Source organism: Medicago sativa, chromosome 1 (assembly GCF_051527215.1).
Source record: "Medicago sativa cultivar Bolivia chromosome 1, Bolivia_mono, whole genome shotgun sequence".
NCBI lineage: Eukaryota > Viridiplantae > Streptophyta > Magnoliopsida > Fabales > Fabaceae > Medicago > Medicago sativa.
In genome coordinates, this window is record NC_140749.1 from 81,820,450 (window position 1) to 81,891,369 (window position 70,920).

The 70,920-nt window shown below is 32.6% G+C and overlaps 8 protein-coding genes across 8 annotated transcripts in view; 4 read left to right on the forward strand and 4 right to left on the reverse strand.

The window, feature by feature from the left end:
* STOP1 (C2H2 and C2HC zinc fingers superfamily protein) overlaps window positions 1-364 on the reverse strand; it is a 2,449-nt gene extending 2,085 nt beyond the window's left edge. The window contains exon 1 of the mRNA XM_085741296.1: window positions 259-364. The gene's annotated coding sequence lies outside the window, so the exon portion shown is untranslated. The remainder of the gene's footprint in view (window positions 1-258) is intronic.
* Window positions 365-11,193: 10,829 nt separating this feature from the next.
* On the reverse strand, window positions 11,194-14,752 carry LOC146958111 (Tetratricopeptide repeat (TPR)-like superfamily protein). The gene is made up of 6 exons (XM_085741297.1): window positions 14,502-14,752; window positions 14,170-14,257; window positions 13,773-13,833; window positions 12,735-13,018; window positions 12,192-12,338; window positions 11,194-11,766 (listed from the first exon to the last, which is right to left on the reverse strand). Exons 1-6 carry the CDS (start codon window positions 14,651-14,653, stop codon window positions 11,482-11,484), a joined length of 1,017 nt encoding a protein of 338 aa, XP_085597423.1. The 5' UTR covers window positions 14,654-14,752; the 3' UTR covers window positions 11,194-11,481.
* Window positions 14,753-19,970: 5,218 nt separating this feature from the next.
* Window positions 19,971-21,923, forward strand: LOC146958112 (uncharacterized). The gene is made up of 5 exons (XM_085741298.1): window positions 19,971-20,039; window positions 20,138-20,409; window positions 20,592-20,663; window positions 20,931-20,990; window positions 21,092-21,923. Exons 2-5 carry the CDS (start codon window positions 20,242-20,244, stop codon window positions 21,197-21,199), a joined length of 408 nt encoding a protein of 135 aa, XP_085597424.1. The 5' UTR covers window positions 19,971-20,039; window positions 20,138-20,241; the 3' UTR covers window positions 21,200-21,923.
* An 8,486-nt stretch (window positions 21,924-30,409) lies between these two features.
* EMB3003 (2-oxoacid dehydrogenases acyltransferase family protein) lies at window positions 30,410-35,093 on the forward strand. Its single transcript, XM_085741300.1, has 6 exons — window positions 30,410-31,371; window positions 32,014-32,205; window positions 32,293-32,380; window positions 34,025-34,095; window positions 34,165-34,248; window positions 34,369-35,093. The coding sequence occupies exons 1-6, from the start codon at window positions 30,538-30,540 to the stop codon at window positions 34,471-34,473; spliced, it is 1,374 nt and encodes a 457-aa protein (XP_085597426.1). The 5' UTR covers window positions 30,410-30,537; the 3' UTR covers window positions 34,474-35,093.
* An 830-nt stretch (window positions 35,094-35,923) lies between these two features.
* LOC146958114 (uncharacterized) lies at window positions 35,924-39,869 on the reverse strand. The gene is made up of 2 exons (XM_085741299.1): window positions 36,748-39,869; window positions 35,924-36,355 (listed from the first exon to the last, which is right to left on the reverse strand). The coding sequence occupies exons 1-2, from the start codon at window positions 39,215-39,217 to the stop codon at window positions 36,069-36,071; spliced, it is 2,757 nt and encodes a 918-aa protein (XP_085597425.1). The 5' UTR covers window positions 39,218-39,869; the 3' UTR covers window positions 35,924-36,068.
* Window positions 39,870-41,843: 1,974 nt separating this feature from the next.
* On the reverse strand, window positions 41,844-45,541 carry LOC146958115 (uncharacterized). The gene is made up of 2 exons (XM_085741301.1): window positions 42,751-45,541; window positions 41,844-42,419 (listed from the first exon to the last, which is right to left on the reverse strand). Exons 1-2 carry the CDS (start codon window positions 45,206-45,208, stop codon window positions 42,121-42,123), a joined length of 2,757 nt encoding a protein of 918 aa, XP_085597427.1. The 5' UTR covers window positions 45,209-45,541; the 3' UTR covers window positions 41,844-42,120.
* Window positions 45,542-53,378: 7,837 nt separating this feature from the next.
* On the forward strand, window positions 53,379-53,813 carry LOC146958116 (uncharacterized). The gene has a single exon (XM_085751557.1). It carries the CDS (start codon window positions 53,379-53,381, stop codon window positions 53,811-53,813), a length of 435 nt encoding a protein of 144 aa, XP_085607683.1.
* A 4,840-nt stretch (window positions 53,814-58,653) lies between these two features.
* LOC146958117 (uncharacterized) lies at window positions 58,654-60,511 on the forward strand. The gene is made up of 2 exons (XM_085741302.1): window positions 58,654-59,020; window positions 59,848-60,511. Exons 1-2 carry the CDS (start codon window positions 58,979-58,981, stop codon window positions 60,274-60,276), a joined length of 471 nt encoding a protein of 156 aa, XP_085597428.1. The 5' UTR covers window positions 58,654-58,978; the 3' UTR covers window positions 60,277-60,511.
* Window positions 60,512-70,920: the final 10,409 nt, after the last annotated feature.

Genomic DNA, 70,920 nt, shown 5'->3' on the forward strand with positions numbered 1-70,920 from the left:
TGCATGAATAACCCTAAATTCAAACATGCCAGCAACTAAACACCAATTCAGATTTTGACCCAATAAAAAAATCAATTTTGACAAATCCCCATTATAAGATTCAATAAATCATTTCAAGTATCAGTATAAAATAATAATAAAATTCAAAATAAAAGTAAAAGATGCAATTTTGAACAAACCCTAGAACATGAAGTAGCAAAAAAGATCCATCAATCAAAGTAAAAACTAGAAGAAGAAAAAAAAAATGAAAGAACTTACTGTGACAAGTTGAATGCTGAAAGGAAGCTCTAACAATCTGAATAATCCATCATACTAAGAGAAAAAGAAAGGAAAATAAAAAAATGAAAATAAAAAATTATGGGATGAGAAAGAAAACATAGGAGGAGAAGTGGAGGGTTATATAAGGGATGGAAAGTGAAGTAGAAGGAACAGTTTAACTCATGTTATGTAATGTTGAGGTGAACATAACACAACCATAGTTGGTCAAACCATGTACTAAACTACCGTCCATGTGTTGGGTCAATGTTTTTGGGGTCCACTTTGGTGGGGACGTTTCTTATCATCTTGTTTTTCTATCCATTGATCTTAGCCGTTGGATTGGTTTTTAGGGTTGTGATTGGAAGATGATCTTGAGTGGGAAGAAGACAAATGAGTTGAGGTTTCCTTTATTTGTTAAGACTTTGTTTGCGAGTTTTGAAGGGAAGGGAAATAAAGGATTGAAAAAAAGAGATGAGTAAGTGGAAGAAATAGAAGACATTGGAAAGAGGGGCTTTGGGGGGTTTATTTTTCTTCAAAATATAAAATCCCTCATCATTTGTGGGAACTAAAAAATTGTATTGAAGGATGGTTTAGGGGTGGGTTTGAGAGGGTTTATATGACAAAATCTGAAATTCTTGTCCTTCTCTAAACCACAACACAACTTTTTGTTGCACGTACAAGTTGTCTAAAATAGCAAAATAACCTTTTGTCCATAAAAAATTGTACAAGATCAAAAATTATTCAATACCATACAGTTTATCTTGTGATGTGCTGCTTATATTGTGTTGTTATGCCTTATGATGTTTTGTCTGGTACTTATATTTAACATATCACCTTAAATATTGATTTTTCATTTTTTCGAAAGATCGCCTTAGTGAAAGTTCATTAAACATTTGAGTTCAATCATTTGGTTAGTTGGGGTTTGATTATTATTGTTATTAAGAGAATGCTAACCGGTGCCCCAAGGGCATTGGTTAAGCATGTAAAACAAGTAAGTTTTCATGAAAAAATTGTGTAATCATTACTTGATCAAAAATAACATCTTATATTCTCAAGACAAGATTTCTATTTGTAGATTCTTTAACCATTGTCTTGATAACACTGGTTAGCAAGACCCTCGTTATCATTAGTGATTTGTAGTGATAAGCTATCAAAGGGTCCTACCAGAGTTATTATATATAAATCGTGCTCATATGTAGGAGTAAAAAATGATTTTAACAAGATTAATCATATTTAATTAAGCAAATTTTTTTGTTCTACCATATGTAGTTATTATATTATTATAGTTGCTTTGAACGTTGATTTTTTTTTGTTTTTTACAATTGAACGTTGATGCTTTGATCGGTAAAATGTGACTCATGCAGTTGCAATTGAAATTGAAAAAAATAATAACATTTAAAAATACCTTGATGCGTCATCCCTACATCCTTTTTTAAATTAGTAGGAGTTAAACTTGGTACTTGACTGTTTTCGATGTTTATAGACATTCCACATCAACCATTTGTGTTTAATTGGGTGGTGTTACGACTATATTCATGATCATATATAGTTTTTTAAAACCTTATATACTTAAGTTATCACACAAGTTATTTTATGTGGGATTGAAAATTTACTCATTAATAATGATTTGAGTTCAAGTTCATAAAAGCATGTATCTAAATGTACCTCATTGGATTCGGAAATGTATAAGTTGTTTATAAACTAATTAGGGGTTAATGAGCCTCTCAGATGATGATAAGAGACTGAAGGGTCTATCAGCCCTTGATTGTGGGATGGGTTCAACCCCTACCTAATACGCAAATGTTCCGACCTCAAGTTCACAACATCGTGCTTTGGAGCTATTGTTTGTTTTGTCAAAGGCGCATCCTTGGATTGAAAGTGTAAGTTTATGTGTAGTTTATAAACTACTTCTAACACAGATTCCCCAAGTAAATATGTAACTTCTATGATTTACTGAAACAAATACTAACAAATTTTTATTAAAGAAAGTTTATCTCATATCACTAAAAATGACAGAAATAATTAAAATCAAGTCTAACACCCAAGGATTAGTCATATACATGTAGCCGCCCTAACTAACTCATAGACTACTACATTAGTTTGTCTCCTAAAATACTGAACCAATGAATTTGGACAACATGTAGCCGCCCTAACTAACTCATAGACTACTACATTAGTTTGTCTCCTAAAATACTGAACCAATGAATTTGGACATAACTCATTCAAAAAAGAGATAAAATCTCTAATAATAAAACGAAAATAAGATTTATTGAAGTTGGCAACCACTGATTTTGCATCTAACCCAAAAACGACATTGTCGAGTTTCATCTCTGCAGTCCACTTGATAGCTTGCAACAAACCATAAGCCTTGTCTTACTTTACTGACAATATGAAGGAATAACTCATAGTCTTGACTCGAATGAAATTTTTGTTATCGTCTCTTTATGCGCATATCAATTCACAACTTATTGTCCATGAAGCCGCATCCCCGTTACACTTGAATTTTCCTTAGGAAAATACTAAAATAAATGTCATATAAAAGTAGAAATCTTCTTAAATCTAAATTATTTCATTTGGGTTATCCTATTTTGCATTACAATGTCGTTATAAAAGTACAACATTAATAGTTGAACACTACCCAAAATTCAACACATTTTATTTCGATATCTCTCTCATCAATCTATTATGTTTGTTGCATCATTCTATATTTTTTCTCTTTTAAGGTGCATACATCCATGCACATGGCGTATGCAGCAAACATTTTCCATAAAAGTAAATGCTCAAAATGAAAGAAGATGCTCAAAACGAGTTTATCCATGCATGGTGGCTTTTTTTTTTTTTTTTTTCTGTATGAAGTCCACTTGCTAGTCTCAATTAGAGTGAAGTTTTTATAAAATATTTTAAATCAGAGACACTATAGGATAATGATTCTCCATGTTTGGTTGGTTTTCTTGGACATGCATGCAATGCATTATGCAACATGCAATTTTGACTTTGCTTTGAAAATAGACAAATAGTGGTTGAGGTGGTGGAGGGCGGTTTCTTGTGTGGGTCACTGAAACTTGTGAAAGGAAGTGAGCTTCCAAGGAAACTACGTTCCCTACAAATATGGGTCTGATGCTCCTTTTCATGTGCTTAGCTTTTTATTCCATACCTTCTTTTCCCCTTCCTACGACGAACCCAGAGACTTCAAAAACAATTAACATGGTTATGCGCTCTTTTTGGAATCACTTATGAGTATAATACAAGCTTTTCAACAACACATAATAAATATGAGAATCACCTCTATTTTTTCGTCAGTGGTAGCAGTATTACTGTAACCTTGTTTTTTAAATATCTATCCTCCATTTTAAATTAAGTTTTGCAAGAATTTTTTAACAATAAAAAGAAAAACCAAGATGAGATTAGAATGGGTAAAAATAAAATAATGTTTTTCTGAGTTTTTAGGGCTTCAATCCACCGATCGAGGTAATACTATTATAGACGTGTCAAACATTAATTGAGAATTAAATTAACATTCGGACATTAATCTGTCGTGTTGTGGAAATCTAGCATATTTCGCTAGACCTAACCCTTACTTGAGTAAAATATTTAAACTAAATTTTCGCTACAACCTCTCTTTTTTCTTAAGAATTTTTTTTCTACCTCTTACTTCTTATTACAAGTGTCTCGTAAAATATTTATTTTTCAGTCTCAAAAAATTATTTATAGCTTTAAAATATCAAGACATCATTTTTTTTTTTAACAATCACATATTTAGTAGCAGAACTGATATACATTGTAAAAATACATGACGTAGATGTAGAGATGTATTCGGGTCAGTATGGGCTGGGTTTGACCAAACCCAAAACCCAAATCATATAAAATATTTCAATTTGGGTGAGATAAAATAACCATTCGTTATATCATTGGAAAGGTTTGGATAAACCCACTAATTTTTGGGTTGAGTTGGATTGGGTAATGGATTACCCAAATTATATTTTTGTTTTTCTTTTTTAATATTAAATGACTAAATGACGAGTCCTCATAATTTTTCGTAAAGAATACTTTACTTTTTTTTATTTTCTTAAAAAAAAACTGCGTAACTTATTTTCCCTATTTTTGAGCTTGATAAAATAACTAATGTTAATATCAAATAATAAACTCCATCATTAAATACTTGCAACAAACTAAAATTGCATGACGTAAAATTGCATTAACATCAAAATAACCAAAAAGTGCAACATCCTAATTTATAATTCTATCATGTTTTGATTTTCAATATATATAAAGTGTACTGCATCAGTTTTGGAAATAGGACTTGGTTTATGACCAAAACCTTTGGTATTTTCCTTTTGGCGTATGAAAAAAAAATGTTGACATTATTGGATAAATGAGTTTTTTGGGTATTTATTTGGCACCTATTTATTTTTATGGGTTTTTCAATTTTAGAAATCATACACAGTCAATCACCCGATCCAACCCATTTTTGTTGGATTCTTTGGATGAGTTTGACCGGATTTTTCAGGTTGACCCAACTCATGTACATCTCTACTTAGATGTGTTGTTTTTGTAAAGAAAGAGACCAATTCAGTTCCCAATTCTAATGGAATACATGGTTTGGTCTATTATTATTTGAGCAGCCAATCAAAACAATTGAAGTTAGTTTCCTGGAGTAGTCTCCAGCGATATTTATCATTTTCCATTACAACAACAACCAAGCCTTATCCCATTAAGTGGGGTCGACTACATGGATCAAATGACGTCATAGTGTTCTATCATAAACTATATTTGGATCCAACTCATTGACCTTTAAATCCTTTCTAATGGTTTCTCTAATAGTTTTCTCATGTCTTCCTCTACTTCTTTTAACCTGACTCTCCTCCATTTGATCTACTCTTCTTATGACATCATTTACGGGTCTTCTCTCTACATGTCAAAACCATCTAAACCTATTTTCTACCAATTTTTCTACTATAGGCGCTACTCTCTCTCTCTCTCTCTCTCTCTCTCTCTCTCTCTCTCTCTCTCTCTCTCTCTCTCTAACGGTGTCATTCCTAATCCTATCTTGTCTAGTCTTACCACTCATCCAAAGCAACATCCTCATCTCCGCTACACTCAATCTCCGCTACGACTATTTTAGATTATACGCGCTATTTCACTATTTAATACAGCTTAACTAATCATTTTTTATGATAAATGTATTATCTTAAAATTACACTTAATATGATTAGGATGGAGTATTAACTATATTTAGATTATATTGTAACAAAAGAAAAAAAAAACTATATTTACATTCTCAATTATTATTAAAACTGTATAATCATGTTTAAGGGTGTTTCCAGCGAGATTTAAATCGGTTTTAAGATAAAAATTCATCCATTTAAAGATAAATTAAACCAAACACGATTCGGTTCAATTTTGATTTGAGTTTTATTAAAGTAAATGAACCAAGATTTTGAACAAGAAGTGCCAAAAATAAGAGTATATGCACAAATCTAAGTCATTCATGATTTAAACATGTATCTGTTACTGTCACCATTTTGTCTCATTAAAATAGTACTTGATGGCTTAGAAAACTTAATTTGACTTGTGTAAAAAAATTAATTTGACTTGTTCATGGTCGTGTTAATTTCTTTTAAATTTATTTGTTGATCCATCTACTGTTTTAGTGACAAATGGAAGGAATAATTTTGAAAAGATAGAACTGATAGGACCGCTATATATAGCTAACCGTGTGAGAGTTGAGACCCTCACCTTCCCTTTTTTCTCAAAAATTTCTCTTCAACAACTTGGTTTCGAATCTTTCTTTAAATACAGGTTTAATCTGCTAATTGAAATTAGATTATTATATCATGTCAAAAATAGACTGATAGGAAATTAGTAACGGCTAAAGAAGGGTAGTTGCCAGTTGGAAATGCATTGGACTTCTGTACAGTAATAAAACTATATAAATATAACATTTGGAACTTGTTTATTGAATCCATTGTTTCAATTATTATAGGAAGTTGACCCTTTCAGAAATATTGTTTTTGTTTTCTTCAAAGCGTGCTAAAGTGTGTTTAATCTACATTTTAGTATAAACAATAAGATTACGTACTCAATAAACAATATGGCATACGCGTGTCTAGACCTAGAAAGCCAGCAAAATTTCATTTCTTATTTTATTGACAAGGAGATAGAAACTCAGGAGAGGAATATAAGATTAATTATTGTTAGTGATTGATTAATGAATTATAAATTATAACAATATTGACTTATTTTATTGAGAAGGAGATAGAAACTCAGGAGAGGAATATAAGATTAATTATTGTTAGTGATTGATTAATGAATATAACAATATATCATAACTCATCACTCTTTCTTTTTTTTTTGAAATGATAACTCATCACTCATTCATTTAATATAAATGATGTTCAAATCATTTATATTTGAACATCATTTACATGGTTAATGAGAAGATTTATTTTGGTATCTCGATCCAATGGTTAAGTTTGAATCGAGGGAAGGAACAGACTATTGAACTGTTACTAATATTTTTTCTCGTCATTTGAACTATGTTATCTATTTAAATTATATTCGAATTTTGTCAAAAATATAATTACATGATTTTTTTTTATTTTAATAATATTTCTTGTCGGCTGTAGTAAATGGATGACGACCAAAGTGTGTCAATATAGCTTAAATGTCTTGGTTTGTTGTCGTCACTTATTCTTTTTCTATATATATATATATATATATATATATATATATATATATATATATATGTGTGTGTGTGTGTGTGTGTGTGTGTGTATGTATGTATGTATTAGGGTGGGAAAAGAATGAAGGCACATAAATTCATTACCGTAAGAAGTTGTGTTTACCTAATGTATTAGTATTTTTAACAAACCCTTCTTGATTGTTAAAAGTTAAATGGATTTACTAGATTATGTGATTTCCTCCGGTAAAAAAAATAGATTACGTGATTTTCACGTAAGTTTGATAAGAATCATATAAATTTTAATTAGTGTTTAAAAAGTATGTCTAAACCCTTAGAAAAAAAAAGTATGTTTAAAGACTCTTTCTAGCATTTATGTCCTCGCAAAATATCAGTTTTTAGCACTGGTCTATTTTGGTGGATAAAATTGAACTAAAAGATCACACATTTGCAAAATGTATAAACTTTTTTTGATCTCTGATTCTTTTCTTTTGTTTGGAGCAAGTATAACCACATTCCACTTAGGACAAAGTGGGGCCCGAGATTGAGAACATTAAATCAATGATTTCTAAAAAGATGATTTAAGCAGTGACGAAATGGCAAGTTGGTGAAAGAATCACTTTACCGACGCATGAAAATGACCATTTATGAAAGAAATGAAATCAAGGAACTTTCACGTGTGAAATGGTCATACACCATTTGCATGCATCACACCATGGCATGGCTTATGTAACCCATTTTAGAATTGACCATTGAATCTTCTTTCTACTATTCCCGACAATACTTAGCCATAACAAAGCAATTAGCATTAAGTATTTGCATGAGTTTATACCTTTTTATCAAGATTGTAAACAGATTTAGAGTAAAAATTACACCAATAGTGCCAAAATCAATCCCTTAATTACAACCATGTTATTGAAAACCGCGTGTTTAATTCAAGTCTGCCATATTAGTAGTGTGAGCTTATAGAATGACAATAATTTCTTCTATCTATATGTTAGATTTGGGGTTTTCCCAAAACTATAATTTCTTCAAGTCTGCACATGCATGCATGCATACCCATAATTTTTGTAAATTAAACCGACTAATTTATTTTATTATTACTCTCTTTAAAATCAATTAATATAAGCAAGAACTCTTAAATTAAGCATATTACTCTCTAGTATGAAATTATAAGTCGTTTTGGAGAGAGAAAAAATTGTCTCATGTTATAAGTCGTTTTACAATATCAATAAAGTATTAAATTTTATTTTTTTTCTACTATACCTTCAATTATTTATTACTCTCTTTTTTTCCAATTATTTGATTTATCTTTTTTTATACAATTAGTGAAGGATAGTTTTGTAAAATTACTTATAATCTCTCTTTTCCCTACAACATTATTTACACTTCTTAATTTATGTGAAATTATCAAAACGTCATATAATTTGAAAGAGGGGAGTAGCAAAGATAGTTGATCACATTTAAGTTATGCTATCCAAAAAAAAAGGGATAACAGTAGTCTATTGTCTTGTCGAGTTTGTCTAACATGTGCAATATTGTAGTAGTATATATATTAAAGCAACTAAAAGTAGTAACTATTTATTGAAAACAACAATCATTTATTAAAAAAGTTCTAATATAATAAACTTATTATTTTGAATTTCTTAACATGTGTAAATTTGCACATAATAGAAAAATATTTGTCTAAATTATCCTTCATGTAAATTGAATCATTGGAAATATAAAAATTTAAATTACACGAGGGGTAACTTTAGCGATATACTATCATTAAATATGAGAGAAGTATTAACTTTTCCTTGTAATTTCATTCAAAAAGCTATAGTTTATACTTGAGCACAGCTTATGCTTAAGCTTATCTTAAAATTTATGGTTAGACTTAACACAACTTTGTAACCGGTTTGTGAGGTGTGGATTGTCCCCACTCCCCACCTATAAACACTTATTTTAATCATCTCTTAACTGATATGAGACTCTTTAACTTCCTTTAGTTTAATAATATATATGGAATTTGATTTCTCAACTAGAAATCAAGTACATACACCTTCTTGTCACTATTATAAAACAAAAATTCACGTTTTAGATTCATTCAATAAATTGTGTATGTAGTCTATAATATAGACAACATACATCATTTATTAAACAAACCTAAAAAAATAAATTTTTTCTTATAATTATGATCGGAGGGTGTATATTTCACTAACATTATATGTGGAGCACGCGTCTAAAATAATAAAAAGCGCTTTGGGCCTTTTGTTTGGGCTTTTCTTTCCTTTTGGGTGCATGGGCTCTATTTGCTAAGAGATACTTTGTTTCAGAAGATTCTTTTTCCGATGATTGCTTTTTAGGCCCCCCATTATCTCTTCAGGCCGCCTAAAAATACGAAAATAAACGTTCTATGATATTTCTGATTATATAATCTGAAAAGTGTAAAATGCACGTTTAACAACCCTTCAAAAAATTTAGAATGTGAATAGAGTGTGTGCGAGAAGGTTGGAGGGTGTGAAAAGAAACTCATTGTTTTTTGTTTTCGTTTGTGCAGTAAAATTCTTGAGTGCTTCCTAATGGTCATACAAAATTCTTTAATTTACACTTCTTTTTCACGTCGCATTATCAATATTGAACAATTGAAAGCCTCTACTTCTTGGAGCCATTGCATGACTCCATTATATAGCTTTGATTAACCAATTGAATGATCATTAGCACGTAAAGCTTTAATGATTAATGTGACTGGTGTTCGAGACATAATCTAAATTTTGTCTACTGAACAATCTTTCAATCACCTGTGTCTTTACACCTTTGAGCACATTTAAAGGTACTGCCTTCGCTTCTCTTGATTTCAAAATTTGGAGCAATTTTGAGAGCACATGGTCACTATCTCAATGTCATTACACATGACACATTTTAACAAATATTTTTACACTTTTCCACAAAACAAATGACATCAATTCACTTATGCCACAGCAAGAAGCAGAACGGCGAATATGGTCTTTTGATTTATCTTTTAAAAAATATTTTATGTTTTTTATGTTAAAAAGAAGAGAACAAATGACTTGTTTTGTAAAACTGTTTATACTTTACAAATCTATTTCCCAATTTTCGTTGTTTTTTATGACATAAAACAACTTATAGCATTTCATTCATAATGATATCATCAATACAGGGTGTTATATAATCAGCCTAACAGGACTAGCATAAAAGCTATTTTTTTGTTTGTTTTTAAAACTAGAAAAATCAGAAAGATAATTCTTATTTAAAAGGATACAACTTAACTGCATTTCCTTGGGTTTTTTTGGTGTGACTCTTCAGATAAAATTAACTTTTTGTGCTTATAACAAACATCGAGTAATTTGTGGGTTTGAGAAATAATCGGTAATCATGAGTATTAAGGAAATGCACATAAGTTTTGTCATATTTAAAAAACAATTTCCAAAAACAATTTTATACTATGGGTTTTAAAAACTAAAAAATCAAAACACATTCAAACATGTTCAAAATTTGATCGTTTTGTGGTACCTGATAAAGATTTTAAGAAGCTTTTGGTACAATAAATGTTATTGTTTAGTTTACTATATTGTTCTAAAAGTTTTATTTACTATTAATTTTTAGATTATTATTATTATATGATATGTTGTATTTACTTTTAAAGTTAAGAGTCACTTTGACCCTTCAATATGTCTAGAGTGAAGACACATTTTGACCCTTCATAATTTTCGCGCGGAACAATTTAGTCCTTGATAAAAATAAAACTCAAAGTAGTCTCTGACTTTTTTATACGGAGACAGATTAATCTGTAACTCAATTGACCCACGCGAAAATTGTGAATGACCAAAATGGGTCTTCAATCATATATCTATGTTTTATGTTTTATGCATGTTTTTTTGAAAGAATGTTTTATGCATGTTGATATTATTTACTTTTACACTCAAAATGTGTTGCTTTCTTTATGTGAGCTGAATTCGATGCTAAGTATCCAAAATTTAAACCAATATAACTCTTCCAACGAGAAATTTTAACAAAAAAAAAAAAGGCTAGCAATACTCACTATAACTTCCTTTCTCCATTGTTTTGAGCATCAAGTATAACCATGTTTTACTAAGGACAAAGTGAGAGTACATATCCAGAACATAAACATCAATGATTTTTCCAAAAAATTATTTAAGCAATGAATATATAAATGGCAAGTTCGTGGAAGAAAAAAAAAAGATTTTACAATGCATGAAAACAGCCGGTTATAAAAGAAAGAAAACAAGGAATTCACCACGGCTTTTGTAACCCATTTCAGAATTGAACACTGAATCGGCCGTCTTCCAACCGTTCCCAGCCATATTTTACCTCAACTATGCCATTAGCATTAAGTAATTGACATGAGTTGATAAGAGTTCATACCTTGTTATCACCATTATACCAAAATAAGAAGGAAAAAAGTTCTACCTTGAATACATCACTAGAGCCAAAATTCCTTCAAACATAATCAAGATATTAATCGAAACCTGTGTATTTTCAAGTATGCCATATTTATAGTGTGAGTTGTAGAATGGCAATCATTTCTTCTCCCTATATCTGACAGTAACACCTTTCGTCATTCCAACAAGTTCCTTCAAAGAATCTCTCCTGGGCCGTGCAATCTTGTTGTTAGGATCAAATAGAAGCACTTCTTCAAATGCCTTCAGTGCAGACGGATATTCTTTTTTACTTTCATATGCATCACCAAGATTGTTCCATGCTGTGACATAGCCTGGTTGAATATTCACAGCTTTCTCAAATTGAGCAATTCCTTTTTCAAGCTTCCCATCGCGAACATAACTGACACCAAGAGCGTTGTAAACCTATATTGATCATTTTCAAAGTAGTTGTCAACAAGTGATATCAAAACCGACCAATAATGGTAGAATTGTACAACTACTAGTGTTTGAACGGTTGCAAAGGGAGATATCTGTTTTGTGTAAATTATCTAATTCATTGTCAGTGTTTAAATTTTTATTTAGTTCATGCAAATACAGTAAAAATTTTGTTATAGTCATTGTAATTTTTATTATTATTTTTTATTTCTGCAATATCAGAAACATCTCTTTTGTCTCTGACATCAGCATCTGTTACAAACACGCTGACGTGACAAATCGATTTACATTTGGCACCTATGGTGTATCATATTTTGGTGATGTATTACGGTTTCTCCTATTTCCAATCCAAAGTAAATTCCAAATTAACCATATATAACTTATTTTACTAGAAATCAACAAAGTTACCTAACCTGTGCAAGATCCTGACTTTCTCCATCCCATTTCTCAATAGCTTGAAGCAAGAACTTGGTAGCAGCTGGGTAAAATTTCCTCCGCAACATCACTGCACCAAGTTCAAACAGCTCAGTCGCACTTGCATCACCGCTTCTGACTTGCTCCTGAGACAATGGAAGAAAATGAGAAAGGAAAAACAATCATAAAACAGCTAATTCCAAGTGGCTTGTGTATATGTCATGGTACTAAACCAGATAAAAACAGAATCATACAGTAAACTTGTAAAATTTGGACCCGGATCGCCTACAGTTATAACTCCACACAGTTTCATGCAGTAAACGATCTCTGCTGTTAATCCGAGATCAGACAATTCAGATTACACAACAACAAAATTAGATTTAAACGATCTCGGTATTTCATTTGAGATTAGACGATTGAGATTAGTATTTGTGTCACACAGTTATTGCATCAAATCCAAATCCATTAAATTTAGGGTCTAATCTCCTTCTATGTGTTCAAGAGAAACATCTAGTAATACAAATGACACTACAGGTTCTTACTTGCAACTCTTTAGCAGAAAGGTCAAGCTCTCTGCGGACAAGAACTTGGCGAATCACGTAGTAAGTCCCAGCCCCGAGCAAACCCAACAGCAGTAGCAAGTATATTAGTTGGATTCCTAAGTCAAACAACTCCCCAACCTGATACATCTCATTTATCTTCACCGAGTCACTTGCATATGAAACATCAGGAGAAATAACTGATATAGTTTGTGCAAACAAGAATGCCGAAACCCATTTGGATGACTTTCTCCAATCTTGAAGATTTTCCACTGTAAAGTCATTCCCTGAGAATCCAGAAAGAGAATATTAAAAAAGGTAATGACTCAAGTGTGGTTATTGCAACTCATAAACAATTCTGAACTTTTGGCACATGCATTTTACCATAATTTCAAAAAAGTAAATGCATTTTACATTATTTAAATTATGTTTGATTCTAAATGATTATATTGCCCATTCATCTCAGGTCTCAACACAGGAGAGTTTATTATTGACTCCATGAAGGTTGCATCAAAGCATCTACTTAAAGAGTTTCGAAAATTAAAGGGCGCACACAATACCTCACTCGTGATCTTGATATTATTTTGCTAATGATATAGCATGTCATCCTAACCAGATAAAATAGTAATTAATTTTACTCGCTTACCTGCAACTCGCTTACCTGCACATAGTCCATATCCACTTATGTGATTAACCTAGTAATTTGGAAAAGTAAATGCACAAGACTAGCATGATAGCTTAACCAGTAGTTCATCCCTACAAACCTCGTGATCACTTTTCTTTATATTTTCTTAATCTTGGCAGAATAGTCAATGGTATATATAATATATCTCGATCATTATATCGGTACATTGTTTCAGAGGTTTATCAAGATAAAACTAACGGGCTCCCTGGAAAACATGATATCAGGAAAATCATATACTTCTTAGCCTTACAACAAGTTTCATTTTTCTATAAAACACATGACACCAATTCACTCATGGTATGCAAAAAATATTATGAATAAGAAAATTGAAAGAACGAAAACAGGGAATTACTTACTCTCGGATTGTTTTGTGAAAATGGTTATAAGGGGTTCCATTGGCATTGTCCTTTGAAACATCTGTCTTCGTCAATGATAGAAGGAACAGCAAAATTAAATTAGTAGCCAGAAATCAAGGTTGTGAACATAAAGCATGAACTAAGAATACTTCATGTTCAAGACAAAACTAATATTGGTATTATGAATGAAGTTCATGTTTGGAATCACGGTGAGTTTGACTGACTCCGGTGGCAGTGGCACCATGATTCTCCCAAAAACTCACCGTCAATCCGAACATGCCTTAGTAAAAGCAAGTCATTGAGTTAATTTTGTTAGGTAAATAGAAGATACATCAATGATATTATTAAGTGGAAAAAATGTTTAGTTTTGCTGTATAAGACATGAAATGAAAACAACCTGGAGTAGAATCCTACTCTTGACTGTATCAAGGTTGTCTCCATGTGGAGTGGACCCTGTTTGCTGAATTCCCAAGGCTTTAATCTTTCTGTAAACAGTGTTCCAAGTTAAACAATCAACATGCATCTTAGTTAGCAACTAAAGAAACAAACAAACCCTCTAAGAAGGTAACAAAACTATAAGTCTTGAATACATGAACTACTTTTGCCAAACATTCCAACACAAATAAAAACAGATGATACAGTTACACAATTTACTAAACAACATTATTAATGTCTTAACAAGATAAAACATATACTAAAGCTGTAATATTTTAATAAAAGGGTAATTACTTGAATGAGCATGGTGATGAAGTGGTGAGTTTAGAAGAGATAAGAGTAGAGGGAAGAGGTTGAAAGGTGGATTTGGAAGGGAAGATAGAGGAAAGAGAAGGAGAAGAGTAAGGGAAATGAGTGAAAGTGGAAGTAGAACCACTCATCTTCATCTTCGATTCTTCTTCTAAGGATGTATGTTTGTTCCTAAATTAGACAGGAAAAAGAACAGGGGTTATCCGGCAAGGTGTGTGTATGTGTTTGTGTCAGTTCCTTCCTTCCGATGGGGTGTCATCTAATCTAATATGCAAATAAACAGTTGAATGGTGAATCCATGGGTTATGATCATTAGATAGATAGATAGATTACATGTCTAATCAACGGTTTAGATTAAGATTGAAGATCGATAACTTGTAGTACAAATTAATAATTTAACTTTAATTTTATAATTATTAATGGTTAAAAAAAAAGCATTCCTCTTGAACAAAAAATAAAAATTAAAAATGTTGTATTTTTAGAGCGGAATTTCAATTGGTCTTTTAAGTTATTTTAGTCACATGTAAGTCTTTAAGTTTGAGGTTTGTAACAAATTGATTCTTTAAGTTATTTTGGTCACACATAAGTTTGTAAACATTTTCGATCTCTGTCACAAACTTAAAGGACCCCTAGTTTAGCCTAAATATTTCACTTAACTTTTTATTGAATTCCTAATAAATATAATTACCAGAAATATCTCAACAAACTGAATACGATACCCTTCAATTATTTTTTTTGGCAAAGATACCCTTCAATCATCATATTCATTAAATATTTCACTCTTTTTAGGAAAAGAAGCTTCAATTGGTTACTATGTAATCTTTTAGCACCCTATTATTCAATTAGTTTTTTTGACGAAAAAAAATGTTTCAATTAATTATTATATTGTCTTTTAGCAACATATTCTAATGCAATAACTATAAATAAAGGAATTTTTTCATTGAAAAAAATAAAATAAAAGGATTTTTATTTTTATTTTTGTTTTGTAAAAATAAAGGTATTTTGTTCATCACATATTTTGAGCACAAACCTTCTTTTGATCTAACCTTTTTCCTTCTTCAAGTTTGGCAAACACCAATTTTTTTGTTATTTATTTTACTTATATTTTGATATATATATATATATATATATATATATATATATATATATATATATCAACCACTTTCTAATGCTACTTTTTAATATAAATGTTTTCATCTTTTTGTTATTTTTATTTTTTAAGACAACTTTTCAAACATCTTAAAAAATTCTAATATGTTTACACACATACTTATAATACTTTCATTCAATTTTGATTCCTAACTAACCAGTAAATTTCATCACTCTGATTTTTATTTTTATTTTTCAAAAATTATGGCTACACAATTTGACCTCATTGATAGCATAACCATTGATAATAAACACAAAGTACGGAGATTCAAGATTAAGATCAATTGAATATAGAGAATGCCAAATTTCAAAGATTGAGACCAGATTGATTTAATCGATATGATTTTCATGGATGAAAAAGTATGCATCATTTCTTTCTCTTTGTTAACTTTTACAACCTAACATGACTTTACATTATTTAAAATTATTTTATATGATAATTAATCTTTACGATTTTTATTTGTTATGTTATTATTGTTTTTAGAACATTTGTATGTATAGTTATTCACAATTTTTGTTGACTTTTGTTGTTTCTAATATTCTAAGGAAGCAAAATTCAATGCATTGTGTGGAGCGACAAAATTACAAAATACCAGTCTATGCTGGATGAGGTAATGTGTTACGAGATAACAAATATCTCGGTTTCTAAGAACATGTGTAAATTTAAACCAACTTGTCATGACTATAGACTAATTTTTTTAAGGATATGACCACCGTGGAGTCAGATGATGATTCAATTGTTACTTTTTATGCATTCAAATTCACATCTTATGATGAAATTTTTAAAGTTAAGAATGAAGATTCACACCTAATTGATATTTTTAAAGGAGTTAATTTTTATATCTATTGCCTATTTATTTGTTATAATTTTTTTTCTTGCATTGGATATTAAATTCACCTTTCATATTTTTTTAAGATATTATTGGAGTATTAACTTCAAAGGGAGAACTCACAGAATACGAAAGTGGTGTCCAATCAACCAATTATATGCCCCTTGAGAAAATATTATTTAATGTTCTTGTTCCACAATGATAAACTTATGTGATTTATAATTTAATTTATTTGCAAAGGAAGGGAGAAATCAGACGCATGCTATCCGTAATTAACTATTACATAATATTTAACACATTAATGATATCCAATATGTATCTTTTTCTTTCACATATGTATGTTGTAGTTGTACACATATAACATACATAAATCATCATCAAACATTCCTCAACTCATTAACTTTATAATATATATAATATAAATAGTTAAGTAAGATATATAAATGTGATTTCAACTAAAATGGTCACATACCTTATGTGTTAGAAACATATTGCATATTTTATATGTTATATATACTAAAACATATATCAAGACTTAATAATTCTATGTCCTAAAACTTTTCCTTTTACTCGTAAAAATCATATTCTAACATATAAAAACAATACATATGCATAACTAACTCTTACACAATACTTAACACATCATTAATGAGTGCCTCCGGGGCACTCTTTAAGCACTTTAAATAGTAAGTTTTTAATGAAAAATTATGTATTGAATGCATTGAATATTGTGATAGTTGACTTTTTAGAAGAATAATTACTAAATTTCGAATGCTTAAAGAGTGCCCCAGAGACACTCGTTAACAAGACAAAAAAATAATATATATCACTATAAACATGTAGCATAAAAATTAAACTAAACATGTATCACTATAATTATTTTTGAAATATATTTTTCTTAAAATTAATTATAACAATAGAAAGTGTATTTTTTAATTAACAATCACATATGAAGCATATAAGAAATATACATATTGTTTTGTCCTTTCAAAGTGCTAATGAAAGCCAAAGGAGAAACAATCAACTCTTAGAAACGAATATACAAATGCAAGTAAACATAAAACAAACAAAAACAAGAATAAAACAACAATGAAAAGAGAAACCTGTATACACAAACAGCAAACAACCAAGTGACAATACTCTTTAATCACAAAAAGATTAATCTAAAACAAAAAAGGGAGTATGAGTACATCAAAAAACAAAATCATCGTAAAAGAAAGTAGACATCTGCACATAGACCATTGATATATTATTGAGGTTGATGGTAGCTGCAATAATATGAAATAGTGGAAAAGTTCAAAGACGTACATGTTGCAGTAGACACAAGAAAATATAGTCATATCAATCACGGTAGTGACATATTTAATCAAGTGTATTCACTTTTGTTTTTTGCTTAATAAAAGATACTAATATCCCAAATATTTAAATTAGAATACGAGCAATCCGTGACAATATGTTGCATGTCAAAGTGAGATGCGACTTAATAGAACACATAATATTTTGTTCAACATTAGCTATATCATTTGCAAATCCATACTCTCTAGATTTAATATATTTTTTGACTCAAAACTCATGATGTTGGTTCTATAAGCAACAAAGTTGCCTCTATAACATGCACAATGCACAAAATACACACACAAACGAAAATATTTTTTTTGGCATTGATCACTTGACAAATGATAGCCACCAAATAAACTATCTCAAGATAATTGCTCTTTGAGTATTAGGTGATTGCTCTTATGTATCCATTGAGTGGTTATAAAATAAATAATGTGTAAACATTGAAAATGAATGGATTTGAATCTTTGATTATAGATATGATCTTGAGAAGGAGAACACGTCCTATCTTTTGTCCACAGTCAAGTATCTCATGCTTCTATATTTCAGAGGTTTTTTAACCTGGTTTTTTTTTGTATATATATAAATGTAATGTAATAATCATTTGTACATCACATTCACACATTAACAGCACACTCACCTCATAGCTCTTTGCATTTGCTATTTTATTTTCAACATGGCATGTATGTAATCTTCCCTTAGAGCATAACACTGATTTACCTTCCATATATTCGATTCTTAGTACATCTCAAAATCTTGATTCTGGTGATGTTCTCAATATAACGGAGCCACAAGATGAACAACCACGAACACAACTATCAGAGCACGTTTGAGTCTGTAACTGTGAATTTCTAAAATTTCTCATTGTGTTGCTACAATAAATTTTACCTCTTTGTTGCTTTTGTTGGAGTTAAAATTAATCTCACATATTATGAGAAGTTTGTTATTGAACGTAACAATCTCTTTTGTTTGTTCCATTAATTAAAATTCAACATTGAAGCGAACATAAACTCATTTCAGAAAAATTGGAAAGTTAAGTTGGATTTACGTTGATATGTTGTTTCGTCGTTGAAGATTTTCATCCTTGATATCACTTCTTCGTGTTCATTATCCTGGCTTGGGTGCAGATTTGGTTATCATCTACCATTTTGAATTCGTCATTGACGTCATTGATGTGCTTCCCGGATTGTATCTACATAAATCATCATCAAACATCCATCAACTCATTAACATTATAATATAAATAGTTAATTAACATATATAAATACGATTTCAGCTAAAACAAACTCATAACTTATGTGTTAAATACATATTGCATATTTTATATGTTATATATACTAAGACATATATTATGCATATGAAGACTTAATGATACTATGTTCTAAAATTTTTGCTTTTACTCGTAAAAATCATATACTAACATATAAAAACAATACATCATGCATAACTAACTCTTCCATAATATTTAACACATCATTGATATCTAATATGTATCTTTTCTATCACATATAAATGTTGTACACATATAACATACATAAATTTTCACCAAACATTGTTCAACCCATTAACATTATAATATAAATAGTTAAATAACAAATATAAATATAAACATAACCTACAATAACAAATATATCAAATAGTGGGTATTTTGGGGTCATTCTGTTTAGGATTATTGGTGTTTGTTACAGATCTACAATTAGTGTATGATGAGTCATCCTAAAAATGTCAGTCAATTCTTTAATTTTTCCATATTTGTTTGATATTAATTTTTTGAAATTAATCTAAAAAAAAATTAGTATTTAGGAGTGTATATTTATAAAAAAAAAAATAGAGGTTTCCTTTTCGCATGGGCTATAGTTGGGCCAGTTGGAGGCCCAATAACCCGATCCTGACAAATAAATATTCATACTTCCATTCATTTCATACACTCGTCGCGATATCTCGGAATAGAATCTCTTCCCATTCCGTCTTCGTCTTCTTCTTTCTCTCTGAAGTAAGCTATTGACTAAATCTTCAATTTGTTTTGATGTATGATTCTTTACGGTTTTGCTTTTTGTTAAACCTTTTTTATTAGATTTTGATTCCGTTAGGGTTTTGCCTAAATTTTAATGTTAAACCCTAGATTTATTTTTGTTTGATATGTGATGTTTTAGGGTTTTGCTATTCTTACTCATCAATGGCTTCCCCTCATACCTCAACTGAAGAGGTAAAAGATTGATTGATTTATTCATTGAATGTTGATGTATTATGTTATTCATTGAATGTTGATGTACTCTGGTAATTCATATATTATTTGTTCTGTAGTGCAAACGTGGACCTCCTTCCAAGCAAGGTGCGGCTTCCAAGAAAAGCGAGCTTTTGTTTTGGTGTTGATTTCACACTATCTTGCTCGTTCATTTCAAAACTTGATGACATTTTGGGTTTCTCTTTCATCTTCATATCATTACCATTACCATTTTAATTTACAACGCTTGTTATTATTCTCTTTCATATTAATTTATTTACATTTCCAGGTGGCTTCCGCTATACATAAAAGATCTATTGAAATGGTGGAAGCTCTTTACGATTTGAATCAGGTAAATCAATACTATAGTAACTTATTATGTACGAGCCGTATTGTATTCATTATGCCTTTAGGTTAGAAAAATTAGATGACACTATTGTATACATTAATCATGAACTGAATTATTTATTAATGCTGTGTAGATCTCTTGTGTTAAGTGCCATTGAAACCATTATCATTATTTGTGATTAACAGGCATATCTATCTCTACCAGAGGAGACAACGTCTGATGTAGGCTTCATTGCATTGATGACACATCATTATAATGTAAGGTCAACATTATTTTTTTCGTTGTGGTATAGGTCTTCCTTTTTTCCTTCTAAACAGCTTTTGGTCTGTAAATATCTTTTAGAAAAGAAAAAAAAAATTCAGAGAGAATGGTGAACATATTCTGTTGAACTAAATTTAATATGTTATCTTGTTCTTTGCCCCGATGGTGGGGTTACAAAAACCCTCACATTTCAGCAATCATTATCATTTGACTTACTTCTATTGTGTTTGGAACTTGTCTTTTAATTTTTTACATATATGCAGTCTGGTGGATCCAAGAAATTGGTGGATCATGTCCCCTTACAAGGGGCTCCTTATGGGAAGGTAACAAAAAAAAAATTGTTAGTCTTTTAAAAATAATTAACCACTTTCTTTTACTACTATCATCATGTTTTTATAATTTCTTGCAACTGTACTTTTTGTAGTCTTCAAAAGCATTTGATGGAGCCCCCTGGTCAGAGGCCTCAAATCTGGCGAGATTTGGGATGATAAAGAAAAGAATATTGTGGATTCTTTTCTTGACAAAGCTATAGATGAACAAAAGGAATGGGAAGAACTTGATCTCACAGAACTGAAGGAGTCTGAAGGGTTTATAGGAAGGGACTATAATGCCATTTCAGATTATGCCCGTAAAATGTTCAAGAAGAGAATGGATGCTCAGAAGGCGAAAGGGGATGCTGCTAGTGTGTTTGATGGCGGAAATGGGTTGCTGCTAAGAGGACAGTTGATTTTGATTTGCTGACTGAAGTGGTGAAAAATGCTAGTTACGATGGTACCATGGCAGCGGTTAACTCCGATGCTTTCAAGAAAAAAATAAAGGAGTGTTTTCTTGAATCTCGTGCTGATTGGAAGATAGTTGAAGAAGATACTGCTGATGCAACATAGCCTGTTCCTCTGCAGGATTTGGTAAAACGTTTTGTTTTCGATACTATTGCGAACTCAAAGGTTACTCAATGCAAAGAGGCTGAAGAAAATTCTTATGGGGAGAAGGATGATTCCGCGGAGAAGGATGATAAAGTTGATGAGTAGATTTGTATTGGCTACCTTATATTTTTGATTAAGACTAGTTGTTGATGGGTTGATTCCCTTTATCTTGCTGTCACTGGTTGAATTGATTTACTGAGAATTTTCATACCCTTTGTTTTGTTTGATCTGGTACTATTGGCTACCTTATATTTTTGATTAAGACTAGTTGTTGATGGGTTGATTCCCTTTATCTTGCTGTCACTGGTTGAATTGATTTGATGAGAATTTTCATACCCTTTGTTTTGTTTGATCTGGTACTATTGACATTGAACAGTTAATCAAACTATAAAACTACTAAACAACTAGATTATAAAACTAATTGAACATTAAGGATTGATTGACATTGAACAGTTAATCAAATTATAAAACTACTAAACAACTAGATTATAAAACTAATTGATCATTAAAGATGAACGATTAATTAGCTTATAAAATTACTAAACAATTAGATTATAAAACTAATTGAACATTAATGATTGAACATTGAACAGTTAATCAGATTATAAAACTACTAAACAACAAGATTATAAAACTAATTGAACATTAAGGATTGAACATTGAACAGTTAATATTATAAAACTACTTAACAACTAGATTATAAATTTGTTCAACCCTTATTATATTATGAGCTTGTAGGTTTTTCCTTGTAATCAAAAGAGGTTGAACTGCAGAAACTGTGTTTTTGCTAAGTAACATATATAAATATGATTTCAACTAAAACAATCTCATAACATATGTGTTAAATACATATATTTTATATGTTATACTAAAACATATACTATGCACATCAAGACTTAATGATACTATGTCCTAAAAAATTTGCTTTTACTCGTAAAAATCATATACTAACATATAAAAACAATCATGCATAACTAACTCTTCCATAATATTTAACACATCATTGATATCCAATGTGTATCTTTTCTATCACATATACATGTTGTACACATATAACATACATAAATCTTCACTAAACATTGTTCAACCCATTAACAATATAATATAAATAGTTAAATAACAAATATAAATATGAGCATAACATACAATAACAAATATATCACTAAAAACACATTTCTAAAATATATATTGCCACAAAACAAAACAAAAAACATAAAACAGCAGCAACAAAGTTTGGAATCTATTAAAATATGTTATATACAACTTATCTAAAGTTTAAAATTGAAAACATATACTTTCACCACTTTGGCTCTCCTGCATGCGTTTCCTTTCATCACTTTGGCTCTCCTGCGTGCGTTTCCTTCAGTGATAGATTGGATATAACACTTTAACTGAGAAAAGTAGAAATATAGAGCAGATGAGGAGAGATCTATTGCAATTAAATTTGTTCAGCCATTTTCAAATCACAAGCCATCTGGTTCAGAGATATTAGGAAGATGAAAAGATTTGGGGAGAAGATTTGTTCAACCCTTTCAAATCAGAAGTCGTCTGGTTCAGAGATTTGGGAAGCCAAGACCGCGTGGGATTAGGTAGGATTTAGGGATATGGATCCAGTGCAGCCAAACTGCATGCAGTCAGAATTTTTGGACTGTTCAATCAAGATTAGATGGTTAAATTTTTAAGTTTATGTTTTAGTTAATTTTTAATATAAATTCAGTTAAAATTTGAACCGTCCGATCTTGATCTGATGGGTCAGATATAGGTAACAAACTGTGCAAAACTAATAAAACAAAAAAACTGGGAAAATAGGGTTTGTGAGATTTGAGAGAGAGAGAGAGAGGTGTAATGGTATAAATCTTAATACACACACACACACACACACACACACACACTAGATTTTCTTGTAAAAAAAATATATATACTAGATTTTTGACCTGTGCGTTGCACGGAATTATTGTAAAGGGATTGACATACGAATAATAAAATGCAATATATATTGTAAAGGGATTGTCATGTCCTTCCATTTGCAAACCTCTAAATATCAAAATATATGATTATTGTGTTGTGTGTGAAATTTACCACGGCTTAGGGCTTGGTATATATAGTCAAGTTTACATGGAAATTAGGGTAGCCGAATTTGCATGGAAATTAGAGTATTTTGTTTGTAAACGTATTAAATAAGTGTACAAAATATTGTCAAAAAAAAACAGGATAGGAATGAAATTGATGCGATGCATTTTTTAGTATTAAATAAGTGTACAAAATATTGTCAAAAAAAAGGAATGAAATTGGTGCGATGAAATTTTTTAGTATTAAATAAGAGTACAAAATATTGTCAAAAAAAAGGCATGAAATTGTGCGATGCATTTTTTTAATATTAAATAAGTGTACAAAATATTGACAAAAAAAATGTCAAGAAGATAGGAATGAAATTGGTTCGATGCAATTTTTTAGATATAATTTGTTAGGTTAAATTACCGCTAACCTAATACAGCGATTTGGAGGGAAAATATTAGGTTAAGTTGCTGCAAACCTAATAAAATTAATAAATAACCAACGAATAATCTTTAACCCATAAGATTATGGGTCTATCAATAAACCCAAATTAGATTATTAGAGATACAATATTACAATCAAATTTGTCTTACTATGTCCATCAATGACACTTGAATCTTATCAAATTTTACATTTTAGTTTTGAAAAACTAATCAATTAAAGACTGTTTTTTTATTTTATCATAATATATTATTGAGGGATTATCTTCTCATTTTTTTAAAAAAAAATTATAAAGAAAAAAGATAAAAAGAATACAGTATTATATTGTTACACGGGTCAATTTTATTTATTACTTTTATAGTTAAAAAAATTTATTTAAGTTATTTGATTCTCTTCATTGTCAATTTTATATAGCTGAGTTTGCATGGAAATTAGGGTATTCTGTTTGTAAACGTATTAAATAAGTGTACAACAACTTGTCAAAAAAAAGTCTACATAAATAATAGATATATACAAACGATGACAGGAATAAAAAACTCATCAGTGAGGAGAAATAGTAAGGATTGTTGCATTTTAGAGGGAATTTGTTAGGTTAAATTGGTGAGCTGCATTTTAGATGGAATTGTTTAGGTTAAATTGTTGCTAACCTAATACAGTATCTTAGAGGGAAATTATTAGGTTAAGTTGCTGCAAACCTAATAAAATTAATAAATAAGAATTACTGCTAACCTAATACAGTAAATGAGCGGAAAAATACTAGGTTAAATTGTTGCAGACCTAACAAAATTAATCATAAAGGAGGTTTTTTTTAGAGAAACACGGTTTAGGGCTTGGTATATATAGACAACAGGATAGTAATGAAATTGGTGCGATGCATTTTTTAAGTATTAAGGTGCGATGCATTTTTTAAGTATTAAATAAGTGTACAAAATATTTCCTTCAAAAAAAAAAGTGTACAAAATATTGTCAAAAAAGGCAATAGGAATGAAATTGGTGCGATGCATTTTTTTAGATGAAATTTGTTAGGTTAAATTACTGCTAACCTAATACAGCAAATGAGCGGGAAAATACTAGGCTAAATTGCTACATACATAACAAAATTAATAAATAAGGATATATAGGACAATGCTACAACACACCCACCTATAATATAAAATAGAAGATGTGTGTTAGCACCCAACTCCTTTTTATTTGGACAAAAAAATACCTTTTATTTCCTTTGAAAAAACTCAAAGTAAAAGGTATCATTGTGATTTTAAATTTAATTATTCTTATTTTTTTACTTAAATTTAATTATTGAAAAAACAAAATGTTCACTTTCTCTTTCCCTTTTCTAATCCGCAACAATTTAGCTTTTTCATCCTTCTCCTTCACTGTCTTCTTCCAATCAATCCATTTCTCACATGGACTAGAACACATGGATGAAGAAAAAACATATGACACCAATAAAATTAATGGACAGAAATGTAATATCCTTGTGAGCCAATGAAAAACAAACTACCATTGAAGGAACTTAAATAAACATTAAACTCTTCGTGATGTCTTAAATTTCCTATTTATAATGTTCTAATTCCATGGAAAATAAGTTTACCATTGAAGAACATGGGTTCAAAAAAGAAGATGAAAAATAGAACACAACACCTCTTGTAATAATCAGTCCGGGTCATCAAAACCCCAAAAACTGGTTCCTATAAATATCTACTTTTGAATAAAATTCTTGAAATTTGCTTTAATAAAAAACTCATAACATTCTTGTGTTTTAAAGAAAGAGTTCAATGAAAATTCTCGAAGAAGAAACGTTCATGAATGGTGATGTTTAACAGAAACAATAGAGAATTTTTTTTTCTTTTCCAAGGTGAATGTATTAGAGCAAGAGAAAAAAAATGATGGTATGGGTGGAAAATTAAATTTAAGAGGTATGCATTGAGTCACAAGTGAAGAAAGAGAAAGAGCTATTTTTTGTCCAACTAAAAGGTGTTGGGTGCTAACGTACACCTTCTATTTTCTAGGGCTCTGTTTGGTAAAAAATAGCGGATAGCTGATAAACTAGCTGATAGCTTATAGCTGATGACTGATAGCTTATAAGCTAGCTGATAGCTTATAGCTGATGACTGATAGCTGATAAGCTAATTGAAGTGTTTGGTAAAATTAGCGGTTCAACTAACTGATAAATGTAAAATGACATAAAAGGACATTCTTAATTCATAACAAAATTTATATATATATATATATATATATATATATATATTAGTTTTTAAGTATTTAAAATTTACTCATTTAAATTTATTAATTTAATATATCTTCTTTTAGGGATTTAATATATCTTTTATATATTATAAAATTAAACTTTATTTTCTATTTATTTTCAAATGTTTATCCTTAAAAAATTAAACGTAACTATTTAATTGTACTTAGTTCAAAATGACGAAAGGAATGTTTTCATTAAAATTAAAATGTAAACATAACTGAAGGTATAAAGGAAAAAAAAATGGAATAAAGGAATCAGATATGAAATACTAGATGTAACCAAAAAAAAGATATGAAATACTAGAAACCATTGCAAAGGAAACTGAAATACTAGAAACAGATATGAAATGGTTTAGTTCCGTGAAAAAAGGAAAGAAACTGAAGGTATAAAGGAAAAAAAAATGAAAGGCAAGTGAATATTTGTCACGGAGGGATAGTAGTATTTTCCGTAAGAAAACAAAGGGATTGTAGTTGCTTAAAAAAAACAAAGGGATTGTAGCATTTTATTAGGGAGCAATATTATAATTAATTATAATGGGTAAAAATGGAATTTAGATAAAATAACAAGGGTAATAATGGAAGAAAAAACAAAAAGCTATAAGCTATAAGCTCAAACGCTACTTGGAATATCTTATGAAAAATAGCTTATAAGCTCCTGAAATAAGCTATAAGCTCGTTGTAAAAAAGCGTTACCAAACAGAGTTTTTTTTGTCAGACGAGCTTATAAGCTATGAGCTAAAAGCTATAAGCTCATTTTTTGGGTTACCAAACAGAGCCTAGGTAGTCTTCTAGCATTGCCCATATATATATATATATATATATATATATATATATATATATATATATATATATATATCATTATAAACACGTAGCATAAAAATTAAACTAAACAGTACGAGAGAGAGAGAGAGAGAGAGAGAGAGAGAGAGAGAGAGAGAGAGAGAGAGAGAGAGAGAGAGAGAGAGAGAGAGAGAGAGATGTCGATATTACACTTGTAACACCTGTAACTTGGTTTTTTCCCCATCTTGTACTAACATGTGGCTGATCCGAGCATTTTTCCATCTTGTTAGTAATTATGTGCCATACTTCCAAATATGATCGTTTTTTTGTTTCCATATCGACAAAAGAGTATAGGAAAGGCTGCTTACTAGTTCATACTTACTTGACACCTGCAAAACTTTAAACACATTGACAACAATGGTGCTATCAAACACTCATGATGTAACATCCCAGACTGCTTTCAGGATTGCCGACTAACCCCACAAACCAACACGAGTCTTTTCAGCTTTTGTTTCCATATCGACAAAAGAGTATAGGAAAGGCTGCTTACTAGTTCATACTTACTTGACACCTGCAAAACTTTAAACACATTGACAACAATGGTGCTATCAAACACTCATGATGTAACATCCCAGACTGCTTTCAGGATTGCCGACTAACCCCACAAACCAACACGAGTCTTTTCAGCATGCTTTGTCCTCACTCACATGCTTACCGGGAAACTTCCCGGTAGTCATGATGTAACATCCCAGACTGCTTTCAGGATTGCCGACTAACCCCACAAACCAACACGAGTCTTTTCAGCATGCTTTGTCCTCACTCACATGCTTACCGGGAAACTTCCCGGTAGGTCACCCATCCTAGTACTACTCCAAGCCAAGCACGCTTAACTGTGGAGTTCTTATGGAATGGGCTACCGAAAAGAAGATGCATCTTGTTGATATGGGTAGTACCTAACAATTCTTATAAGCCTTCCTTCAACCATGTAGTCCCATACCTATACGGCCTCCGGACCACTCTCATTCCGATGTGATTCGGTTCCTCCTATTATCGTGGGGTCATCCTTACGGATAGTGCCCGTTCCAACTGGCGAGAACCTTTCGTATCCAACTGGCGGGATATCGAAAGCCACGACGTGGGTGTTACATGCCCACCAGCTTCCGCCTGGTTCGTCCCCGAACCACACCGTACTGGGAGAGGTCTGCTCTGATACCATATTGTAACATTGTAACATCCCAGACTGCTTTCAGGATTGCAGACTAACCCCACAAACCAACACGAGTCTTTTCAGCATGCTTTGTCCTCACTCACATGCTTACCGGGAAACTTCCCGGTAGGTCACCCATCCTAGTACTACTCCAAGCCAAGCACGCTTAACTGTGGAGTTCTTATGGAATGGGCTACCGAAAAGAAGATGCATCTTGTTGATATGGGTAGTACCTAACAATTCTTATAAGCCTTCCTTCAACCATGTAGTCCCATACCTACACGGCCTCCGGATCCCTCTCATTCCGATGTGATTCGGTTCCTCCTATTATCGTGGGGTCATCCTTACGGATAGTGCCCGTTCCAACTGGCGGGAACCTTTCGTATCCAACTGGCGGGATATCGAAAGCCACGACGTGGGTGTTACATGCCCACCAGCTTCCGCCTGGTTCGTCCCCGAACCACACCGTACTGGGAGAGGTCTGCTCTGATACCATATTGTAACATCCTAGACTGCTTTCAGGATTGCCGACTAACCCCACAAACCAACACGAGTCTTTTCAGCATGCTTTGTCCTCACTCACATGCTTACCGGGAAACTTCCCGGTAGGTCACCCATCCTAGTAGTACTCCAAGCCAAGCACGCTTAACTGTGGAGTTCTTACGGAATGGGCTACCGAAAAGAAGATGCATCTTGTTGATATGGGTAGTACCTAACAATTCTTATAAGCCTTCCTTCAACCATGTAGTCCCATACCTACACGGCCTCCGGATCCCTCTCATTTCGATGTGATTCGGTTCCTCCTATTATCGTGGGGTCATCCTTACGGATAGTGTCCGTTCCAACTGGCGGGAACCTTTCGTATCCAACTGGCGGGATATCGAAAGCCACGACGTGGGTGTTACACATGACTTGTGCAATCAAGACATCATCTCCTCCTAAAAGGTGTAAAAGACTCACTTCGTCATCGTCATCAAAGTTACCCTCTTCTCACCATCACCATGAGCACCTGATTATTGCAGCGTAAGAAATAGAAAAATCTTCCAATTTCTTTTAAAAAACACTCTAAAATATTGTGGGTTCTCGGCCATTTTTGTGGCAGCCAAATCGTCAAACTACGAAGTTGCAAAATACCATTTTTGTCCTCATGGTCTCATCTTCGAAAACGAAAACCACATTAAATATATAAATAATAAAACATGAATATATAGAAATTTCAAAACTAATTGGTAGGGTAATGAAATTTTTTATGTATAGTTTGTTGAATTAAAAAACAAAAAATGATTGTTTAATTAAAGGGAAATGTTAACTTGTGCCCTTAAGGCACACGTTTAGAAGGCAAATGTAGAAACTTATTTTTGAAAATTGTGCATTCAATGTCTTGAAAAGTTAAAAACTTATTTTTTCAATACAACACACATGTTTTAATTCTTTTTTTAGATACTTAACTTGTGCCCTAAGGGCACAAGTTAACATGACCCTTAATTAAAAAAACATTGTTGATATGTTAGTACCTTATGCGGAGAAGAAACAAAATACAAAATTAATTTTTTTTTCAATATCTTTGAGAGTTTGGTCTAGTGATAAAAAAGTAAGTATGAAACAAAATGTTTCGAGCCTGAGCCTTGCTAGTGCCTCTATAAGAAGGTAATATTAAATGATTTTTAAGTTCAAATGTCTTCTCTACCTTATAATGAGGCACCATTGCCCAACCTTAACATTTTTCCATCATAAAGTAAAAATTTCAATATATATATATATATATATATATATATATATATATTTTCAAAAAAAAAACTAATTTAATTTATTGAATCAGTCGAAATAATTTCTAGAAAAGAAAAAAAACTTGTTGATAAACCCAATTCTTGACCTCAAGAATTTTCTTCACTTTAAAATTTGAATCACACTTGTACAAGCAATTCTATGTGTCTCTTCTCAATGTGTTTTAAATAAACTATCACACTTTAATTTTTGATTGTAATGTAATAGGGGCATGAGCCGCAAAAGTGGATAGGAAAAAATAAAAATGAAACCAAACATTAACCAACGCTAAACCATAAATCACAAAGTAAGTGACGTTAGATTCAGTAGAAGAAGTAGTTGAAAGCTCCGTCCATTTTTTCGATGAACACGAGGAAACTCTTCACTTAACAAGCACACATTCTCATTCACATTCATTCCTCATTTTCTTCAATCCAATTTTCCAACAGTACAATGTCTCAGCTTCTCCAAACACCGTTCCTCTCTTCCTCCACCGTCCTCCGCCGCAACCGCACCTCCCTTTACCGCACCACTTCAACCACAAACCACTTCGTCGTCCGCGCCAAGATCCGCGAAATCTTCATGCCAGCACTCAGTTCTACAATGACTGAGGGTAAAATTGTCTCTTGGATCAAATCAGAAGGGGACAAACTCTCCAAAGGCGATAGTGTCGTTGTTGTTGAATCCGATAAAGCTGACATGGATGTTGAAACTTTCTACGACGGTATCCTCGCCGCTATTGTTGTTGAAGAAGGTGATGTCGCCGCTGTTGGATCTCCCATCGCATTTCTCGCTGAAACTGAAGAGGAAATTGAATTAGCTAAGTCCAAAGCTCTTTCATCTTCATCTTCTTCATCATCATCCTCACCTGGACCCGCACCCCCCGCACCCGCACCAACACCTGTAGAATCTCAACCGAAGAAGGTTGTTGCAGCGGCTGTTGTTTCCAAACATCCGGCGTCGGAGGGAGGGAAGAGAGTGGTGGCATCACCCTATGCGAAGAAATTGGCGAAGGAATTGAAGGTGGAGTTGGGACAAATTATTGGGACTGGACCTTCCGGGAGGGTTGTGGCGAAAGATGTTGAGGCATTTGCAGCTACAGGGAGTGTTGCGGCGGCGGCGGAGCCGGTGAAGACTGCGGTTTCTGGTGTTGAATTGGGGACTGTGGTGCCGTTTACGACAATGCAGAATGCTGTGAGTAGGAATATGGTGGAGAGTTTGGGGGTCCCTACTTTTAGAGTTGGGTATACTATTACCACTGATGCACTTGATGCTCTCTACAAGAAGGTGAATTTCTTGTTATTAATTTCATTTTAATATACTCATAATGATTACATTTGATGCTAGCTAGATGACTATCACATTGGTTCTTTGGATATTATATTTCCGATTACAGACTTCAGCACTTATTGGGATTTTTCATAAATGGATAATTTACTACTATCTTTATAGAACTCGAATGATTAGGGGAAAAAGTGTTGGCAAAGAAAAGAAACTATCAGCAAATTTTCGCAAGTGTTATTGTTGAATTTCTGAGCTAAATAAAAGGAAATAATAGCCTATGAAGTACAAACACGGACAGTAGACACAACACTGACATGTTGACACTTGTAATAATTTGAGAAAATCAAATATTTTAATGTAACCACATGTGTCATTGTCGTGTTGGTGTCGGGCACCGACTCATGTCAAACACGAGACACACATTTAATATGAAGTGTAAATGCTACATAGATATTAGATGCTAGCCATGTATGATTGATTGCATGTTCTTTATGAAGTTGCTGTTTTAACATGTTGCTGACAATTTATAGCAGTTTGATGTCCATAGTTTTTCAGATTTTTCTATGAACACCCTAAACTTGTAGACCCATGTTCAAACTGTTTTAAATGTGTTTATTGATTTTGTTTTATTTTATAAAATATCAGATCAAGTCAAAGGGAGTTACTATGACAGCATTGCTTGCTAAGGCTACAGCACTTGCGCTGGCTAAACATCCTGTAATAAACTCTAGTTGTAGGGATGGTAATAGTTTTACATACAATAGCAGCATCAACATTGCAGTCGCTGTGGCTATAGATGGTGGACTTATTACACCGGTGCTTCAGGATGCTGATAAGGTGCATGATACTTTATTTTGAGATGCTTCTAATCTAACGTAAAATTGTGTTCATTTGCTAAAAAGGTTTATTTGATGTATATTATAGGTTGATGTCTATTCATTGTCAAGAAAGTGGAAGGAGTTGGTTGATAAGGCCAGAGCTAAGCAGCTGCAGCCTCATGAGTACACCACAGGTATAGTAATTATATATTTATTGGGATTTATTTTATGTCCATGGATTTTACAATTTATCATAGAATCCTTATATTTGTGGGAAGGGACCAGGGCCATTGATAATTAACTTAATATTAACGTCGTTCAAGTCTTATACTATATGCATAGGATTTATCTTTGTCCAAAATTTTAAAAAATGGCTTAGAGCTTTCAAAAAATAAATGATAACACTGGAGTTCATGATTGCTGTGAGCTGCTGTTTGTGTATACTATAGAATTAGTTAATTCTGGTCTACAAAACCTACTTGGTCTTATTCTGATTCTCCTGCAACGGTGAAATCAATGACTGACAAAAATTGATAAAATCCTTGATGAAAAGTTTGGCCAACTTTTTGCATATGCCATGTTTTAAGTTGAACCGTTAGTTTTAGCTTTTAGGTATGGAATATGGTAAGACGCGAATGAAATGTAATTTGTGGGGCATTTGGAGTGGACTAATATTGATATTTGCAGATCCTCTCCTTTTTATTAATAAACGTCTAAAAGCTTTGACAATCAACATGCTGTTTTAGTAGAATAAAGTTATAGCTATAAGCTAAAGAAAATCCGAGTCCAAATTGGGGATTCCCATCAAAACTGAAAATTGCATTTGAGTCGTTGTTAAATTTTATTTTTTGAGTGCTAAGCTATATAACATGAGGGCTGGTGATTATGATGAAAGAAAATCTGCAAACATGAACTTTCTAGAGGTTCTGATGTTCCTTAGCTGTATTTTTGAGGTTTACAATTTGAAAGAGTGCTTTGAGGTTGGAAGAATAAATTTGGGTTTGAAAGAATTAACAGGAGAGCTAATATGGTTTGATCATGCCTTAGACTAGAGTTGCTAATATTGCGAGAACAAGGTTTACAGAGCATGAAATTAAGGATTGGAAAAGTTCGCTGAAGAGATAACTTGAAGTTGGATGCTGTTGTGGTCATAACATTCAACAGTAATGTGTGGTCAGTTACAAATTGGAGAGAATTATAAAAAAAAACTTACAATTTCATAAACCATAACAATAATGATCAATGTCTTATCTTATCCTACTTTAGTTAGGTCAGCTACATGGGTGGACTCCATGAAGACCAAAATTTCAGTAAAATCATTTTTAATAGCTTTTCCTATTTCTTCCCCTCCTTTACCATTTTCAGTTTGGAAAATGCTTATAGTTACGAGCGAGTTACTCAAGAATCCTACATGGCAGGCAGCATATAACGCACACGCATATATAACCACACACTCTTCTATGTATGTTCAGCCAGAACTTGATTGTTCAAATATTTCTTTGTTAAAGATTCTTCTCTTTCTTGCATAAATCCTTCGTAACAAATAGCTGTACTCTTTTAGTTTTTGTATCTTTATGTTTTCAGGGCAGTTCATGGTGCTATTGTCTCCCGTTTTTTTATACTATAAATTGCTCCTAGTACAATTCTACCTCATATATTCGCTTTATTAGTTTCTGCCATGGTAATCTCTTGAAGAAGCAAGTTACTTATTATGCTTTCTGCCAAAAGAACAAGCTATATAATGTTTTTACTGTTGAACTTTGACATTCAATTGGACTAATTTAGACTTTTTTCTTCTGATATTTGCCCTACCTCACTGATTTCTGTTGTTTCTCTAGGTACTTTCACTCTTTCCAACCTGGGAATGTTTGGCGTTGATCGCTTTGATGCTATTCTGCCTCCTGGAACCGTGAGTAATCTTATTTGTGCTCTAATAAGGCAACATGAATTTGATTGTTCTGTGGATTTCTTTTTGTAGGGAGCGATTATGGCAGTTGGAACATCGCAGCCAACTGTTGTGGCTACTAAGGATGGTCGCATTGGCACGAAGAATCAAATGCAGGTACGAGTGTTCAGTCATTTATATATGCTGGAGTATGACTTATTTATTTTTTGGTTAAAGAATCATATATCCATATCCAGGCTTCTGTTCTTTTTTAACTGAAGGAATGCAAATTTGCAGGTCAATGTTACGGCAGATCATCGAGTAATCTATGGTTCTGATCTTGCTCTGTTCTTGCAAACCCTGTCTCAGATTATTGAGGACCCTAAAGATCTTACTTTCTAGTCTCATTTTTCTATATTCTAATGCTGCATACAAAGGAAAAAGAGTTTATGATTCCTCTATTCGTGGATTACGGATTATTAATTGTTGAGAAGCACAGTCTGAAAAGCCAAATTACTATCCACTCAGGATTGTGCAAAGAACAGGAGCAGAGTTTTGAATAGGAAAGCTGAGTTGTAGTTTCTTAAATGAGATTGAGTCAAATATGCCATTTTTCATTTTTTTTTTTATAATACTGTCTGGTTATGTATTTGTTTTTTTGGTTGCTCATTATTGTCCAATAATGTCCATTATTTATGTGAGCATGAAACTTGTTTTAGAATGCTGTCTAGAAAATTGAAACACTGATTGAACAAAGATTATGTTCTGAAGAAAAAAAGGTAGTGTGATGAAGATATTACTGCTAAGTGTGATTGTTGTGACATTTAGTATTGATGGCAATGACATTAATAAAAATGCTGGTTCCACCAAATTTAGGGATACTTAAAGCCTCATTTCCCATATTGAACTTTTCTCAGTAGAAAAACCTATATTGTCTTGTTACATTTAGAAAGAAATTTCACACGAATACTTGTACAATAAAAAAATTCAATATGCTCCCAAGCTACATTTTCATCCAGCAATTTATAACATTATGTGTTATGTTTTCAACTTTAAGAATAACTTAGTTTAATAAATCATTATAAACACTAGATTTTCAATTCAACCGATGAGTTAAAAAGTTCTTATTGCATAGATCAACTCTACAATTTTTTATAAAATTTCAAAACTATTTGATACTTCATCTAATAACTTCAATTGAGCATATAATAAGCTTTTAAAAATAATTCAAATGATGGCTATTTTATTACATAGCTAGTTGAGAAATGCCAGCAACACTCTCTCCATTACTCACTCTTTTATTAAATGAAATCAAAGTATGTCCCACCACTTTGTGTGGGTTCAATTTTCAAAGTGTAGACCCACAATGATTTAAACCAATAAGAGAGTGAGTATCAGAGAGTGTTCAAAAGAGAGTGTTGCTAGCATTGCTCTAGCTGAGAAATGCTAGCATTGCTCGCTTTTCAACACATTTTTATAAAAGCTTGTGGAGGGAAGTGAGTGGTGATGTCGCCATATGCAAAGAAATTGGCTAAGGAGTTGAAGTTGGTGTTGTTGGGACCGGACCTTCAGGGAGGATTGTGGCTAAAGATGTTGGGGACTATGGTGCGGTTTATGACAATGCAGAATGCTGTGAGTAGGAATATGGTTGAGAGTTGGTTACACTATCACCACTGATGCACTTGATGCTAGGTGATATTTGTCTCTGTTTTGTTTTCAGCATTAGTTAGCTGGTAACTTTTCTTCAAATAAAAAAGTAAGTCAGATCCCAAATAAAATGTTTGCTATATGAGCTAAATATATAAGATAGCAAACTGATTCATTTTACACACGTGCCATACTATGACGTGACTAGCAAGAAAAATTAATTTATATAGCACCATAGAAGTATTGAGCAAAATTCTTCCTATTTGATTTACTACATCTTTTGTAGATATTCACTACAACACCCAGAACAAAAGCTATAAAAACTTAATTCACCTCTTGAGAGTATGATTTTATCTGGCATTCAGCAACATTCTTAGCACAGTCTTCATCTTTGGTCTTGCATCAGGGGATGTGCTTACACAAACAAGAGCAATCTCCAGAATTTCAAGCATTTGGTTTCTAACAGACTGTGATGTTTTGCTGACATTCAAATCAAGAATGTAATCTTGATTTCTTGAATTACGCAAAACCCACTTTACCAATTCAGCTCCCTTAGTCACTGCAGGTTTTCCAGTCAGCAATTCCAGTAGAATCACCCCAAAGCTATACACATTCTCTTTCATTGTGCACGCATACTCTGCTAAATCAACAAACAAATAATTAGATCTTCAAACACTAATGTGCTTTATTTTTAGCTTAGTTTGTGTTTGTAAAGTAAATATAAGCAATTTCAAGTACACATACCAACTTAGTAATTTTATTAGGCCCTATATGGATAAACAATATAAGTATACGCTAATAGCATAACCACCTATCATATATGTGTTCATGTATAAGTTATTTCTAGAAGAAAATATAAAATAAAGTCAAACTGGTTTTATATAAGCTATATAAGTTGGAGAGCTTATGGAAATAAGATGAAAATAATTTATGGACATGAGTTAAGTTGTTTCCATAAGTTTTTTTAAACAGTCACACAAATGCTTATGAATTTAGACTAACTGGAAAGAAAGTACAAGAGTTTTTGACCTGGAGAAATGTAGCCATCAGGACCAGCAACCGCACAAAGACTCCCAGTACTCTTTGAAGGATCAATCACCTTGCAGTGTTCAATATCACCAATTAGAGGCTCCTCAAGCGATTTCAGCATAATACTTTTACTTGATAGATCAAGGAGAAGTATTGGACCAGAGGCACAACCATGCAGAAAATCTAGGCCTTGAGCCACACCAACAGCTATACTATATCTGCTAGCCCAATCTAAAGTGTCTTTCATGCCACCATGAAGCACATCGAAGAATGAGCCATTCGAGAGAAACTCGTATAATATATAAACATTGTTAGTGGACACAATATAGCCTAGTGGAATCATCACATTTGAATTGTTCAACTTTGCCAATGCATCTAGCTCTTTCCCAAATTTATCAAGACTACTCACTGGAAATACCTTGTCGCACCAGTTCAGCTTCTTGGCGAAATAGATTGAACCAGATGGCATAACAACCTTATAGTAAGTTGAAAACTTGGTTTTTAGAGTTACGTTCGACGTTTCGGCAACAGCTTCCATGACCTTGGAGAAATCAATGTTTGATCTGTGGATTCCATTTGGTGTCAACAAATTACTCTGGATGACCTGAGGAAGGTCAAAGTTTTCACTTTCACTTGACTGTACTTGTTCATCATTGACCCTGCAACAGTGTAGTGACATCGATACAACCAGAAGGGTGACCATGCCAACCACAAAAATAGCAGCAGTAATTGCAATAAGAACAGCGGCAACAACAGATTTCCCCTTCTTTCCTGCCCTTGGAAAATTGTTGGGTGAGACATTACTATTGTTTCTGACATTGTTTCCTCTTGTATCGACTACAACGTACGGAGGAAACTGTGGAAGCTCACCTGATAGATGATTGTTTGATAGTTGCAACTGTGTCAATGCAGCCATTTTAGTTAGAAACTGAGGAATGTCACCGGAGAAGTTGTTTTTGGAGAGGTCCAAAATTTCTAGGTTAACCAAATCAGAAAAACTGCTAGGAATAGCTCCACTAAAGTGATTGCTGCTGAGATTCAATGCAATCTGTAGACTCAAAGGCATTTTTGGAATATCACCGCTTAACTTATTTTCTCCAAGTTGGACTTCTATAAGTTTTCCCAAGTTTCCAATGGACGACGGTATAGAGCCGTTGAGATTGTTCCCTTGCAAGTCAAGGAATGTAAGGTTGTTTGACATATCGGATGGAATTGGTCCATCAAGAGAATTACGGCTTAAATTCAAGGTAGACAATTTTTGAAGTTGTGAAATCTGAATTGGAATAGTACCATTAAGCTTGTTCATTTGAAGCTTCAAGACTTGTAGATTGCTGAGATTACCAAGTTCTGGTGGCAATGCACCAGTCAATTGATTCTCAGCCAAATTCAACAAGGCCAATTTCTTGCATGAACCTAATTCAGGAGGTATCAAACCTGTCAACTGATTTTTTTCCAGTTCCATGTATGTCAATTGGTTGTCACGAACGGCTTCACAAGTACCCAAAGGAATCTCCCCTGTCAGGGAATTTTCCCCCAATCTCAACCTGACTAAACTAGTTGAAATATTTGCAGGCACATGACCTATTAGCTTGTTATTGGATAAATCTACAAGCACTAGCTGTGATGGAGATAAAAGGTCTTCTGGAATAGACTCAGACAAATCATTATAACTAAGATCCAAATAACGGAGGAATTTTGTAATTCCAAGAGGAACAGCACCAGTAAAATTATTTAGATTAGCTGCAAATCTTACTAGTGTTGCGATACTCATGAGTGACATTGGGATATTGCCACCAAGACTATTGGAGGAAAGACTCAAAGTTTCCAATTTGGAAAGATTTCCAATATCTAAAGGTATAGACCCGGAAAGCTTATTTGCCTGAAGATCAATCAGTGTCAAGTTTTTGTAACTCAACAGTTGATCAGGGATTGTTCCATCAAAATCATTGTTTGAAAGCACAAGCTGCTCCAAAACCATGGAGCTTCCAAGGTTAGTAGGAATTTTCCCAATGAAGTTATTGTCATTGAGATTAAGATATTTGAGACTAACCATTCCATCTAACTGCATATCAATGCTTCCACTCAAATTATTGAAAGACATGTCAAGTGTTTCCAGTTCAGGAAAACCATGAAAAGGAGGCAAAAAACCACTTAACACATTTCCACTGAAATTTAAAAGCTTTAAACTCTCAATTTTTCCACATGCAGAAATAAACCCATCTGGGATAGAGCTCAGTTGGTTCTTAGAAGCATCAATCTTAATGACAGATGAATTGGTAAGGTCACAAGTGACACCTTTCCATGTACATGGATTGGATTGTTTGGTGATATTCCAACCAGGGATGCTAAGAAGATTGGAGAGAGTGTTCATGGTGTTTGTTTGGTTTTGAGACAGCAAAGACAAAACCATAGGACAAAACAAAAACAAGAGTAGTAAAGTGGTTGTGTAATCATACCTGATCATGTTCATGTTACTGTGTTTCTAGCTATGTGTCTGTTTTGTAAAGTGTGAATAGCTTTAACTGCTATAATATGAATATCATGGAGGAATGCTAGCAACACTTACTTTTGAACACTCTTTCTAACACTCACTCTTTTATTGGATGAAAGTTATGTATGTCCCACCATTTTGTGTTGGTTCTATTTCTAAAGTACACACTCAAGATGATTTAAACCAATAAGAGAGTGAGTATTAGAGAGAGTGCTCAAAAGAGAGTATTGCTAGCATTTCTTGAATATCATGTATTTCATTGTGTTGTTTAGGTGGAAGAAAATAAAAAGAAAGAACAAGAAGGAATAAAAAAATTGGAAATGAAATGAGAGTATATGTTGAGGTTTAGTATTGTTTGTAAGAGTAATTGTTGGGTTTAGTTGAAGGAAATTTGGTGGAAATGAGGGAAAGAAGTGTAGATAGCAAATAAAGAAGAAAAGTATTAAGAGTGTTCATCACTCCACACTTGCACAGACAACATAAAAAGCTGGCTGTGTCTTAATTGTTGGACTTGACTTGGACTCTGACCGAACACACCACTAATCACTCGTTTGCAACCATTTTCTAACTCAACTTGGAAAACACGTATCAACATTAACTTTCCATTCCATGAAGTATGAGAAGAACAAGAGTGAACATGTGAAGCATGTAAAAACACATTAATAAGATTCAACTTATTGTCCTAACCAGGGTCCTTCATATAAAATTGGAGGTCTGATTCTTAAAGTAAATTGTTAAAGAGTACCACATCATACAAAATATGGTTTGAACATGTGTTTATAAGTAGGGGCAGGGGTGACCCTCGGGGTGGGCACCATTTTTTTAGGGGCACTAAAATTATTATTTTTACTTGGTAGTTAGTATTGTACAGATATATTTCTTTTTAATTCGCTTTGATTAAAGAACTTTGATTATAAATGAATCTTTTGCAATAAAAAAATGCAAGAAAAAAAAATTGAAATAATTAAAATTGCACATTTTTATTGTTTCGCCCAAGGCACTAAAAATCTTAGGATCGACCCTGAGTGGGAGCAATCGTCACCTCACATCTGACAAAATATTGTCAAACTTTTTCTGAAGTGAGAATCAAAATATCTTAAATCATTGCATACGTGATCTTGCTCCCAAGTCCAGTATCCATGTAGAATCACTAAAGCAATTAAAAACAAATAAACGAGAGCTTGAAGAGACGTTAATAGAAATACCTTGAGCATTAGATGAAACATGAATTTGATTAATTGAGTGTTCACCATTTGAGTTGGAGTTGCTTACTGCAACATATGAGAGGTCGAATATTGATTTTATTTAAAAGATCCATCAATTGCTTAGCGACCTCCTGATAACAAAGGAGCCTGAAAAGTGCAAACTGTTCAGCAACTTCAGATTTGTTACCATCAATTTCTTCAACAACAGCATTGGCACTAGGTCTACCATCGCGCTTGAAACCAACTGGAAAACCATGATTCTTGTAGCAAATATCAATTGTGTGGCCGAACTTGCCACAACGAGTACATTGTTTAGGACTCCAATTTCCTTTACCTTTTACAAATGGTTTCTTACCATCAGCTAGGTTAATGAGAGATTGAGACTCTTCTTGAATAGGAGTTGGATATTTTTGATGTTCATGCTCATTAACCATAGAAAAAACAGTAGTAGTGGTGGTAGGTAAGAATTCATCAACAAAATCTGAGACCTTACCATGGAAAAATTCTCATTCAAGTCTTTTAGAAAACACATAATAGAATCTTCCTCAGTCAGGATAGAGTCGAGTGTTACGCATGGCTTCACACGCACAAGGAATACTGCAAGAACATTGAGGCATTGGTCTGTAATTTTCCAATTCTTCATGAAGTACACTCAATTTAGGTGAGAGTTTTCATGTTGTTTCTTTCTCTAACCCTAAAGATCTTACTTTCTAGTCTCATTTTTCTGTATTCCAATGCTGCATAAAAAGGATAGAGAACTTATGATTCATCTTATAGCAGATTACGGATTATTATTCGTCTAGAAGCGCAGACTGGGATGCCAAATTACAATCCACTCAGGATTGTGTGGATAACAGGAAAGCTGAGTTTTGTGATATTGATGTTAAGTTTGTGTCTGAAAAACATTTTTGCATGACAATTAGTATAATAACCATATTTAGGGATACTCAGCCTCATTTTCCATATTGAACCTTTTTCAGTAGCAAACCCTACATAGTCTGAGCTGAGTTATTTGTACAGAAATTTTATAGGATACATTTACAAGAAATTTGGTCAATTTTATACTCCCAAGCTTCATTTTCGCCCAGCAATTTATTAGGTTTACATTTTTATTGAAATTGTAGAATAATACATTTTTAGTAAAATTTAAGAAGATGATGATGTTTTGTTTTTTAGTTGTTTTACCTATCTTATAAAATGTGATGTTAGTATATATGAACTATGAACTGCTCAAACTCATTTTATTTAAATTACATGAGCTAAGCATGTCTGGTTGGATGCAATCATGCAACTTAGTAAGGAACAACTAAAATCATGTTACTTTGATTTGGTTGTACCGTATCTATATTTAAAAATAAAAATAAAAAATTGTCTTCAAATTAAAAAGGTAAGTTAGATCCTAAACAAAATGTCTACATTCTTTATATTTACAGCAAATATTTTAAAGTATTAATTATACATATGACTATATGAGCTAAATATCTAAGAGAGCAAACTGGTTCACTTTTACACGATTGCAATACCGTGACTAGCAAGAAAAGCATAATTTATACTGCACCATAGAAGGATTAAGCAAAATTCGTCCTATTTGATATTTTACATCTTCTTTGTATAACTTCAATACACCACACAAAACAAAATCTATGTAGATTCGATTTAGCCCTCGAGAGTATGATTTTATCTGGCATTCAGCAACATCCGTAGCACAGTCTTCATCTTTGGTCTTGTATCAGAGGATGTGCTAACACAAACAAGAGCAATCTCTAGAATTGCAAGCATTTGGTTTCTAACAGCCTGTGATGTTCTACTAACGTTCAAATCAAGAATGATATCATGATTTCTTGAATTACGTAAAACCCACTTCACCAATTCAGTTCCCTCAGTCACTGCAGGTCTGCCTGTTAGCAACTCTAGTAGAATGACTCCAAAGCTATACACATTCCCTGCCATTGTTACTCTCATTGTGTATGCATATTCTGCCAAATCAAAAAACAAAAATAATTTAGATCTTTGAAGGATTCTAGGACCTATGCCTACTTAACAGCTTCATTAGGGACATGTTAGGATAAACAATTATTATGTACGTGTTTGTGTATAAACTATTTCGATAACGAAAGATAAAGTAAAGTCATACTGTTTTCATATAAGCTTTGAGCCATTTTCATAAGCTATCATGGAGAGCTAATGGAAATAAGTTGAAAATAGCTTATGAACATGTAATGAGCTGTTTTCATAAGTTATTCTAAACAATCTAAAAAATGCTTATGGATTTAGACAAATAACAAGGAAAGTGAGAAAGTTTCTGACCTGGAGGAATGTAGCCAACAGAACCAGCAACTGCAGAAAAACTCCCGGTACTCTTTGAAGGATCAATCAATTTGTAGTGTTCAATATCACCAACTAAAGGCTCCTTGAGTGATTTCAGCATAATACTTTTACTTGATAAATCAAGGAGAAGTATTGGACCAGAGGAAAATCCATGGAGGAAAGACATACCTTGAGCCACACCAACAGCTATACTATATCTGCTCGCCCAATCTAAAGAGTTTTCCATGCTTCCATGAAGCACATCGAAGAGAGAGCCATTTGATAGAAACTCGTATAATGTATAAGCATTGTTAGTGGACACAATATATCCTAGAGGAATCATCACATTTGAATTGTTCAACTTTGCCAATGCATCTAGCTCTTTCCCAAATTTATCAAGACTACTCACTGGAAATACCTTGTCACACCAGTTCAGCTTCTTGGCGAAATAGATTGAACCGGATGGCATAACAGCCTTATAGTAAGTTGAAAACTTGGTTTTCAGAGTTACGTTTGACGTTTCGGCAACAGCTTCCATGGCCTTGGACAAATCAATGTTTGATCTGTGGATTCCATTTGGTGTTAACAAATTACTCTGAATGACCTGAGGAAGGTCAAGATTTTCACCTTCACTTGACTGTACTCGTTCATCGTTAACCTTGCAATAGTGTCGTGAGATCAATACAACCAGCAGGGTGACCATGCCAACCACAAAAATAGCAGCAGCAATTGCAATAAGAACAGCAGCAACAACAGATTTCCCCTTCTTTCTTGCTCTTGGAAAATTGTTGGGTGAGACATTACTATTGTTTCTGACATTGTTTCCTCTTGTATCGACTACAACGTACTGAGGAAACTGTGGAAGCTCACCTGATAGATGATTGTTTGAAAGTTGCAAATGTGTCAGTGCAACCATTTTAGTTAGAGACGGAGGAATGTCACCAGAGAAGCTGTTATTTGAGAGGTCCAAAATTTCCAGGTTAACCAAATCAGCAAAACTACTAGGAATAGCTCCACTAAACTGATTGCTGCTGAGATTCAATGCAATCTGTAGACTCAAAGGCATTTTTGGAATATCACCACTTAACTTATTTTCTCCAAGTTGGACTTCCATAAGATTTCCCATGTTTCCAATGGACGACGGTATAGACCCGTTGAGATTGTTCCCTTGCAAGTCAAGAAGTACAAGGCTGTTTGACATCTCAGATGGAATTGGTCCATGCAGAGAATTACGGCTCAAATTCAGGGTAGACAACTGTGGCAGTTGTGAAATTTGAATTGGAATAGTACCATTAAGCTTGTTCATTTGAAGTTTAAGGACTTGAAGATTGCTAAGATTACCAAGTTCTGGTGGCAATGCACCAGTCAATTGGTTATCAGCCAAATTCAACAAGGCCAATTTCTTACAAGAACTTAATCCAGGAGGTATCAAACCTGTCAAATTATTTTTTTCCAGCTCCATATATGTCAAACCATGTCCGGCTTCACCGCAAGTACCTGAAGGAACCTCTCCTGTCAACAAGTTTCCCCCCAATCTCAACCTGACTAAACTAGGAGAAATATTTCTAGGTACAGGCCCTTGTAACATGTTATTGGACAAATCTACTAGCACTATCTGTGATGGAGATAAAAGATCTTCTGGAATGGACTCGGATAAATTATTATAACTAAGATCCAAACTCTGAAGAAATTTTGTAATTCCAGGAGGAACAGCACCAGTAAAATTATTTAGATTAGCTGCAAATCTTACTAATGTTGTGATATTCACGAGTGACATTGGGATTTTGCCACCAATACCATTAGAGGAAAGACTCAAAGTAATCAATTTGGAAAGATTTCCAATATCTAAAGGTATAGACCCGGAAAGCTTATTTACCTGAAGATCAATCAGTGTCAAGTTTTTGTAACTCAACAGTTGATCAGGGATAGTTCCTTGAAAACCATTGTTTGAAAGCACAAGCTGCTCCAAAACCATGGAGCTTCCCAAATTAGTAGGAAGGTTCCCAGAAAATTGATTACTACTGAGATTCAGAAACTTCAGACTGACCATTCCATCTAACTGCATAACAATGCTTCCTCTCAATTTATTGAAAGACATGTCAAGTGTTTCCAGTTTAGAAAAACCATGAAAAGTAGGCAAAACACCACTTAACACATTTCCACTGAAATTTAAAAGCTTTAAGCTCTCAATCTTTCCACATGCAGAAATAAACCCATCTGGGATAGAGCTCAGTTGGTTCTTAGAAACATCAATCTTAATGACAGATGAATTGGTAAGGTCACAAGTGACACCTTTCCATGTACATGGATTGGTTGTATTCCAACCAGGGATGTTAAGAAGATTGGAGAGAGTGTTCATGGTGTTTGTTTGGTTTTGAGACAGCAAAGACAAAACCATAGGACAAAACAAAAACAAGAGCAGTAAAGTGGTTGTGTATTCATACCTGAGCATGTTCATGTTGTTTTTGCTATTATGTTTCTGTGTCTGCTTTGTAAAGTGTGATTTAGCTTCTACTACTACTATAATAATATGAATATCATGTAGTATTTTTATTGTGTTGTTCAGTTCAGGTGGAAGAGAATAATAATATAGGAGAGGAAAGAACAAGTGAACTCAAGTAAAGAGAATATAAAAGGTGGAAATGAAATGAGAGTATATGTTGGAGTTTGGTTTTGTTTTATCTGTTGGGTTAGTGGAAGGAAATTTGGTGGAAATGAGGGAAAGAAGAAAAAAAGTAGTATTGGGAGTGTTTATCACTGCACAGACAACACAAAAAGATGGTAGTGTCTTAATTTTCTTAGGCTTTGTTTGCGAGTTTTGAGGGGAAGGAAAGGAAAGGCTTAGGAGGGGAAGGGAAGGAAAGGGAGGGAAGGGAGAAAGGAGGGAAAACCTTCCCCTTGTTTGGGAGTTAAAAAACCAACAAGGAAAGGAAATGGAGGGTTTATGTTATAATTGTACTATTTTACCCTTTTTTTCTTTTAAAAACAATACATTGTGTTATACTTTGTAATTTATCTTGAAATTTATTCAAAACAACTTATCTCATAAAAAGTAAATTATTACAATTATTACGATCTATTTTTAAAAAACAGCTTATTTATAAAAATAAAAAAAAGCTTATTACGATCTCTTTTTTAAAAAACAGCTTATTCAAAACAACTTATTTATATAAAACAACTTATTATGATATCTTTTTCAAAAAACAACTTATTCAAAACAACTTATTTGTCCAAAACAACTTATTACGATCTCTTTTCAAAAAACAACTTATTCAAAACAACTTATTTATGTAAAACAACTTATTACGACCTCTTTTTCAAAAACAAATTATTCAAAACAACTTATTTATCCAAAACAGCTTATTACGATCTCTTTTTTAAAAACAACTTATTTAAAACAGCTTATTTATACAAATCAGCTTAATACGATCTGTTTTTCAAAAATAACTTATTCAAAACAGCTTATTTATACAAAACTGCTTAATACGATCTCTTTTCAAAAACAACTTATTCAAAACAGCTTATTTATCCAAAACAGCTTATTACAACCTCTTTTCAAAAACCAACTTATTCAAAACAACTTATTTATGCAAAACAGCTTATTACCACGTCTTTATCAAAAACAGCTTATTCAAAAGAGCTTATTTATCCAAAACATTTTATTCATCCAATAAGAGCTTACTTATTCAAAACAGCTTATTTATCCAAAACAGCTTATTACAACCTCTTTTCAAAAACCAACTTATTCAAAACAACTTATTTATGCAAAACAGCTTATTACCACGTCTTTATCAAAAACAGCTTATTCAAAAGAGCTTATTTATCCAAAAACAGCTTATTCAAAAGAGCTTATTTACCACGTCTTTATCAAAAACAACTTATTGAAAACAACTTATTCATCCAATAAGTTGCTTTGCATAAATAAGTTGTTTTTGAAAGAGATTGTAAAAAGCTGTTTTGGATGAATAATCTGTTTTTTGAAAAAGAGGTCGTCATAAGCTGTTTTGGATGAATAAGCTGTTTTGAACAAGCTGATTTTGAAAAAGAGATCGTTAAAAGTTGATTTGCATAAGCTATTTTCGATGAATAAGCTGTTTTGAATAAGCTGATTTTGAAAAAGAGGTCGTTAAAAGCTGATTTGCATAAATAAGCTGTTTTGAATAAGCTGTTTTTTGAAAAGAGGCTGTAATAAGCTGTTTTGGTTAAATAAGTTATTTTGAATAAGCTGTTTTTGAAAAAGACGTGGTAATAAGATGTTTTTGCATAAATAAGCTGTTTTGAATAAGCTGTTTTTTGCAAAGAGATCGTAATAAGCTGTTTTGGATGAATAAGTTGTTTTCAATAAGTTGTTTTTGAAAAAAAGTCGTAATAAGCTGTTTCGAATAAGCTGATTTTGAAAAAGACGTGGTAATAAGCTGTTTTGTATAAATAAGCTGTTTTGAATAAATTGTTTTTGAAAAAGAGATCGTAATAAGATGTTTTGCATAAATAAGTTGCTTTGAATAAGCTGTTTTTTGAAAAGAGGTTGTAATAAACTGTTTTGGATAAATAAGCTGTTTTCAATAAGTTGTCTTTGAAAAAGAGGTCGTAATAAGCTGTTTTTGATGAATAAGCTGTTTTGAATAAGCTGATTTTGAAAAAGAGGTCGTTAAAAGCTGATTTGCATAAATAAGATGTTTTGAATAAGCTCTTTTTTGAAAAGAGGTTGTAATAAGCTGTTTTGGATAAATAAGTTGTTTTGAATAAGTTGTTTTTGACAAAGAGATCGTAATAAGCTGTTTTGCATAAATAAGCAGTTTTGAATAAGCTATTTTTTGAAAAGAAGTCGTATTAAGCTGTTTTTGATAAATAAGCTGTTTTGAATAAGTTGCTTTTGAAAAAGAGATTGTAATAAGCTGTTTTGGATGAATAAGCTGTTTTCAATAAGTTGTTTTTGAAAAAGAGGTCGTAATAAGCTGTTTTTGATGAATAAGCTGATTTTGAAAAAGAGGTCGTTCAAAGCTAATTTGCGTAAATAAGTTGTTTTTTGAAAAGAGGTTGTAATAAGTTGTTTTTGATAAATAAGCTGTTTAGAAAAAGTTGTTTTGAAAAGAGATCGTAATAATTAGGTTATATCTAATATTGTCAATTTGAATTATTATGAGGGCAAAATTGTCAATTTGTATGCTTAACCCCCCAAAACCCCCCAATTTGGGGGAACTTTAAAATTGAACAAATGAAGCCCTTCTAAACCCCCCAAAACCTTTCCCTTGTTTTTTAAAACTCGCAAACAAGGGTTTACCTCTCCATAAGCCTTTCCTTCCCCTCCCTTCCCCTCCAAAACCCAACTCGCAAACATAGCCTTAGAGTACTAAATAAATAATAAATAACGAGTTGGAATTGACTTGCACATAGACTTTGACTCTGACTAAACACAGGAGTGTATGAATATGACAATAGTAAGGTGAATATGTAAAAATGACTACTTCTAACTTGTTTTCCATAAATGAGATAAGTCTTACACCAAATACATGCTTGTTTTTCATGGAGGTCACTTGATTGAAATTTCACTCTTTAACTTTTACTGCTTGGTGGTTTGAGACTTATCATTAAAAAATACAAGTTTATTTTTACTATTGGATAAAAAAAAATCAACATTAATTCCAGTTGCTACAGATAGTTAGATCTTCCGTTCACATTAGCCGTAACTAGAATCCTAATTTTGAATTCTGCAATTTGTAGGTTTCGTGTCAATTTCACTGAAAATCTTTGTTGAAGATTTTTTTCAAACCTTGCATGTGGTGTATTTCCTTTAATTTAAATTTTGTTACACAAAAGAAGTAGAATTTTAGCAATTGATATTCATTGCAAAGGTAGTACCAAAAGAGAAAATACTGATTGCAAAGGAAGAGTGGGGTAATTTCCAATGGGGTGAAATGTGGGTCACAAACAATACTATTGTTCAACTTCAAAGACGCGTTAAGGAAGAAAATGACTTGGAAAGAGACATTGGTGTTTTTAAGCCCAGTCTTTACTCTGCATTGTCTTAGTCTACCCTAAATTATTGCTGTTGAATGAGTCCATTGACTAGAGAAGTCAATCCAATAGTAATAGTTTCACTAGTTTGGAACATTTTAGCCTCATGTATGTACTAGCTTTTGTTTAAGGCACGAAAAAAGAATGAGAAAATAAAATAAGGCAAAGGGTCTGGTTAACCAAAAATGTTAATGAGTACAAAGGGTATTGAAAAAGAAATTGATAAAAAATATACTTGTAAAAAAAAATAGTACACCCCTTGATCTCAATTTTTGAAGTTCTTTAAGATTTTGACAAGTAAATTATGCGGCTAGTATTATGTATGAAAAAAATAATACAAGTTTACGACAATTGATAAGATAGATATTAATAATGGTTTGAGTAGGATAGAAGGGGAAAATCATTCAATGATATTATAAAATAACATATATATTTTTTTATAAAATAACTTGTAATACGGACGAGAGAGTATTGAATATAATCAATTGTGTACATTATTTAAATTTCAATGTGTTTTAAAATTAATTTATTTTTTTTGAAAGAATGTGTTTTAAAATTTATTGATTAACCAGTATACTTAAGAAATTCTTTAACAAAACCTAAATAAAAAGATGACAGTGCAAATAACATCAATTTTATCTTATCTTAAATTAGATCAACAATGATTTTAATTGAAGTGGGTAATCATAAAACATTATCCACTACGCAAAAACTTTAAGGGTTAATTATGTTTCTAGTCCATATAAAATAGCGACCTTGTAAGTTTAGTCCCTACTTAATTTTAATAGCATTTTTAGTTCCTATAAAAAAAATTTACTTATAATTTTAGTCTCTGCTAAAACAAAGTTTGATTAATTATCCTTAAACTCTTAAATTTTTGAACGATTTTTTTGAGACAAGATTAGAACACTATGAAAGGTTCGTTTACTAAAATTTAGAATTTTCTGACATGAAATGAATTAAATATGAATTTTTTAAAACGACAAAAGTTAAAGATAAAAAGTAATAAAATCTGGATGTAGAAATCAAATTTTGCGATAATTTTTTGCGGACGAACTTTTAGTAATGTTCTAAACATGTCTGCAAAAAATTGTTCAAAAATTTAAGAGTTTAAGCATAAATTAAACAAATTTGAATTGAGTAGGGACTAATACTCAGTGCAGAAAAACAAAATTAGGGACTAAAAATGCTATTAAAATTAAGTAGGGACTAAACTTACAAGGTCGCTATTTTATAGGGACTAGAAACATAATTAACCCAAACTTTAAATAACCTTTTTTTTTTCCTTCCTTTCTTTTCAAATATAGAGTTAGCAAACCACAACCCAAATGCAATAACCATGAAATCCAAAATGTTATTATAGGAATCACGGTGCATATGTAACTAGAACTAGAATATATGTGTGTTCTTTTGGTTTTTGGTCAACATATAATGTATTCGTCTCATAGGAGGCGATGTATCATCTAATATGAACCATTGGAAAATCGATCCAATTTGTGAACTAACCGACCCATATAAGTCGACAAATGTGTGTGAAAATGACGCTCAAGGAAGGCAAAAATATCATACACACACCACACCCAATCTCTCAGTTTGTTCATTTTTCAAATCCACAATGTGATAAGAAGATAGTATGAGAAGCAATGAAAACTAGATTAAGAAAAAAAAATCAAGAATTTGATGAGTCATAAAGCTTTGTGGTTAAACCCAATAAAAAGAGAGCCAAAAATTGAAGAACATGTAGAAACTTTTTTTTAAAACTTCTTATGTATCTTTTTGTAAGAAATTCATCGATAATTAATTAGAGAGATCTATTTTCTCCGTATGTAAGTCATTGTTCGACCGAATTGAGTAACCAAATCTTGATGTATCTATTTCTCTATTATCTTTATATTTGTTCTTGTTTTACTTGTAGTTTTGTTTTACACTTTGTTGATAGATTCAATCTAGATATGTTGTTGTTTACTTGAGACTACTTTAGATCTGAGTGACATTCAATACTTGTTCCACAATTTTTTTTTTATATATGATTTGAGTCAAAATACACAACCGTATTGAGGAGATTAGAGCGTCCCATGACTATTTAGAGTCTTAGTCGGATTGCATCCGCCTCCAATAAAGTTCAATAAATGTAATATAGAAAGTTGGATTTTTTTTTCTTAAGAGGACAACAAAGTCTAGATTTTGAGAATGTTTATTTGAGGAATTTTGCTCTCCACCCAGCAACTTTTACTCGCACCCTGCAGCCATGCCGAAAATGCCCATGCGCTAGTTAACTTGCGCAAGTGTAAGTTTCTACGCAAGTTAACTTACGCAACGCAAGTTAAGTGGCGCAAGGATACTTTTTCAAATTATTTTTATTAACTTATTCGAAATTATTTTGTTTATTTTAACTTTATTCAAATTATGTTATTTTCTTAACTTTATTAACTTTATTCAAAATTATTTTATTAACTTTATTTTGAAATTATTTTGTTTACATTAATCTAAATTATTTTCTTAATTTTATTCTAAATTATTGATTCAATATTATTCTTTATATTAATACAAATATAAATAAAGGTAAATACAATACAAATATAAATAAAGGTAAATACAACAAATATAAAACAAAGGAACAAAATTGAGGCATAAATAATCTCTCATTTTATTAATAATTCATAAATTACATTAAAATAATTCATATGATAAAAAGTAATCTACTTATTCACTAAATCTACTTATTTTATCCTTCTTGGGGTAAAAAGTGAACAATCTTCGTGGGGTAAAATAGTGAGCAGCCTTCTTGGGGAAAATACATCATCAACCCTTGGGCTAAATTTAAAGCTGTTTTTTTTACCACACGAAGTTCTTATTACCCACGGTAAAAAGTTTATGCGGTTAAAAAAACAAGTTTAAAATTATCCCAAGGGTCGATCATTTCCCCAAGTCAGCTACTCACTATTTTAGCCCGACGAAAATTGATCACCTTTTACCCCAAAGAGAATATTGAAAAGAAAAAGAAGAAAGAAGAGAAATAGAGGGAGAGAGTGATGAGGGGGAGAAAGTGAGATGGTGTGAGGAATTAGGGAAATATGTAGATGTATTTATAGGTAGAAATGGTAGTATATGTGGTAAATACCATTAATGTGGTCAAAAAACGTGTAAAATTTGGTAGAAAACGTGTGGATTGAATGTTGAAACATTGACCACAGACCAAAAAAACGTTTGTTCTTCAGTTCTGACCACCGGCCAACGTGCGTGACTTAACTCACGCATGGCTTACAACGTGCGTGACTTAAGTCACGCATTGCTTACAACGTGCGAGACTTAAGTCACACATTGCTTACAACGCGCGTTAGTTAAGTCACGCTGCGTGACTTAACTAACGCAAGGGTATATTTGGAAGCAGTGCAGGGTGCGAGTAAAAGTTGCTGGGTGGAGAGCAAAATTCTTATTTGAGATTATTGTGACAATTTTATCTGAACATGAATTGTTTGGGGATCCATATTGTTTAGACTATTACTTTTCCCACCCTATGCCTTTCCTCGCGCGCCCTATTTTTTTTCCTTCCAATTTTGCCCCTGGTCCGGATTTCGTTTTCCGGATTAGATTGTTAGAATTTTGCAGATCTTTCCGGATTTTAAAATCCGGAATAATGTTTTACCAGAACTTTTGCAAGTTTAAGCTTTACAATTCGTAAAATAAAATGCGAATAAAATAAAAGACAGAAATAAAAAGACACAAGAATAAAAAAAACTCATTTTATTAATATATGAACAATACATTACAATAATTTTCAAGCTTTTTAAGCTTATTACATCCTAAAACTATTTCTAATCTTATCTTATTACATAAGCTATACGAGTGGCTCCAGTCACTGGTGGAGAGGAAAGAGGGTGGGAGGAAAGAAGATGGCGGGGAAGAAGAAACCAATGCTTCCTGATGGGACATACCAGTAGCTTTGGTGTTGGTGGGGAGACAGAGGGGGCACAAGGGCCTCTAGGGAACAAGAGACCATGATGGTCAATATGACACCCAGGCAAACCAACCTCACACCCAGACTGACCCCTTCCCTATTGACCGATCATATGACCCCTGATGGATTTCCAAAGAGGCCTCTTTCTATGAAAGGCCAACGATGGAAACACATCGTTGTAGAAGAGGAGAAAGAAGAAGGTGTGAAATTTTTTCAGGAAATGTAGCCTATTTATAGGGGAGGGGGATGAAAAGAAGGTGGGGAAGGGGTCAAATCCGGTCCAAAAACGTGTAGAAACACGTTTTTCAACTTGACCACCGCCCAAAATGTTTTAAAAACGTTTTCTTTGTGGTGCAGACCACCGGCCAAAAGCTTCTGGTGCACTTCAGAATATATATAATCCGGAATACACATATATTCTGGATTATATATTTCGAAAAGATACGATCATGGCGTGAACCAAAGGAGAACTTGGGACTGTGTATGGTGATGCTTGGTTCGGATTTTAAAATCCAGATTGCTTCAACATTGGATTCTTTTGTGTGTCCCACATTGCACAGAAAATATTCGTGGTCCACAACGCCCATATACCTCTATAAATAGGGGTCCCTATTTTCATTACAAGTAAACTACAACGCCCAAATACCTCTGCAACATGGAATTCCCTGGCTTTGATCCGAACACCAAGCTAGCGGCAGTCTACTACAACGGTGGAACACCACCCCATCTGTTTAATATTCGCGACGATGTCACCCTCTCCGGGCTGAAGGATGAGCTGGATCAAATCAACTGTCAACTCAACCGCAGAGACACGAGGAGGGTGGTCGGTGTCGAATATCGATGTCCATTGTCCGACTCAGCCGGATCTTTTCGCTTCAACCGGATGAAACTCACAAACGACGACGACGTGAGAACCATGTTCTCTGTCTTTGGTCAGCACAGCACTAGAGGACCGATCGAGTTGAACGCTTCGTTGGTTAGATTTGCTGAACAAATTCTGAAAAGTTTGCACCGGCCCAGGAACTATGAAGAGATCAGGGCTCTGCTGGAGGGACCAGAGGAGGAAGAAGTTAGTTTAGATGATCTGTGATAATGTGTTATGTTTTAGTTAATCGCGTGTTTTATGTTGTTTTAATTGCGTGTTAGTTATGTATTGTTGAATTAAGTTGTTGCATTATGTTTTAATTTACGTCAAAGATGTTCATTTAATCGATAAAATAACCAAAGATATGCTTTTCGGATTACGAAATTCGGAATAACATAGGGCGTAAGTGTATTCCGGAAAACGAACTCCGGAATGCCTCAGCATAGGATTCTTTTGTATGGACCACATTGCACCAAGAGTTTATGTGGTCCACAACATCCAAGGACCTCTATAAATACATCCTCTCCGGTTTTCACCTTCAATACCATCAAAACACACAAACACACCAAAGAAAACCATGCAAATTTTTGTCATTAAGCTGATGATCTTTCTCATGCTGTCGCAAATGGATGAGTTAGCTCTCTATTTGACGGCATGATGAAGATCTTCAACATGCTGTCAAAAATATATAGATACTCCTTCATGCCTCCTTGATACATAGATAAGTCAAAAATATCAAGAGGTTGCTATGAGTTAGATCTTGCTGCCTGCCAGATGAATATGTCATTTGGCAAGGCAGCAGGATCTAACTCAAAGAAACCCTCTTGAAACACCTTGCCCTTCTTCATTATGTTGCGGATCTAACTCCAAAGAACATGTTCTTATGAACTCGATAATGTCGGTCTGCCGATCGTAACATGTCAGTTGGCAGGCCGGCAAGATCGAGTTCAAAAGCTCCTCTTCGAACACCTTATGTAACACCCACTTTTTATTATCTATTAATTAATTGATTTATTGCATTTTAGTGGAATATTATATGATTTTTTATATATGTATTTAGATGGAATATATATATATATATATATATATATATATATATATATATATATATAGTTGATATTATATGAATTATTATTATTAAGTGGGGGAGGAATATTATTATTAGAAATAAATACTAATTAGGGAGGAGAGTAGTTTTTAAGGAGAAGAGCAATTAGGGAAAGAGTTAAAAGTCAGTAAAAGGGAAAGAATAACATAACGCGTTTTTGGAGAAAAGAAGAGAAAAGAGGAGAACTCAGAGAGAACCCTAGGAACGAAGAACGCGGCTGTTGGATTTCAGAAAAACAAATTAAGGTAAGGGTGAGACTAACTCTCATTATTATCAAGTTTTGATTCATGAAGTTTAATCATTGTGGTAGATTAAGGATGATGTAATTAGGGTTGGAATCATTAAAATTGGGAGATTTTAAGTGAACGTTGTGTAATTTGATGTAGGAAGATGTTAATTAGTCATAGAAAACGTTTAGATGTTGATTCCTGATGATTTAGGAGCTTGAGTAGTAGAATTTTGGGTGCTGAGTGAGAGAGCAGAGCTGCGACAGAACCCTGTTCTGTCATCGCTCGCAACTGCGAGTGATCTTGCTCGCCACTGCGAGTGACCTTGCTCGCAATTGGAGTAGTCCCTGAACTCGCCACTGCGAGTGACCTTGCTCACCATTGCGAGTAAACCCCCGAGCTCGCCATTGCGAGTAGTATAGCTCGCCACTGCGAGTTAGTGCAGTACAGACCTGCTGTTTGCGAAATGTTGTCCTTTCGCCTGTTTCCTCGATGAGTTAGATTCTGACTTAAATATTAAAGATAATGCTATTTAATATGATGTTCCAGTGATGCTGTTTGATGTGATGATTTCTTGTGAATATTTTGATAATGATTTAATAATAAAGAATGAAGTTATTGCATTAGAGTTGTGTTGTTGCATAGCCAGAGATGGGGGACTTAATGCCTGACAGGTCCTTTATGACCTTAGAGATGGGGGCTTAATGCCCGACAGGTCCAAATATGACCTTAGAGATGGGGGCTTAATGCCCTGGTGGTACCACATGCATGTTGAAGTTGTCTAAGATGTTGTTGTTAAGAAGAAGAGTCGTTGTTGCATTGTAGAGTCGTCATAATATAGTATAAATGATGATTGCTGAGATGTTGTTGCTGTTTTGTTAATGCTATTGCTGTCTTGACATTAATAAATGAAGTAAATGATGTTATATAAAGATGAATATAAATATGTTGTTGATGTTTATGATGTTGTTGGTTGCTTTAGCTTTATTAAATGATGTTAAATGTTGATATTAATGTTAATTATATGTTGTTTAATATTCTTTATGAATTATTATTTGCTATTAATGAATGTGAAATCTCACCCCTTCTGCTTGAAAATGTCGCTCTTCGTATGAGTAACTTGCAGGTAGCGAAGAATAGTGCAGTTGTGAGTAATCTCCGCCGTGTCGTCTAGGATGCTCTGATACGTAACGAGATGGAGATTTGTCTGATGCATGTTTTCCTTGTTACGTATTCCTTTTTAATAATGTTGAAGTATTTTATGAAGACTATTTAAGATGTTAAGTTGGGCCTTAGTGCCAAGGATTTTATGAGATGATGTAAACTAAATTCCGCTGCATTTGATTATTGAATTTTATAAAGACAGGTTGCTTAAATAAATAGTATTTTCTATTACTATGATTGTTGGAAATGTTGCATTGTTGAATGTGATGCTCCGTTCGTGATGATAAACTCTGATAATTTTTATGAAATTTTTAAGTTGGGAAAACAGGGTGTTACACCTTCCCAAAAGATTCATCATTTATGTTATTATGGTTTTTTTTAACTGTTTATTTGTCTTATGTTGCTTCTATTTATGTTATGTATCTTTGATCTATTTTTTTCCAAGGCATTTGCAACAAAAACGATCCAAATAAAGGGTCTGGTGCAGTTCGAATTTTATAATCCGGAAATACTTCATGCATTCCGGATTATAAAATCCGGAAACCATCAGTAACATTTTGGCCGGTGACGTTTCACCAAAGGTTTGGCCGGTTAGTGTAGTTTTAACGCGTTTTTTGGACGGTTTTGAATGAAAAACACGTTTTCTTTGACTTCCAAATGACCTAGGACTTGTTTTAGGCTATAAAAAGGTTTGGATCTTCAACTCTTTCCTTCATTCTTCTTCACCTCCTTTCTTACATTTTCTTCAAAATTTTTAAGTTTTTAAGTATCTTTTAGGAGTGTTTGTGGTGTCATGATCATTGTTGACCGCTCATACGACCCCTACAATTGCATTGCAGCTTATGCGGGGGTCGAATAACGGTCAACAAAGACCCTTGATATCAAAGAAAGGCACAAAATATTCATAGTGTATTTGTCCGGATTATAGTTTCCGGAAACACTAACAATCTGGTTCGGAAAACGAAATCCGGACCAGGGGTATTTTTGGAATTTTTGCAGGGCGCGCGAGAAGGCAGCAGGGTGGAAAAAGTAATAGTCTACTGTTTATCCACACTTGAACGAAAGCTAGAAACCTTAAGGCTCTACAACGGATGAAGTGGTTGGGCTTTCAAAATGTTATATTTGTGCTGGATAGCCAATTGGCAGTAAAATATATTCTAAAGCCTACTCATACTCTAAATTGGTTTTTTTTGCGTGTGAAATAAATACATTTGTGCGCAATTATAGAGATTAATCTATCGAATCAGGTAGAACTGTAATGAGCGTCAAAGCTCTTTCTCAAGAGATTTAACATTTGCTGCATTCTCATGACTGGATTATTTTGACTAGTTAATTCATCCGTACTTCATCTAGTTTTGTTAGGAGATTAATAGATCATGTATGCTTCACTTAGGTTTAGGTGATTGGAGCAAATAGAAGTAGAAGTATATGCTTTTTTTGGAAATGTGGGGAGTGTGAAAAGTTATTTTGAGTATTTTGGGCCTTTTATGCTGCAATATTTGGGTCCAGGTTGTGTTACTGTTCCTACCAATGTTCAGCCTTCCTTTATGTTTAACAAATGGGATTTACTTTTCCCACCCTATATACTTCTCATGCGCCCTATAATTTTCACAAAAATACCCATGGGATTTTGGATTATAAAATCTTAACACATCCAAACTGTGTTCAGATTTTATTATCCGAAATATGCTTATGTATAATCAGCAATCAAAATCTCTCCAATTTCAGCAGTTTTGAATTTTGCTTTTAAAAACAACCAAAATAAAGTAGAAAATGATAAAAAAAGTCAAATAAAATCATAAAAATATAACAATACCACCAAAAAAAACTTCTACAAATCAAATAAAACTAATGCAATTTTTTTTTGGATTTTTCTATGAATATGTAAAATGGATCTAAACGATGGAATTTTAGATTTTGAGGGGCGGAATCTCGTAAGAAGTTCCTTCTAGGGAATCTTGATCCTTGACTTTTTCTGATTTTCTGGGCAATTTTGGAGCAATTTGATCAAGTAGTTTGAAAACCGGATTTTTGGCTAAGAACGGTTAACAATGACCTTCAATAGAAGGATGAGAGTTAGGAAGATTAATCTGGTTTTTAAACTGGTCATCCATGTTACAAAAAGACTCATAATTTGTACTGGTACGGTTCATATTATATAATTTGAACTGTTTTTCCCCTGAAAAATGGTGTTTAGTGGGTGTTCGGATTATATAATCCGAAAAAGGAAGGAACGCACCTATTTTTTTAGATTTTCGGATTATGAAATCTGAATTGGTGAAAAAAGAACTCTTTTTTTTCACCCCATAACATAGGAAAAACTCAGTTCGGATTTTAAAATCCGAATATTTCATAGACATTTTTATAAAAAAAAAAAAAATAGGACACGAAAGAAATGAGTTGGATCGAAAAAAATAACAACCTTCACGATTGTTTCTAGGTTAGTCATGCAAACAAAATGTTCTAATTTGGTTGAACATGGTTAAAGGCTGATTTGCTGTCATAGCCATAAATGTTGAGAGTAGAAATGAAGCCAAAACCCCTTTAACTAATAACTAAAACTTGATAATTTAATTGCAACGCTTACTTGGTCTAGTTTGTCCCTACATTAACTTCCTAATTTTGGTCCCTAAAACTATAGGACATCATTCTATATAACTTTTTATTTTTCGGTGAAAGTATATTAGGTTGTTTATTACCCAAGATCACCATTAAATTGAATTAATAGTACCACAAGGGACCATGTGTAGCCCCAATACACCATTCATCTAACATAAACCTAAATAAATTGTATAAACTGTTTGGGACTAATTTGTAGTGCAACATCCCCTACATGACTCAATTAGTCAACACTATTTGGAAAATAACTTGCATCGAAATTAATTGCCCCTATGAACCCGGCACAATTAGCAACAGTTAGCTGCCTTTTGAAGGTATATGTTACTATCATTACGTCACATATTAAACACCTGGAGTTATCTTTCACCACCCTTTAATCAACAACATAGGAGTTTTATTTTTTTTTGAGAGACATAGGAGTTTTATTTTATCTCGGTTACATCGGTAAAATCAAATCCTTTGAGTATATGATTTTTTTTTTAATTTTAAGGTTAAATATTTTTTATTTGTTTGGTTTTATTTATCAAAAGCAATCTTAGTTGAGACATTGTCAGACACTAAATATGAATATCTCTTTTGATCGGAATTAAGATTGGTTCGCCATGTTGCAGGAACTAGCTAAAGATATCCATTAATAGATTATATATATGTTTTCAATTTTCATAAGTTCCCTCAAAAAAAAATTTATAAATTATTTTATTTATTTTCATTGTCTATACACATTGTCACTACAAATTACAATATTGTATGCTATGGTCTATCTTCATAGACTAAAAACATGTACTTTGTTAATTTATAGGATGCTGAAAAGTGAACAAAATTTGAGATAATTATAGGAAATAAAAATATATTTGCTGTATCTTTTAGAAAAATAAAAATACTTCACTTTAGTTTCCTTTTTATGGTGTCAATTGTTGCTAACTATTATTTTCATAACAATCACAAGAAAGACCAAAAGAGAGAGCAAAAACCTCACAGAAAGTGCATGTAGCCTAATGCAGCAGTTGAACTAAAACCTTTCCCAAAAGAACAAGAAACTGTTCCAATTGAACCCTTCAAACCTACCACAAACTCACACATCATATTCAATTCCAATCTAATTAATAAATAATTGACAAAGTCTTGATTAATTTTCCTGCAGGAAATGGGAACAGAAGACTTCAGCTTCCCAAAAATTAATGACACTTATTCATATATCATTGATTCACCTCCTCTTTGGAATTCATCATCAACATCCTCTTCTAATAACTCCTACCAACAAGTCCTAAGAGATAAAAAAGATTGCTATGAAGAAAATTTGGTCTCTAAGGGTCAAAGGAAGAGCTTTTCAGCTATACAAAATGGAAAGAAAACAAGAAGAGAATTAGAAGATGAAGAGGTTCCAATGGATTTACTGTGGGAGGTTTTCAATGAGGATGTTGTTGAGTATAGATCCTTAACAACTGACAATACCAATAATGCTCTTATTCAAACCAAGAACAAGCCTAGTATGTTGGTGATGTTGAAGGTATTAAAGAAACTTTTTTCCATCAACAATTCTCATGGTAAACCAAGAAGAAGAATACTCTAATTCTATCATTGTTTTGGTGATCATGCTATTTGGTTTTTGGGTAAGAGTATTTATTCATGTTTTCTTTTACATTAGAAGAAGAAAATTGTCTTGTTAATTATATAGAATTAGTAGTATAGAATTGTTTTTATTCTATGAGGAGCTTATTGGGATAATTGAATTGTGCCTATTGCAATACAATATATATGCATATGTAAAAGTAAATTAAAATTATAGAGAAACTTTCTTTGATTCATGCAAGTTCAATATATATATGTATTACCAGCAGTGATGAGTGATGCCATAATTCAATTGATTATGCATATCTGTGCAGTGGTTACTTGTATTTGGTATTGTTTTTCTTTGATTAAGAATAATTACTTTTGCCTATAAAAATTGTTTATTGAAATTGTTTTTGTCAAAGTCCTTAGAAAAGATGGTTCAACTTGCTTGTTGGGTCGCTTGGATGGGCTCTGTTTTTTTTAAAATTCAACCTAAAAAATGCAATGAATTGTTATATATAGTATCTTGTAGTTGTTCATTTAAGATAAATGCTTGTCTTAAATCATGTTATTATCTAATGATGGGGAACAAAGGGGTTCGTTTTCTCCATTTTTAAATGCATGCTTGGACAGAAAAAAGCTACTTCAAAACCAATGGTTACGACTTGAACAAATTTTACACTTGAATTCAAGACGTAACCAAATTCCCCTGTTTCTATTGCATGCATACTCTCAACATAGGCCACGGTTGAAAAGGCCCAACAACTGCCTGTATTTACAAATTCATAAAAAATAATTAACCAATCAATGTTATCCCAAAGTTGTACCTATGAGAATATTTATTTACCAATGTTGTCCCACAACAAAAGAATTAACCAAAATAAAAAAGGCTCAAACAACATCAACTAACTATCTCCAAATAACCACTATTGTTGTGGCTTCAGATTGTTCTAATATTGTAGGGTTTTTTTCTTCTTAAGCTTAAACTATCTATCTCTTTATTATACCTAACAAAATAAGTTACAAAAACAAGACATATACAAAATTCATTGAAATAGAGAATACATTTATTGATAATATATGTTTTGTTAAGAACTATGAGTTTTGTGCATACATACCGCAACTTCCTTGCCTTTTGATTGGAGTTACTGGTTGGAGGAATAGAGGTGGCATTGTGATACTTGAAAGTATGCACCACACCGGGGAGAAATGCGTAAATGAGGAAAATAATGAAGAAGAATGATTGTATATATTTTTTTTAAAGGAAAATGAAAACTGGACTTCAATATTCACCATGGCTGGAATGTTACATGTGATATGCGATCTTGGTAGAAGCTAACAAAATATGGAGGAAATAACGTTTTTAACAATATGAAAATGACAAAATAATGCGGTAGTTTTAATGAAAACAATGGTTACAAAATTCATCAATTTGGTATCCATGTCAGCCACAATCACCTTTGACATGTTGTCTGCAGACTTCACAAGATCAAGCATCATTTGTAGAACCCATGTGAAGTTCTCTTCTTTTTCTGAAGTCAGAAAAGTATAACTGGCATAATATGTCTTCTCCTTTGAGTATACCCCAACTATCTCAGACAATGGCTTTCTATACACACTTGCTTTAAATGTGTAGTTCATGATCAAAACAGACGGAAAAGTGTTAAATAACTTCACAAATACATGATGAGCCCAAAATATATATATCCTGATTAGCAGTAGACTCACATCTGCTTCTACACTTGGGATCATATTTATGATCATCCAAACATTTGAACAGGTGTTTCATCTCTGACTTTTCAACTCTGATAGACTTCTTGAAACCTTTCACGTGCATTATACCCGTGCAAACCCCATAACTAACAATAGGCTTCACATCAACAAAAGTTTTAATTAAAGGTTTCACATCAACGAAAGCTTCAACAATAAATGGTTTCAATTCGAAGAAAGACTCAACAATATTTTATTTTGACTCAACATAATTATCAACTGTATTTTCGACCATAATTATCAATACACAACAAAACATTGCACATAAAAAATATTAAAAATTAATTCAATCAATAAATGCATCGCAAAAGAAAAAATAAAAAGAAAAAACCCAAAAACTGAGTAGGTACGATGGTTAATTGTCGTTCTTGGAGCGGTTTTTAATTTTTTTTTTTTTGAAGAGGCTAAAATGAATTATATTACCACATCAAAAGGTCCTCCCTAGCATAAGGTATGCCAGGGAAAAACACCAGAGTCTTGAAACAAATATATACAAGGGAAACCGGAAAAAACAGGGACTAAATAACGTCAAAATTATTAACCTATGCCCAAAATATTGAAAGGACTAAGCCTCCACCCATGATAGTTTAAGGCAAGAGATGGAATTTCGCCTTCAACCACATGAAAGACAACGACTTGATTTTATCTACGATCTGCAAAATTGAGCAATCTTTGCCATTGAAGAGCCTGTTATTTCTTTCTTTCCTGATTTCCCACGTAGTTGCATACCATAACCTGTAAAATTGACCGATGTCCTTTGAGACACCACCAACAACCGTAAATTGATTGAAATGATCCCCTACAGAGAAGGGAAGTACTGTCGACAAGCCCATCCACCTAGAAATATAATACCATATCGAACCAATTTTTTCAAGGCTCCATCAGGTAGAAAAAATTGACAGGTGGCTATGGACCTTGGAAACATCTCATGTCTATTCCGTCCGTAGTGCATATAAATTGCTCACTTTTCAATTGCTCACTTGAAACAGTCGGTTTTTAATGTAAACGTGTTAAAAGATGCAATTCATGTTTCTTGATGTCAAATGATTGTAGAAACCCTCTATCAATATTTTCTTCAATGATTTAAGGCACACTTTTTGCAACAAAAAAAAATGAACTTTTTTTGTTTTGGAAGGAATAGGGTAGGAAGGTGGTTATCCGTGAATGAATAATGTAGGACCGGTGAACCATGCCCGATATATCAGCAGGTCTGGAAAAAGAATTAATTGTCGCTGGTGAGCAAACGACAATTAAATATGTTCGTTGTTGAACTGTAGTTAATTTTCATTGATGGTAAAATAATCATTTAGAGTGTATGAGAGCAAAACATGGATTCCTAAAGAGCGATTTTCATTTAAATTTGGTATAAAACACTTTGAATGTGTTGCGAATTCGATGAGAAAACACACCAATAACAAACTTGATGTGTGGAGCAAGGAATAATCAAGCAACCAAAACAAAGTGTATGGAACAATTATAAACACAAGCCAAAAGTAGAAAACAGCGACAGAAAAGAAGAGAGAACACAAAAGAATTTGTTGACCCAGTTCGGTCCAAATTGACCTAGTCTGGGGGAGAGAGCAGCCCTCCGTTCCACTATATGATGAGTAACGTTACAAAAGAGATATCAATGGGTTACAAGAATAAGTCTCCCGCCTAATTCTACCCAAATCCCAGCCTCTTCCCGTAACCAAGAGACTCAATCATAATAGTGTTTCCCAAGGTGAATCAACCCTCAAACCCTAGTTTGTTGCCAAGAGACAAACTCTAGTTTGATTTCTAAACCCTTGTTTCAGCCCCCTCTGTCTCCAGGTTTACACTGATACAATGTCTATATTTATAGTAAAAGAAACCTCAATAAAACTAGAACAAATCTAGGCCCGAAAATATGTTTCTGTTTTATTTTCTACTGTTAAAATCGGCCACCGTGCTCACCAAATCGGCCACCGATTTTTGCCGAACCAACAGACATAAAAAACAGAATCCAAAATCGGCCACCGTGCTCTGAAATCGGCCACCGATTTTCTGCAACCAGAATTCCAATTTCTTCAATTTTGAGGCACTTTCATAATAGAATGATATTTGTGGGTTGACCCATTAAGTTCAATCCCTAGTGCCTTGATCCTGGAAGCTGTGTTGGCTAGGTTATTGCTCATCTCACCAACAAAATTCTTCTCCAACACTTAATAAAGACCTTCAATACCCCCTAGATCGAATGGGATTCCTACTGGTTGGGGTTGGCCATCTTAACATGTGTAAGAAAGAAATCTTTATTGAAAATATTACTTTTCTTTTATTAATGAAATTTAGATTTAGATTAGAGAATGCACAAACAATTATACAATGTATAAGAGAATCATTATCCCGTTAAAGTTTTTTTCTTAAAATTTACGTATAACTTATTAATTATAAAATTTCACACTTAATTCAAGTCACAACCATTGGTTTTGAAATAGTTTTTTTTTCTGTCCAAGCATGCATTTACAATGGAGGGTAAACCCTTTTTCCATCTGAAAGTTTATTGTTTGATAAATATTTCAGTTTGAAATTAAATTATGAAAAGTTTAAGTGTTAATAGAAGGAAAAAAAACGGGAGTGTATAAAGTGGCTCCTAGCCTACACTCTACTCAATTGGTAAACCATTTTGCCATTTGAAAGTTTATCTTGGTAAATCATTTTGGCATCTGAAAGTTTATTTTTTGATAGTTTATTGAATGACACGCTACTATGACCATATATAATGAAGCATTTCATTTTAAATGTTTAAATGATTCTAACGTAAACACAGTTTACAAAGTTGTTAATCATCAAATTTATTTATTTTTACTACATTAATCATCAAATTTAACTAATAAATACGAGTCCATTGATTGTCATTTATAATTGTTTGAAAATATAGTATGATAGTTAATATTTTTGTGTGGTGAATTTTGAATACTACAAGCAGTATTATTTGCCATCGGGGCTGGCCCTAGGCATTGGCCGGGAGTGCGTCGGCCTAGGATCCATGTCCGTAGGGGCTCAATTTTTTTTAATGGGGATGTATATAGCAATAATTGGTTTATAGGGGGCATATATAGCAATAAACGTAAAAAGGGCCCAAACATTGACTAGATATCAATCCATCAGTCGTTTCACCCTTTTTTTACAACCCAACAGTATTTCATTTTAACACCCCCCGACACAACACTTTCATTTTCACCTCCAACATTTCATTAGGAAAACGCAAAGTTTAGAAGTAAAACGTAAATTTCAGAAGCAACGCGTAAAATGCAAAATATCTACTCCTTTCTAGAGAGTAAATTTTTTTTGTTTTATTTTGAGGATTCTTTTTTATGTTTCAGATTGAAACTAACTTGAATTTGTATTTAGACTTCGTCATATAATATGACTTTCATCATGAAAGTTTCATGTTAGATACATCAAATTTGGTCTTGTGTGATTTTTGATAAGTAACATATCATATTCTATGGGCAAATGGTAAAATGTTTTCATGTTACTGGCTATGAGGGAAGTGTATTTTATATTATTATGGATTTATGGTGACGAATTATTATGGATTTATGGTGACTAATGATAATGAGCTCTTTGAGAAATTTTACAGATAATAAATCAATTCAATTATCAAATCAGATAATGAAACTTATATAAAATTTGGTATGTCTCTATCATTTTGTTGAGTTTGGTTTGGCTCGCCCAATTATTATTTTTTGTTTTGTTATTCTTTTTTATTAACAATATATATAACTAGATGCATTTGACACACGATGTTTTGGAGTGTCAGCATAGTTGTGATTTTAAAATATCATATCGTAGTTACCGTCATAATTAATGCATATCTCATTCACCATTTATAAAAAAAAAAATATTATGATCTATTATATAAGAGGCTTTTTTCTTAAATTTGATTTAAGACCCATAAAATGTCAGGAACATGCCTTTTGCTACATTAATCATCAAATTTAACTAATAAATAAAACTAGTTCATTGATTGTCATTCATAATTATTTGAAAATATAGTATGATGATAGTTAGTGATCTTTTTTTTTGTTGAATTTTGAACTATACGAAGGAGTATTATTTGTCATTATTGCTCTTTGTATGCACCAACCGCTTTTGAGTTTTGACTAGGTAATAGCAAGTTTCTCTCATTAAAAAAAAGGTATTAGTGAATTATCTTTTTTTAGAGGTATCTTTCTTTTTTTTTCCTTTTTTTGAGCAAGAATTTTCTTATATTATTCAACTATCAATTTTTGTTCCTAAAAAAACTATCAACTTTTGTTAGGGATGACAATTGGACCCAGACCCTATGGACACCCGCAAAAAATACCTGCTATGGGTAGAGTAAAAACCCGCTTTCATGGGTCCGGGCTTGGGTATGGGTAATTACCCGCAAATTTGAATGGGTATGGGCAGGGGTATGGGCACTGTACTACCCCGCTCCGCAATATTTATATAATATGATAAATAATTTATTTATTTTTTGTGTACAATTAATTAATTTATTTAACTATTTAAGCCTAACCCTAAAACATCTCAATGCAACTTAATAAAAACTTTAGTGACAATTTATTATGACTTTAACATGCAACTACAACTTTTTAACGTATAACTGATGTAAAGTATCTATTTTTTCTCTCTTTCTAAGGATATTTTGGATGTTTTTTATTTGGTTAAATACTACGATTCATAATATTTTATTAGTTGATTTGAAATTTTTTGGATCATAATTTTATTTCAATTGTGGTGTTTTTAATTGTCTTTTCATGGTTAAAGTGCGGGTAATGGGTGCGGGTATTGACATTTAAGTACCCATAGGGTATGGGAAAGGACACTAAAGTTGTTGCCTAACAGGGTACGGACACGGGTACATGTATTTTTTACAAACGCGGTTATGGAGATGGGTACTATAGTACCCTGCCCATTGGATACTCATTGTCATCCCTAACTTTTGTTATTTATTATATTGTATTTTAATTCTAACTAGTCTTTTTCTATGGTCACTTACCAGGCCACAGGATCAGTAGAAAGTTGCAGATTAAATGCCGGCCAAATATTATTGTGTGTCTTACGTACACCTAAAATCAATTTTGCTAATCGAAAAATTATTAATTAATTCATTCTTTTTTTGTCAAGTAGCCTAGTAATTGAAGCTCACACATTTTAAATGTGAAAAAGTGTGGTGTCTGAGGTTTGAACCCCGGTCCATGCATATAATATACAACATCTCTACCAACTAAGTTAAGTTCACGAAAATTATTGATTAATTAAGTCTTTTTTTTGAAATAATTAATTAATTAATTAAGTCTACTTGTTCCAGTTAGTCAGTATACATGGGACAAATAAAAAATGAATTTTGAAAGTAAAAAATAGGGCAAGTGTAGTAAAAAGTAGGGCAAGTGTAGTACGACCATGTTGCTGGAAAAACCTTTTGTCAACATTACACATTATGACACGTGATGGAGGAGAAACCCACTGGTTCCTGAAAACATGCAAATTAAAAATCAAAGGAAATAACCAAGTAGAGCCTTTGACATATGGTGGCAACTCATTTGGTTTGCTGGTATTTAATCGGTATATATAGAAATAAGGTGGTTCAATTAAGTAATGCAAATGGAGATAGTTAGTTGAAGGCAAAAGAAAAATGCAAATACTCTTTATCCATCTAGCTGGCTTACCAATCATGGTCAATACTTCCAACTGATCAAAATCAGTAAAACTAAGGATCGTGTGCACAAGTATATGGAAATAGAAACCCTAATAAAAAAAAAAAAAAAGGAGATAGAAATAGTAGCTCACATTCATATCATTAATCTCGTGTTTGTTAGCAGCCATATGGGGAGAAAAAAATACATTGCAATCAATCAATCAAAAGAGCCCTTAGCTCAGTATAAAGAAATACTTATCTGAGTACAACCATAAATCAAATTACCCAGTACATACATAAATAAAATTATAATTTAGTTATATTATTTAATTTCTTTCCTTTAATTTTTTTTTAATTTGTACATGTTCGATTAATTTTGATTTACAGTTGTGTCCAAATAAGACTTGATCAAAATTAAGACTCCACACTACTACAAAGGAGAATAAAGACAAGATTATATAAAAGGGTGCTAGAGGAGACTGAGCAAAAAATAGGGCAAGTGATTGTACGTGCCATAATAAACAAACCACGGTTATCCCAGAGGTGCATGCCAAGTGTAGTTGAACCATGTTGCTGGAAAAACCTTGTTTCAACATGCAAATTAAAAATTAAAGGAAATAACCAAGTAGAGCCTTTGGCATATGGTGGCAACTCAATTGGTTTGCTGGTATATGTATATCTGGCGTTCCAGAAATTAGGTGGTTCAATTGTTGAATTAATTAAGTAATGCAAATGGAGATAGCTCTAACTGAAAAGTGATCACTATTTCAAATTGATCAAAGTCAACAAAACTGAATATCATACAAATATCATCAATTATGTACAAGGATAGTGGGCACAAAGTATGTGGAAATAGTGTAGCTCAGTCTCCTCTATGCTCTCCAATGGGTGTGGAGTCTTGGTTATATGGCATAAGTGAGGAGTATGTTATGGTTCTACTCAATTGGAATGGAAATGCAAACAAAATTCAACATTATTCTATTGATTCACCCAAAGAAGCATTGCAACTTGGTAATTACAATCTTTGTTGTCTGTTGATAGAGAACAATAGGTACATAAGAAAATGCTGGAACTATTAGAAAAAGAAGAATAGAATAGAGAGAGACTAGGGATTGAGAGACATAAAGAGAAGTTACATCACACATATTTCAAGAGAGAGAGAGACAAGTTACATCACACATAATGTCTTATTTCCTTTGCCTTCTTTTATTTATATGAGTTCACGTTCTTATTTTCTATATTGACTCTTTCATCTCTTTGACTCGTTACAGAGTATAATTGAGATATTATTATGAGGGTGTTATATATTTTATTTTTTAATTTAATATTCTCTCCCGTGAAATTGCTTGCAGGAATGTAGCTATTTTGTACTTTGGGAAAGTTCGTCAAATAATGTTTCGCACATTTGAAACATTATTGAAAAATTATGGATACTTAATTTACCCAACATTCAATAAAAATTAGTCATGTGAATAAATTTACAAGTGTGGTACCTATGACCTGATTTTTTAGTCTACTTGCAAATTGCAAATTGAGTCATATGACTAATTTTCATTGAATTTTTGGTAAATTACTCATAATTTTTAGTCTACTTTTAAATGATAAGAATTATAGCTGATTATTTTTAAAAGTTCCAACAGACAATCAAACACTAAGTTTGAATGTGAAAATATCATTTATGTATAAGAAAACATAGTTATTTTTTTGGATAGTAAAACATAGTTATTTTTGTATGGTCACAATATTAAATATACCATGTTTAGACACATACAAAAAGACTTTTTTTTTTCCACAAAAAGACTTTTTTTTAAGGAGAAAAAAAACTTATATTTTGGAGATATGTAGCTCTTTGTGTTTCTAAGCACTATAAATTTAGTTTGTGACCATGCAAGCAAGACTTGTTAAAAAAACAAGTTAATGACATCCAGAAAAATATTTATTTGAACACAAGCACAAATAAAAAATTAAAATAATAATTAAATAATGTGACTAAATTCTTTTTTATCTATTTTTTGTAGGAGAATGGTGACTAACTTGTGGAATTATGGGCTCATTATTATCAGGTGGGTAAATATGTTCATGATTATCTCATGTAAGTGTGTAGAAAAAAATTATTTGTATTTGTGTCCAGCTTGACATCATGCATTGTGCATAGTGACGGTGTTGATGCTCTCCATTCCAAACCCCATTGGAAATTTGTGACATGGCTGCTGATGCATAAGATCTACAGAAATATCATGTGCATTCTATCTTGAAAGGAAAATCAAAAGATTTGCGTTGCGGATCATATGCTTTTACTACCATTTTCCAAATCCATTGATTATTATTTTCTTTGACAATTAGGACGGACAAAAATATGAAATTCCTTAATCTTTCGCATGAAAAATTGGAGCTATAGTGACTTAGCCTTACTCAGAAACTTCTTGGTGTTGTATTATTGAACAAAGTACAAACGGAGATCGACTATTTTCTATGTAATATTGCAATCCACAATGCATGTCGTGTAGAAAAAGAAAAACTAAAAAGAAAGTGGAACAAATAATCCACAATTTGCATTTGAAAAATTATGGATAAGAAATTTACCCAACATTCAATGATATTAGTCATATATTTTTTTTTATGGTGGTCGGGGTTTGAACCCCGGATCTTGCATATATTATGCATTGTCCCTATAAACTGAGTTAAATTTACGAGGATATAAAATTAGTCATATGAATGGATTTACAAGTGTGGTACCTATGAACTGATTTTTTTAGTCTACTTGCGAATTGCAAATTGAGTCATAAGACTAATTTTCATTGAATTTTTGGTAAATAACTCATAATTTTTAAAATGCAACTTAGAAAAACCATATTAAAAAGAATAAGTATTTTAAAACTTTCCTTAAAAAAAGTATTTTGAAACTTAGCTAACTATTAAAAAATGGTTGGATTTTGAAAGTATTACCTGCAATAATTTTGTCATTTTTTTTTTTGGTTCAAAATCTTCAGTTTTCACTTGTGGTAAGAAGCTCTGGTCATCCAAATTCAACAGAGATATAAATAAGAGCAAATAGTCACTTTAGTCCCTGGCTCCGTACCTCGCTGTCACATAGGTCCCTGACTCAGGATTAAATACAAACAAGTCTCTGACTCTACACTTCCGTTATCACTTTAGTCCCTGCCGTTAAAAAAATCTGTTAAGTGATGATGTGGCACGCTGACAAGGAGTATGACGTGTCACAGGGACTAAAGTGAAAGTAAAAAA

Bases quoted from the DNA above. Each gene is read 5' to 3' on its own strand.
- LOC146958117 (XM_085741302.1), top strand. From the start codon at position 58,979: ATGAACCCGGCACAATTAGCAACAGTTAGCTGCCTTTTGAAG. The intron at 59,021-59,847 runs GTATATGTTACT...ATTTTCCTGCAG, and splicing joins CAGTTAGCTGCCTTTTGAAG to GAAATGGGAACAGAAGACTT.
- LOC146958114 (XM_085741299.1), bottom strand. From the start codon at position 39,217: ATGAACATGATCAGGTATGATTACACAACCACTTTACTACTCTTGTTT. The intron at 36,356-36,747 runs GTCAAAAACTCT...TTGATTTAGCAG, and splicing joins TGATGGCTACATTTCTCCAG to AGTATGCGTGCACAATGAAA.
- LOC146958115 (XM_085741301.1), bottom strand. From the start codon at position 45,208: ATGAACATGCTCAGGTATGAATACACAACCACTTTACTGCTCTTGTTT. The intron at 42,420-42,750 runs GTCAGAAACTTT...TTGATTTGGCAG, and splicing joins TGTTGGCTACATTCCTCCAG to AATATGCATACACAATGAGA.
- LOC146958112 (XM_085741298.1), top strand. From the start codon at position 20,242: ATGACATTTTGGGTTTCTCTTTCATCTTCATATCATTACCATTACCAT. The intron at 20,410-20,591 runs GTAAATCAATAC...TGTGATTAACAG, and splicing joins CTCTTTACGATTTGAATCAG to GCATATCTATCTCTACCAGA. The intron at 20,664-20,930 runs GTAAGGTCAACA...ACATATATGCAG, and splicing joins TGATGACACATCATTATAAT to TCTGGTGGATCCAAGAAATT.
- LOC146958111 (XM_085741297.1), bottom strand. From the start codon at position 14,653: ATGAAGATGAGTGGTTCTACTTCCACTTTCACTCATTTCCCTTACTCT. The intron at 13,834-14,169 runs GTTGTTTTCATT...TGACGAAGACAG, and splicing joins AGAGTAGGATTCTACTCCAG to ATGTTTCAAAGGACAATGCC. The intron at 13,019-13,772 runs GTAAGTAATTCC...CTGGATTCTCAG, and splicing joins TTTCACAAAACAATCCGAGA to GGAATGACTTTACAGTGGAA.
- LOC146958116 (XM_085751557.1), top strand. From the start codon at position 53,379: ATGGAATTCCCTGGCTTTGATCCGAACACCAAGCTAGCGGCAGTCTAC.
- EMB3003 (XM_085741300.1), top strand. From the start codon at position 30,538: ATGTCTCAGCTTCTCCAAACACCGTTCCTCTCTTCCTCCACCGTCCTC. The intron at 31,372-32,013 runs GTGAATTTCTTG...ATAAAATATCAG, and splicing joins TTGATGCTCTCTACAAGAAG to ATCAAGTCAAAGGGAGTTAC. The intron at 34,249-34,368 runs GTACGAGTGTTC...GCAAATTTGCAG, and splicing joins GCACGAAGAATCAAATGCAG to GTCAATGTTACGGCAGATCA.